Genomic DNA, 62,268 nt, shown 5'->3' on the forward strand with positions numbered 1-62,268 from the left:
GAGGCCCGTGCTGCCGAAGGTGGGCCTCCTCCTGGGCCCACGGGGGCCAGGTGGACTCTCCGGAGGGGAAAGTGAGGATGGTCCCGACTAAGCCTGGGGTCATGGCCAGCCCAAGTCCCAGGCCCTGGAAGGCATGAATGTGCCCCCGGAGCAGGTTCCAGATAGATCCAGAAGCGTGGCTGGGTGTTAACAGAGGTGATCTGGAAACTTCTAAAAGATTCTGCCCCTTAGTACTTGGCTCACTCTCATCCCAACCATGAAGATAAGAGAGCTGGCCTCCAGCCCGGGCTCCCAGGGGCGCAGATGTCTCCATCCAACTGCTCAAAGCCTTTGAAAGTGGTGAGGGCAGAGGGAAGGGAGCGTCAGGACAGCCCAGGTCACGGGGAGCACCCTAGGGAGAGGCCCTAAAACAGGACCCTAAACAAGGAGAGGAGCACCAGACTGGACCAAAGTGTCTGTTTCCTAAAACCTTTAAAATATTTAGGGACAGATACTTTAGACACAATTAAAATTTATTTCATTGATTTTTTTTTTATTGGAAAGTCAGATATACAGAGAGGAGGAAAGACAGAGACAGGAAGATCTTCCCACTGCTTTCCCAGGCCACAAGCAGGGAGCTGGATGGAAAGGGGGCCGCCAGGATTAGAACCGGCACCCATATGGGATCCCGGTACGTGCAAGGTGAGGCCTTTAGTCACTAGGTTACCACGTCGGGCCCTTTCATTTAAATTCGTAATGCATGTTAAAGTCTAAGAAAGCGTTACCAGCCTTCATGTGACCAGGTGCCTGATTTCTGTGACTCAGAACAAGGATTCCTGTATTTTTAACTCTTTCACCCTCTAGTGGCAAAGCTTCAAAATGCAAGAGGTTGTCCACAAGGCCAGAAAACACAAGGTAAGCTTTGTGTTCAAAAAAAGACAGGAAAGATGTACTGTAAGTAATTGGGGGTATTTTACTAACAAGCCTACATCCTACTAGACGGCTAATCCTACTGCCACAGCAATGATGAAATAAATGATTAGGAAAACAGACATGACATGGAAGAACTTAAAGGCCATCCAATCTCCTAGTTCCAAGCCATCAGTTAACTGCGGCCAGCAATACTCCAAGTGCAGTCCCAGCTACTCTGCTCCCGATCCAACTGTTAACGTGCCTGAGAAGGCAGCGGACGATGCCCCAAGTGCTTGGGTCTCTGCCACCCATGTAGGAGATCTGGCTTTGGCTGGGGCCAGACTTGGCTGTCGTAGCCATTTGGGAAATGAACTAGTGGGTGCAAGAATTCTGTGTCACTCTTTCTTTCCAAAGAAGGAAGCAGAGTTCTTAGTTCACACAGCTCTAAGTCCTGGTGAGCACTGGCTTCTCGCTCTGCAGGATTCGCAGCTTGAACTGTCACTGAGACTAGCACATTCTCCACCTTTGGGGCTTTGTCCTGGCTGGGCTGTTGTCTCCTTTTTAAAAGTTTATATTACTTTTAAAAAGAAGAAGATTTATTTATTTATATTGCAAAGTCAGACACACAGAGAGGAGGAGAGAGAGAGAGAGGAAGATCCTCTGTCTGATGATTCATTCCCCAAGCGGCCGCAATGGCTGGAGTTCAGCCAATCCGAAGCCAGGAGCCTGGAGCCTCTTCCGGGTCTCCTATGTGGGTACATGGTCCCAAGACTGTGAGCCATCCTCGACCACCTTCCCAGACCACAAGCAGGGAGCTGGATGGGAAGCATGGCTGCCAGGATTAGAACCAGCATCCATATGAGGTCATGGCACATTCAAGGGGGGGACTTTAACCACCAGGCTACCGCACCAGACCCTAAAAGTTAATATTACTTTTAAAAATATATTGTTTACACAATTGAGAGGGATGCATCCTCATATGGGTCTCCAGTTTGGGTAGGGAGGTCTCCCGTTAAGGTCAGGAAGAAGGTGGGTGCAACAAACATGAAGGGTGGAGGCACTTATGCCGCAGGAAAACAAAGAGAACCTCCTCACCAGTGTTGGGACCATACCTTAACCCAGCAGTATCTTATTCACATCTCTCCAGGGCCAAGGGCTCAGGGCATACCAGTTGGATTCAGGCCAGGACATTGCTCCATGCCTACAGATATGACACCCCCAGAAGCACTCAGAGGTCAGGGATGGGAGTAGAAATAAAAACCGTTTTCACCAAATGCCCAGACATGGTGAATAACAGGAACAAATGCCAACTGCCCTTCCCAAATCTTCATAATTTTCATTGGTTAGAAAACTACACTCACAAGCCCAACACGGTTGCCTAGTAGCTGAAGTCCTCACCTTGCAAGTGCCAGGATGCCCTATGGGCCCCCACTTCCCATCCAGCTCCCTGCTTGTGGCCTGGGAAAACAGTTGAGGACAGCCCAAAGCCTTGGGACCCTGCACCCACCTGGGAAACCTGGAAGCTCCCAGTTCCTGGCTTTGGGATCAGGTCAGCTCTGGCCATTGTGGCCACTTGGGGAGTGAACCAGTAGATGTAGGATCTTGCTGTCTCTCCTCTTCTCTGTATATCTGCCTTTCCAATAAGAAAAAAATAATTTTGAAAAGCTACAGTTGTTACTTCTCCCCTATACTAACAATCTGGTCACTCTTTTATCCTTAAGCTCTGTTATTTGTTTTTGTGTTTAATTCGAAAGGTACTTGGCAGATTAGAGAAAATGAGATACAGGCCTTCCATCTGCTGGTTCACTCCCCAAATGGCTGCAATGGCCACAGCTGAGTTGATCTAAAGCTGGGAGCCAGGAGCTTCTTCTGGATCTCCCACACGCTTGCAGGCCCCCAAAGACTTGGGCCATCCTCCGAGGCTTCCCAGGCCATAGGCAGGGACCTGGATGGGAAGTGGAGCAGTTGGAATACAGATCAGCACCCGTATGACATGCTGGAGGACCCCTCAAACTCTCTCTTCATGTCTGTTCCTCGTTGCAAAGCTCCCAAGTGGCCCTGTTGCCCAGGGGAAGCTCAGTGCCTCCTGCCTGGCCTTTCAGACCGTGGGCATCCCATGTGTCCTCTTCAATCTCAACCCCTCCGGCCACCTCTGTCCAGGATGCACAGGCTGTGGGAGCTCAGGCCTCACTTCTCCAGCCCGCAGTGCCTTCTCGCTTCAATCCCCACAACCTGTCATCTCATCACACGAAGTAGCTCTTAGGAATGTCTGACTTCTGCTCCATGTTTTTCTTTTCTAATTTTTTAAAAAGATCTATTTGTTTTTTATTGGAAATTCAGATCTAGAGTGAAGGAGAGACAGAGCCCCTCCATCTGCTGGTTTACTCACTGCTGGCCTGGACTGCTTTCCGGCGGAAAACCAGACTGCATGGATTCTACTCATTAAACCCGGGGTCCTCTCACAAACCTCTGGAAGACATCCCTGGCTGCGCAAGTGGAATGTTCGAGAAGCACGAGGCATGACTGGGAGCAAAGTGGTCACAAACTTCCACATTTCCCCTCACTTCTCTGGTTAACCTGAATGGAAGACTTGACAGGTTTGGCATTCTGTAATTCCCATTCTGTAACTGCTCCCCTCTTCACTGTCCCTCACACCTTTGTTTACTTCCTACTAGCCCTCCGCAAGAACTTTCTATTGGTTTCTAATCTGCCACAGAACTGCCTTTTATTTTCCAAAGCAATAATTTGATGACTGCATCCTATTCATCTTCAACTCATGTCTGAGATTGCAAATGTTTTAGTATGATGAAGTCTCTCGAGACAAGACCAAAACCCACAAACCACAGCACTGTCATGCAAACCACATGTTGCAAGAAGGTGAAGTCACTACTTCCACCAAGCTCTTGTTTTGTGTACGTGGCTAAGTTTACCCTTAATGCCCTTGATCTTCATTCTGTCAAAATCTAACCTATTCTGCAGAAGTTGTCAACTGCATGAAAAAGCAAGCTCTTCTGAGTGAATGCCAGGTAGAAAATGCTAGCACTGTGAGCTGCCACATGCCAACACCAGCATGCCAGATGAGAGCCAGTCACCTGCTCCACTTGCGAGTTCCCCACCTGGGAAAGCAGCGAGAAACTTCCCAAGGGCTTGAGCTTCTGGCTTCCGCTGGGCCCAGCTCCGGTCAAATCCTTGAAGGAGTTAATCCCCAGACACAGGGAGCTCTTTTCTTCTCGTTCTCTATGCTTTCTAAACAATCCTCAAAAATAAAAATGTAGAAGGGCCAGCACGGTGGCATGGCCAACCAATCCTCAGCCTGCAGTGCCAGTATTCTGTAAGACAATCAGTTTAATTACCAGCTGCTCTACTTCTGATGCAGCTCCCTGCTAAAGTGCCTAGGAAAGCAGCAGGGAATGGCCCAAGACCTTGGCTCCCTGCGCACAAGAGCTGGAAGAAGCTCCCGGCTCCTGGCTTTGATAACCTAGCTCCAGTTACTACAGCCATTTGGGAAGTCAACCAGCAGAAGAACCTTCTATAACTCTCCCAAATATTTTTTAAGATTTATTTATTTTTATTACAAAGTCAAATACACAGAGAGGAGGAGAAACAGAGAGGAAGATCTTCTGTCCGATGATTCACTCCCAAAGTGAGCGGATGCCGTGCCAATCCGGAGCCAGGAAACTCCAAGTCTCCCACATGGGTGCAGGGTCCCAAAGCATTGGGCTGTCCTCGACTGCTTTCCCAGGCCACAAGCAGGGAGCTGGATGGGAAGTGGAGCTGCCGGGATTAGAACCGGCGCCCATATGGGATCCCAGCAGATTCAAGATGAGGACTTCAGCCACTAGGCCAAGCCGCCGGGCCCTTTAGTATTTTTTTTTTTATGTATTTTTTAAAGTAGGAAAAAATTATAAAATCACCACTTTACAACTACAGTGTTTATAACTGTTCTAGGGAGGTAAACAAGTAATCATTTAGTGAGAGGTCCTTGGCCATCCAGGACAGTCAGTTTCAAAGTAACATTTCAATTACAAAAAAAGAAAAATCCTTTCAGATATCGGGCCCTGCTGGGTCCCCTCCCTGCCAGGAGCATTCATCTACACAGGGTTATCCCATCCACTAGGTATCCACATTTCACTTTAGGCAGAACCTATACTTCTGACATGCTGGGGCGCTGGACTAATTACTTACAAACTCTGTGACCTACACAATCTGGGGACTGCACCAGTCCCAGGACTGGTTAGATCCTTTCTGTTGCAAGACACAAAACTCAACTCGAATCCATTTAAACCAAAAGCAGTCATTAGCTCACCTAACTCAAAGACCCCAGCCATCAGTGGTTTCCTGCACTGGGACTCAGGGCTGCCGCAGGTCACCAGCACCTGTGTGCTTCTCTGCCTGTCGGCTCCACAGCAGCTGCACCGTCCTCCTCCTCAGGCTCCACGTGGAGCTCCAGGAACTCGCCCTCCAGAAACGGAACCTTGCCTGGGATACGGGCCACACCTGAGTCCAGCACTGACATGCCACATCTCTTCAGGGCCAGGGGCACAGGACCTGCTGCTTGGCTTCAGCCCAGGACACAGCATCCAGAAGCACACGGACTGAGCAGGGCCAGGAGGGTCTCCCAGGTGAAACACGGAATCTCTTCACCAAAAGGATACAGGGCTGGCGGGTGGCAAAAATAACCCATGCCCACTATACTCCCTATATTTCCAGATTACACCTAATGCCAACACGGCTTCATTTTAGCCTACTGCCTCTACTTTGTAAACCTGTACACTGTGTTACTATGCCAAACACCAGGCAGTTGTAAAACAATGGCAATTAGTGTATCTAAATATAGAAAAGAGGGCAGCAGTTAGCTCACATTCCATACAGGAATGCCTGGGTAGTGGTGATGGTTCAAGCTCAGTCTCCCACACCCATCTGGGATTGAACGTCTGGCCCCCAGCTCTAGTCTGGCTCAGCCCCCTGTGGGCATCTGGGGAGTGAAGCAGTGGGCTGAGTATTTCTGTCTCTGCCCTTCAAGGACTGCAGACTCCTGCCACAGCACACCCTTGAATTAAGTGGCCCTACCCAATGCTCAAGTCAAACGGGTTTAGAAGTGCATTTACCCTCCTTGAACATAACTTAAGTTGTTATAAGCAACACAAGAGAAGTCACCACGCCACATGGAATCTTTATTCTTAATGTGATTTCTGTACATGAGGAGGAGAGCAATCCATTTACAAATGGAATTAATTTTACTAGAAGAACCAATAATAAAACCAAACCAGTATTTGATGTGAATCCAGGAGTTTAAGCTTCAAATCCAGCCAAGAAATTTGTTACAATCTCCTTCAGCTTTGCATCCGATTCTTCCGAGATCTTCCCATCAGCTCTATTTGGAGATAAAAGCAGATGATGAGTTCTGACCCAGAGAAAATATCACAGCTAGCCCAGCTACAGAAACAAACAAACAAACAAACAAACAAAAACACATCCCCAAAGTCAACTGTCTGTGGACAAAGAGGCCGTCGCCTGCGTCCATACCTGATGTTGCCCAACAGGGCCTGGTGCTGGCTGACAACATGCGACAAGAAAGCATTCTCAAATTTCGTGATCTTGCTGGGCTCCAATTTATCAAGATACCCCCTCACGCCCGCGTAGATAACAGCCACCTGCTCTTCAATGGCCATGGGAGCTGGGCAAGGAGAGAGTCCAGTGAGCTGCACGTCCACCATGTCACCACAATCACCGCATTTGGAAAAACTGACTTTTCCTTCCACCCGTTGCCATGATCTCATAACCACGCCCTTTCACATCCTGGGCACTCCAGAACACTACTGGCCACTCCTTCCCACCTCATTCCCACAAAAAGGAAGTGTAAATTCAGTATATTCATATTAGAATGTTTAAGCATTTGATTACAAATAACTCACTGCCATTTTTGGCAAAAACATAGTAAAATTTACTTAAATCATGCAAATGCAACATTCATATAAAGGGTAGGGAATCTTGGAAATTTTTATTTCTTAAAAGCAAGGTTACCTATGTAATAAATCTTCCAGCTGATTCCTAACATCTATATTCATCACCCTACTTTCAGTAAAGTGCATCCAAAAGGCAGCAGGTGCACTTGAGAAAGGGTCACAGCCCATGGTACGGCCTGGGCTACGGAATGCAGCTTTACAGGCCAAGGACAGCCAGCCCACCTAAGGAACTTCATCACACCAACAGAGAACTCACAATACTGTCCTTGCTTCAGCAGCTCGGTCAGGCGCACTCCGCGGCTCAGGAGCTGCTGCGTGGCAGCATCCAGGTCGGAACCAAACTGCGCAAAAGCTGCGACCTCACGATACTGCGCCAGTTCCAGCTTCATGGTGCCTGCCACCTGAAACATGGAGGACCGTGGGATTCTCACTCTGTGACACACGGCACCATTCAAACACAGTTGAGAGATCAAGGTTGTAGTCCCACGCTACCCAACTCCCTGTCAAAGGGGTCTATAATTACCTGTTTCATGGCCCTGGTTTGGGCAGCAGATCCGACACGGGACACAGACAAACCCACATTAATGGCAGGGCGGATGCCTTTGTAGAACAATTCTGTTTCCAAGAAGATCTACAATGTGAATACATGCGCTAGTAAGTTTAACGCAAATTCGTTTCCAATTTAAGTCACTATATCAAAAACTGAGTAAGGAAGAACTGTAAGTACCTTCTAATGATAGTCACCCAAATCTTTTCTGTCCCCACAATGTAGAGAAAAAAAAAGATTTAGAGAGAGCTCTGAACAGCTGTTTCCTCAAACAGCAGTGGATGGGCCAAAGGAGAGAACTAGGTTTCCCACGCAGTAAGAAACCCATCACTACTGTGCCCTAGGATTTCCACTGTCAGGAGCCAAGACTGGGCATCAACTGAGGTGCCACTATGTGGAACACGGCGGTTCAGCCAGCGGACTCTAGGTACAGCTCCTTAAGAACCATTTTTAATTTGATGGGCAGAAAGACAGAGCTCCTTTAAATCTATGCAACTCAACCAGCTCATATACTCTGCCTAGCATTAGTAGGTACGTTATGAATAGAGGAAAATAGGTTAACACTGCAATACATGCAAGTGAATATGACTTCTGACATAGGCGTCAAAATTATCTAGAATGGTAGCGAGTATAAATCTACCCAGAACGAAGCATGAAATGCTAACTGGGTAACAGGTATGGGGGGGGGCTCATTATTTATTTCTTTTATATACATGTGAAATTTCCCACTAGGCAGGCAGGTGGTTGGCACAGTAGTTAAGCCACCACTCAGCATGCTTGCATCCTGAGTACCGGGGTCCAAGCCCCGCTCCACTTCCAAGCCCAGCTTCCTATGATGCACACCATGGGACACAGCACTACTTGGGTCCTCCTTGCCACAACACTGGAACCCTGAATTATGTTCCTGGCTTCAGCATGACCAGACACAAATGAAAATATATCAAAAGTAACTAGTTTTGGGCCTGGTGCAGTGACTCAGCAGCTGAATTCTCATCTTACATACATCCCATCTGGGCGCCAGTTGTGTCCTGACTGCTTCATCTCCCATCCAGCTCCCTGTTTGTGGTCCTGGAAAGCAGGTGAGGATGGCCCAAAACCTAGGGACACTGCACCCAAGAGGGAAACCCATAAGAAGCTCCTGGTCCCTGGATTGGTATTGGCTCAGCTCCGGATGTGGTGGCCACTTGGGGAGCGAACCAGCTGATGGAGAATCTTCCTCTCTGTCTCTCCTTTTCTCTGTATATCTGACCTTGCAATAAAAATAAGTAAATCTTAAAAAAAATCCAGCTCTGGCCATTGCAGCAATTTGAGAATGAACTTTGGATAGATCTGTCCCTCTAATTCTGCCTTTCAACTAAAAACAAATGAAAAGTATCTGACAAATCTGCACATAATCACAAGTCTCAACCAATTCCTAGAAACGATTTTTTTACATTTTAACCATTGAAGTAATACCTGTCCATCAGTGATGGAAATGACATTAGTCGGAATGTAAGCAGACACATCCCCAGCCTGTGTTTCTATGACTGGCAAGGCAGTCAAGGAGCCACCACCAAAAGAATCGTTCATTTTGGCTGCTCTCTCCAGCAGCCGGGAGTGCAGGTAGAAGACGTCACCCGGGTAGGCCTCACGACCAGGGGGCCGGCGCAGCAACAGCGACATCTGGCGGTAAGCGACAGCCTGTGGCACAGGACAGTGTTGTCAAATTCACCTGCTACATGTAAGCCGCTTTTGTCAATTACAACTGCAGCTGAAACATGCAAACTACAAAGCATCTATTTTTTTGACCTGTTTGGATAAGTCATCATAGATGATCAAAGCATGCTTGCCGTTGTCTCTAAAGTACTCTCCCATAGAACAGCCAGAGTAGGGAGCCAGGTACTGAAGTGGGGCAGCATCAGACGCAGTGGCCGACACCACAATGGTGTACTTCATGGCATCTGAAGAGAAAATGAATTTTAGAAGGTCATCAACATCGTGTTTTCAAATGTGAGATTACTATGATAAATAAAAGCGTTATTTTAAGCGTTAAAAAAAATTAAGAATTAAGTAGTCAAATAGTTTCCACTTTAAACAAACCAATAAACCCTTTCCCGTTTTACAGTGCCTGTTGACTGAGAAAGCTCAGCTTTCATTAAGGTGATCTTTTCAGATGACGAATACCTGCATCGGTCAGCCTCTTCACCAGCTGGGCAACGGTGGACCTCTTCTGGCCAATAGCCACGTAGATGCAGTACAGCTTCTTCTTCTCATCAGAACCGTCATTGAAACGCTTCTGGTTAATAATTGTGTCGATAGCAATGGATGTTTTCCTATCAAGAGAAAGTATCCAGAAATCTTACTAGTTTACAGGATTTACCAACTAAAACTTCACTATCAATCCCCCTCTCAAATGCTATATCCCCATTACAGCCACTGTTCTTTACCACTGGCACATTAAACAGTAATCTTGCCAAAGAGCAAATTTCAGTTACAATTTTCTAATATGTGTTGAGTTTTTACCCGGTCTGTCTGTCACCAATAATCAGCTCACGCTGGCCACGACCAATTGGCACCAAGCTGTCCACGGCCTTAATGCCAGTCTGCATTGGTTCCCGCACCGAGATTCGAGGAATGATTCCAGGGGCTTTCAGGCCCACTCGCCTGCGAGTCTTGGAGCCAATTGGGCCCTGCACAGGAGACAAGAAAACATCACGCTTAGATACTCCAGCTTCTGTGTGCGTTGGGAGCTGTGCCCACACCCACTCAGCAGCACGCCTACCTTTCCATCGATGGCATTTCCAAGGGCATCCACCACACGCCCCAACAGCTCCTCACCAACCGGAACATCCACGATGGCACCCGTCCTCTTCACAATGTCTCCTTCCTTAATGAGCTTATCATTTCCAAACACCACAACACCAACATTGTCAGGCTCCAAGTTCAGAGACATACCCTGGACGAAAGAAAACCAAACATCCACCAGGTTGGAGGCACTCGCCCTCGGACACCAAGACATGCCAGGAAACAGGGCAACACACCATCTTTCTCATCAAGTTTCCCCTAGAGCAGTTGTCCAACAACCAACCTCCTTTCATGAAGACTGTTTATAAGCTAATCTAAATTCACCTATTTGAAACATAAAGCAAAGAACAGAAACAGGGAGGGAGGAAGACTATCTTTCATCTACTGGTTCATTCCCCAAATGCCCACCACAGCCAGCACTGGGCCAGCCAAAGCCAGGATTCCATTAGTCTAACTGGGTCTTCCCACATCAACTGTGGAAGCCCACGCTCTTGAGCAGAGCATCCTGCCTCCCAGGATGCATCAGTGGGAAGCTGGATAAGATGTGCAGCAATAAGACTTTTCTTCCTTTCAGAGATTTTTTTTTTATTAGAAGGTCAGATATAGAGCGAGGAGGAGAGACAGAGGAAGATCTTCTATCTGCTGATTCACTCCCCAAGCGACCATAATGGCCACAGCAACCAGTGCTGCACTGATCTAAAGCCAAGAGCCAGGAGCCTCTTCTGGGTCTCCCACGTGGAAGCAGGTTCCCGGTGCTCTGGACTGTCCTTGACTGCTTTCCCAGGCCACAAGCAGGGAGCTGGATGGAAAGTGGAGTTGCCAGGATTAGAACTGGCGCCCATATGGGCCAGCATGTTCAAGGCTAGGACTTTAGTTGCTAGGCCACGCCACCGGGCCCTACAAATTACTTCTTAACCAATTCCTACAGTACAGCCAATCTGCCTAATGAAAATATTTTAGTTTCTCCTTTTTATAATCTATGATACAGTCAAGGAGGAGAAAAAAAAAAACCAGAATATATGATCTTGACTGTAAATGATACAGTAAAAAAAGAAAAAGAAAAATTGAGACAAAGTCTTAAAAAGTCTGATATGATATTGATCTGTAAATGCTATAACAGAGAAGCATTAACACTAGAACATCCAAATCTCATTTCAGAAATTACCTTTAAGCCAGAAGAGAACTCCACCATCTCTTCTGCTTGGACATTCCTGAGCCCGTGCACGCGGGCAATACCATCACCAATACTTAAGACCCGCCCAGTCTCCTCAAGGTCAACGGAGGTATCGGCTCCAAGAATTCGCTCTTCAAGAATAGAGGACATTTCAGCAGTGCCTGTTAAAAAAAGGGACAAGTCAGTTCGAAATGAGCAGAAGGTCTTTTCAATACCTGCTGTCTGCGGGCAGTTCGGCCTAGGGGTCACGACCCCTTGGGTCCCACATGGCAGTGCCATTCCTTTTCCTAGCAGGTGATGGTTTAAACTCCCAACTCCTCCATGGTGTGCGAAACAGACAGGCACAGACTATCAGATGTAGAGTAGCAGCTGCTGCCTATGAAAAAAACCTGCTGACAGAATCACTTGCTTTTTTTCCTAACAGCTCTTAAATGAGGGGAAAAATGTAAATCTTTCAGGGTGCCTGCGCAGGAACACGGCAAGCTGATCCTCTACGTGTGGTGTTGGCATGTCATAGGGAAGCCCCTTAATATGTCACCTGCTCCCCTTCCCATCCAGCTCCCTGCATATGGCCTGGGAAGGCAGCAGAGGATGGCTCAAGTCCTTGGGACCCTGCACAAGCGTGGGAAACCCAAAAGGAGCTGTAGGCTTCTTTCAGCTGTCTGGGGAATGACCTAGCAGATGGATGGAAGATCTCTCTGTGCCTCTCCTCTCTGCAAATCTGCCTTTCAAATGAAAACAAAATCTTTTAAAAATAAATCTTATCTAAATTAGAAACAATATTTTGCTTTGATCCAAGGGGCATTTTTAAAAGCCATGCTAATATCAAAAACAAAAACGATATAAATATTGCAAAAGCTCGATAAAAGAACCAACCAACAGACGTTAAATGGCACTTTACAGTTTAGAAGCCAAGCTCTCTAGTAACTAAAAATAAGAAGAACCCCGTCCCCACGTGCCCTGACCAGGTAGTGGTCACACAGTCAGGTGGTGCACACTGAGGAACTCACCAGTCTTCTGGAGCCGTGTGTTGGAGGCGTGCAGGTTCCTGGCTGCGACGAACGATGAGCCCAGAGCATTTTTGGAAACCTATTGAAAGGTTAGGCTTAAAGCTCCAATCTTAGATCCACACAAAGGCACACTTGCTTTGAGTACACTACTGGTTAAGCGAAGGAGCAGATTTAAAACACTCTTGCCGAAAATCTGAGGACCATTGTGCATTGTGCAGTTCTTAGTGCACAACACGGACCTGTAGTCTATTTTAAGAAACAGTTAGCATCGAAGTTTCTTCTCTTCATTCAGATCCAGTTACTTTGAGGTTAATGCCACCCGTGTTGCAAAAATTCTCAATAACATGAACGGTTTCTTACTGAAAGGGTAAACGCTAACATTTAGGTTAGGGTGGAAAGACGACAATGCAGGCATGCAGGTTTTTGCTCAGGGCCTTCAACCCCTGAACCCCGCAACAACCTGGTTCTCCTTCCGCCAAGCCGCCTGGCTGTGACTGTGACTGGTTCCACTAGCCTGTACAGCAGCCAGGTAAAAACTGCTAAGAACGCCATTTCTGCCAAGCGCCCTCGTGTTAGAGCAGCAAAACAGCCATTACGTTTCCTTCACCTGTCAGATACGAGCTACTTTCCAGACAAATTCAGCAAATGCAAATGCATTTACATGGATCTACACGATATGTTCGCATTAGCAAGAGAGATGAGCCCTACAGGGACTTTTTTCGCCCAACCTTACATGGTATGTTACTTAAGATTTTCCATCACTAACATGTCCTCAAAACCCCAGCCGGACAACCCCAAGGGCGACCGCTTTGGAAGTGTCACAGCACCGCCCAGAGGAGCGACATCGGCCACATGACACAATTCTCCGCGTGCCGGGGCTGTTTTCACCACCGCAGAGTACACGACACTACGAGACCTCCTGCTGTACTTGTCAAAAAAAAAAAACACCTGCCTCCACTCCGTGGCCCGGGACTGGTCTCCCAGCACAGGTGAGACGCCCGGACCGGCTGACCTTCGTCCAATGTCAGCCGCCCTGGCTCGCTTCAAGCACAGCACACAGCAAGTCCACTGACCTTGAGCGGGGCCGAGCCCCCGCACTGCACAAGCAGGCCCTGCAGCGCCCCGGCCCTGACCTTCACCCGAGGCCCCTTCCCGGGCGCCCGAGCCCGAGGTCATGCCCTATACCCGCGTCCAGGGCACGGGCTCCCTGGCACCTCTCAGCACGGCTCCGCTGGCGGGGCCCGGTCTCGGGGCTCCCCTGCACCCCGTTCGGCCCAGCCCCAGCAGCCACCGGAGCAAGATGGCGGCGCCCGCCACAGCCCCTCGCCCTCCCTGCAGAACGAGCTCCGGGACGGCGCAGCCCTGCACGCCGCAGCCCCGCCGAGCCGCCTCCCCGGCCGGCCCCTGGTGCTCACCAGCCCGGCCCGCCGTGGGAGGGCGCGGGCCACGGCCGCGGCTACGCGAACAGACAGCATCTTGGCAGCTCCTCCTCGGGTGGCTCCTCCGCAGCCGCAGCCTCCGACTGACTGGGACAAAATGGCCGTGCAGCTAGGAAGGTCAAGGCGGCCGGCCCAACTGACCCGGAAGGACAGCCCTCCGCTCTTCACCACCGGACGCGAATCCGGTCTCGGTGTTTGGATGTGATTTTATTCGTTGTTAAGTATTATTTTTCAGTTTAAACCTCACAATGAATGATTACACCTTTGCCAGCTTCGGCTGCGAAATTGGTTATATATATATATTTCAGTCTTTCCGGTCGACCTTGATGGTGCCCTGGCGACCACGTGATTAGCGACCGGTGCTAGGCGACGTGGGCGTCACCCCGGGTGCTGACTGGCCCTTGAGGGGTTCGGAGTGTTGGCGACGTTCAGAGATTGTGTTGTAGCGGCAGTCAACAGTATAGGGGACAGTCACCTGCACGCCCGCCGGGTTAGCCCTAGGGAGCAGCCACCCCGCCGGTCGCTGACCCCAGGCCAGTACTGAATTTCTGACACAGAGTTCTCCCTAACCTGATATACAGCCAAGTTAGAGAATAACAGCCCTTTCAATTATAACTCAAAAAGATCTGTGTGTGAATCTGACCAGGTTGTCAGGGAGTCTGAATGTTTGCCAGTCCAATGGAGAATGATCCAGAATTAGAGATGTCACTCCAGGCCAGACTAGGGCTTGAATTGTCCTCAGCTGGCTATTATTTTTACAACATGGGGGATTCTTGCTTTTTCTTGTGGAGTGCTTTCTATACCTATTAAAAAAAAAAAATATGTAAGGAGGATTCTTTCTCTCCACACAATTTTTATTATAACAGTTGAGGTTTTTTCATATGCACTGTGTGTGAATGTGTGTGTGTGTGTGTGTGTGTGTGTGTGTGTGTGTGTGTAGGAGAGAGACAGACTCTGGATTTTGTGATGGGGAAATTATTACTACTGCCTTCACATGTAGCTGTTCCAAAGAGCATCTTTGAATTCTAGATATCAAATCTTGGCTTTCAACCAAAACCCTCTGGGCTGAGAGAATTGCCTCCTGCAGCTTGCTGGCAAGTGCATGGTCAGCAATCCCCTTCTCAGACATCCTACTTTTCAAGGTGAACGGTGAGTCAATATGGCAGTCCTCCAGGGAATCCAGGGTACAGCTAGGCTAACAGAAAAAAAAATGTATATGGTTTGTAAAGAAAACAAAATTATATAAGCCATATTGTGTTGAAAATGGACAAAGATTTTTTTTCCCATACCCAAAGGCTGCACAAATTTATCTGAATTTTTTTTTTCACTGAGGCAAGATGCTCTTGAAACAAAATAGTAAAGAAGCCATAAAACATACTATTGATTAGCTCATCAGAATCCTTTGAAGATGGGCTGGTGTTGAGATGCAGACCAGGAAAACCACTGCATGAGAGGCATCCTGTAGAATAGTGCCATTGAGCACAGATGTTCTCTTTCCCATGAGGTCCTGACTGGGACAGTAGCAGATGTTGGTCTAAGAACTGGGGACCCTGTCACTCACTTGGGAGACCTGGATGGGATTCCAGACTCCTGGCTACGGCCTGATTCCTATCCAGCAGTTTGTGGCTATTGGAAAATGAATCAGAACCTGTAAGATATTTCTATTTCTCTATTTTTCAAAGTAATAAATTTTTTAAAAGAATCCTTCCAATGGCTAACTCCTCACCTTAAAGTGTCAGGATCCCATATGGGCACTAATTCAGGTCCAGGCTGCTGCACTTCCTACTTAGGCATAAGAAAAGCAGTGGAGGATGACCTTGGGAACCTGCAGCTGCATGGGAGACATGAAAAAGCTCCTGGCTGCTACCTTTGGCACGGCTCAACTCAGATCATTGTAGCTATTAAGGGAGTGGATCAATGGGTAGAACATATTTCTGTCTCTCCTTTTCTCTGTGATTTTACCTTTCCAATAAAAATAAATAAGTCATGAATAGGGCTCAGCGCGCTGACCTAGTGGCTAAAGTCCTTGCCTTGAACTCACTGGGATCCCATATGAGTGCTGGTTCTAATCCAGGCAGCTCTACTTCCGCTCCAGCTCCAGCTCCCTGAATGTGGCCTGGGAAAGTAGTTGAGGATGGCCCAATACCTTGAGACCCTGCACCCATGTGGGAGACCTGGAGGAGATTCCTGGCTCCTAGCTTCGGATTAGTGCAGCACCAGCCACTGCAGTCATCTGGGGAGTAATCATCAGACGGAAGGTCTTCCTCTTTGTCTCTCCTCTCTATGTATCTGCCTTTCCAATAAAAATAAAATAAATCATGAATAAGTCATGAATAAATAAATATGTCTTAAAAAAAGAATTCTTTGGGCCTGATACGATAGCCTAGTGGCTAAATCCTCATCTTGTATACATTGGAATCCCATATGGGCACTGGCTTGTGTCACAGTTGCTCCACTTCCATTCCAGTTCCCTGCTTGTAGCGTGGGAAAGCAGTAAACGATGGTTGAAATCTTAGGACTCTGCACCTGGTTGGGAGACCCAGAAGAAATACCTGGCTCCTGGTTTCAGATTGGTTCAGCTCTGGCCATTGCAGCTACTTGGTGAACCAGCGGATGGAAGATCTTTCTCTCTGAATCTCCTTCTCTCTGTAAATCAACCTTCCAATAAAAAAAAAAAAAAAAAAACTTGGGGCCCAGCGCTGTAGCCTAGTGGCTAAAGTCCTTGCCTTGAACATGCCACGATCCCATATGGGCGCCAGTTCTAATCCCAGCAGCCCTGCTTCCCATCCAGCTCCCTGCTTGTGGCCTGGGAAAGCAGTTGAGGACGGCCCAAAGCCTTGGGATCCTGCACCAGTGTGGGAGACCCAGAACAGCTTCTGGCTCCTGGCTTCGGATTGGCGCAGCACTGGCCGTTGTGGTCACTTGGGCAGTGATTCATCAGATGGAATACCCTCTGTATATGTGACTTTGCAATAAAAATAAATACATATTTTTAAAAAAATCTTTAAGAGTAAGAATTCTTTGAAAAGAAAGTCTTAACCATTTTAAACAAGTATCTAATTTAACCGAAAGACATTCAGTGCTAAGCCTGACCAGTTTCTTGTTAAACCTCACAGAAGCTTGAGCACATGATCCTTTGAGCTATCTTCTTTTTTTTTCTTTTCTTTTTTTCTACAATAACTATAAAAGGTTACTAGTGGCAGTTTGTGAACTGAAACACTCACTTGAAGCCAGAACACTAGCTCTGCTACCTAAGCTTGGTCAAACTATCGAATCCAAGTTTGCACATTTTAATGGAAAGTGGGCAAAATGAGTCATGTTCACAATCTCACCAGGTTCCTGCAAGAATGAAACAAAAATGCAGGAGAAATTTGTGCACTGTTGTATAGTTTCTCATACAAAGTTTTGGTAGCTAGAGGAAACTTTATAAAGATGTATTTATTTTGGCAATACATAACAAGCACTAGGTAAATATTAGCTATAAAAAACATGTATTTATTTTCATTGGAAAGGCAGACTGGCCAAGAGAATGAGAGACAGAAAAATCTTCCACCCACTGGCTTACTCCTCAAATGGCCACAATCGCCCGAGTGGAGCAGATCCAAAGCCAGGAGTTTCTTCCAGGTCTCCCATATGGGTGCAGAGTCTCAAGACATCTTCCATCCTCCACTACTTTCCCAGACCATAAGCAGGGAGTTGGATGGGAAGTGGAACATCCAGGACACAAATTGGTGGAGGATTAGCCAATTGGGCCGTCGCACCAGGCCCAAAGGAGGGAATTTTAGGGAAAGCAAGATATGAATGGATGGATGCCTGTATTCTCTTTCAGTTGCCCATGATGCCCAAAGGCAAGATCAAGAGGAAGAAGGTGGCCTCAGTTCCTCCTATGGAAAACAAGCAGAAGGCCAAGGAAGTGGTAAAGTCTCTGAGAAACAGCCCGAGAATTTGGGCATTGGACAGGATATACAGCCCCAAAGCCTCATCCATTCTCTCACATGACCTTGCCGTGTCTGGCTGCAGCACCCAAGAGCCATCCTAAGGGGTAACCTCTTGAGGTTAGCCAGCCTATCCAGACCCCAGAACCCTGGCCAGCCACTCAGCTACTGGAGCTGGCCCAAATATCCACACCGGAGAGGACACGGCAGAGGCTACTGGGCAAGACCAACAAGAAAGTTTCTGGCCAATGGGATGTCCCCACCCCACTTGTCCACTGAGTGGGGTCACCACTTTGGAGCAGTCAGGTGGTCAGGCTGGTGCTGACTGCCTACGACATGGGCTCCTTTGTGCTGGCTGTCTTCTTGCCTGCCCTGGATCATAAATGAGGGTTCCATTGATGCATCATCAAGGGAAAGGCCCAGCTGGAATGTCTGGTCCATTGTAGCCTTCTGGCAGGCAGATGCAGAAGACAGAATGCTCTAGCTGAGCTGGTGGAAAACATCAGGACCAGCTATAATGACAGGTAGTGACAAGATCAGCTGTCGGGGGCAATGTTCTGGCTGTAAAATCTGTAGCCTGCATTGCTATGCCATAAAAGGTCTGGGCTAAGCAACTCACCACATGGTTGAGGTAAATGCATGCTGTTGAGTTTCTTGGGTATAAAAGTCTTCTCAAAGAAAAAAAAAAGCCTCCTACACACTTAGCTTGTTGGCAGTGGGAGCTGGTGGGTAAGATTAAGGCTGCTGTATTTCATACTGCCAGAATAAAATGAAAACGTCAATTGGATGCAGTCTATATGATAGAAATTGGTTAACTGCTGCAGGCCAGCTGCAGCCACATTCGAAGATCCAGAAGGGTGTGTGGAATCAGTGAAAATAAAAGACACGGACACTGTCAGTTGGAGCCCTCTTGTAACAGCTCGAGAAGCTGTCCTTTTATTTACTCAGACACATCACCAGCCTCTGCACATTTTATTATTATCTTTAGCTTCAGAGCTAAGCTAGCTTGCACAGATGTTCGATTAATTAATTTTTACTTCATGGCCAAACAGGTGCTCTTAAAGATGATTCTGTAATTTAGTATAATCAGTTTCTTCAAAGCAAGCCATTATTCATTCTTCAGTAGTAGCCATTGGGTAACTGCTGGGACTCCAAGGCCAAGGCATATATGGTTACCTACTAATTAGTAAAACATTCTCACTACATTCCTGTGTCTGTAACTTACCTATCACTTAATGGGAGAAACACATCAAAAGTGAAAAGGCATAAAGATCCAAGACAGAAAGTTTCAAACATTAAATCCCCCTACAACTATAGGCTCTACAACCTCATAAACAGTCAAACAATAATAAAAAGCATATCTCTATGATATTAGTAAAATCACCCTATAATTCCTCTAGTCAAAACAATGATAAAAGCGGCAAGGACAGGCTAACATTTAGGGTCACAGTAACTATATTTTTTGCCATAACAGCTTCAGCTCATACTCCCATCACCTCCATTAATTTGTATGATTCTTATCAAGCCATTTCCCACAAGGCATGCTGCATGTCTGGGCCAGATTCCAGGGCAATGGCAGGCACACAGTAAGGTGTCCAGAAACAGCATGGGCTTGATTGCACTCCTGTGTGTAGTTAAAGGCCCACTCACCAAGAGCTTATCAGCAACATTAACTCTAAAGCTCACATCGGTTGCACATAGGGGCAACAATGTCTCAATAGATTACAGAATTCTTAGTGGGGTGGTTGAGTGTCCATGCAAAAGGGAGTGCTGGAGGAGACATCTGCCAGGCCTTGCCATGCAGCGGAGCTGTTCTCTTCACACCTTGGTGTCATCCACACCCACTGCACGGACCCCAGGAGCTAACCAATACCCCAGATTTCAAGTTCTTTTTTCCTTAAAGATACGTGACTCAAGCTAGAAATAAAAATAAACCACAGGCAGCTTTACTTCTCATTCCTTAAGATGATACTGTGGAGTCCAGATGGCTGCGAGGAGGCAAAACGGGACCACAACTCCCAGAAAGCCCCGGGCGGCGAGGGGCCGGGCCAACGGCGCGTAGGCGGGGCCGCTTCCTCCAGGAGTTCCGCGCGAAGTGGCGGGAGCGACGGCTATGGAGGCGCGGGAGACGAAGGAGGCGCAGGTGATGGGCGGGAGGAGGCTCTTGCGGCTCCCGGAAAACCGCGTCTGGGACTTGCTGCTGCTGTCGACGCGTCCCCCGAGCGCAGCCGCGGCGGCTTTCTTCTCTGTCCCCTTCCCGCTACGCCCATCTTTGGTGCTGCCTTTCACCATCGGTGATTCCCGTGTCTTGGGGACCCTCCCCCCAAAAGGAGTTTCTCTTTCTTCCCCGGACTCTCTCGGCTGGAGATCGCGGACTTGGGGAGCTTTTGAGCAGCCGCAGTCACGAAATCCCTTGGAGCTGACTGGAGTGGGACTTGAGCCCCGAAACCCACCTGTCAGACTCAGGTAGCGCGTCACTGCTGTGCGCTGCTAGGATTCTCACACCTGCGCTTATATCCTGACGTGTGATGTCTACCTGAAGACGAATTAGGATGTGATGTAGGACGCCACAGCAGGCATGGCATGTAGTTTGTGCTGGATTACTTTATGAAACCCTGCGTACCAAAATAATAATGATATTTCTCTTCCTTTTTGCGGTTAGATTGCTGCGTGGTTGAAAAAAATATTTGGAGATCATCCCATTCCACAGTATGAGGTGAACCCACGGACCACAGAGGTTTTGTATCACCTTGCAGAACGCAACAGGGTCCGCGACAGAGATGTCCAGCTGGTAACGGAAGACTTGAAACAGAAAGCGAGCGAGTATGAGTCGGAAGGTAAGGTGGGGTCCTGAGCTCATGGCATGGCGTAACAAATAGAGGCTCTCCCCTTTGCAGCCCTCGGAGGTGCCGGGCCTGTTGCAGAGGACTTACTGTGTTACCTGGATACGTTTCTATTCAATAATGCTCATAGCGTTACTGTGTTGATACTCATGGAATAAAAGAAAAATAGCCTAAGACTTGTGAAAAAGCCTGAACTTATCAGGTTGACAGGGAAGACACCTGATGGCTCTTTTTTTTTTTTTATTGTTGTTAACATTGTATTATATGATACAGTTTTATAGGCACTGGGGATTCCCCCCACCCCTCCCATACCCCTCCCCACATGGTGGATTCCTCCACCTTGTTGCATAACCACAGTTCAAGTTCAGTTGAGATTCGTTCCTTGCAAACACATATCTAGCATAAAGTCCAGCGTCTTATTGTCCAGATAAGTTCAGTGGCCTCTTGGGGAGACCTTCTCTAGTCTGAAGATAGGGCTAACAGAGTAAAGATCCGGTCAGTTAAAAGCCCAACAAGGCCTCAGTATCAATATACAACATTATGGAATTAATTGACATAGTATTGGGTAAACAATATGTTAAAAATAATGCAAGTTCCATTCTTCGAAACATCTGGGTTGAGACAGTGTCAATGACAGGTTCAAAAAATAACACCTGATGGCTCTTTACTTAGAGGTTTCTTTAATCTGTCTCCTGTCCCATGCTTAGGGCCCGGCAAGCCAACAAGGCGCTGGCCGTGGCAGCCCTGAAGTAGGGCACTTGAACTAATTACTACTGTGTCTCAGGGGTTGCTTTTGTTTTCTCCTGGGATTACTTAACTTGAAAAAGTGTTTTCAACACACCTAGTGTTTTTATAACGAAAGCCACAAAAGTGAACATTGGCCAAGGTCTTAGAAGAGTGCCCCAAAGATAGAGCATATAACATCCACATTTTGCTCTATTTTTAACCCAGTAAGTGGTATTTGTCACATATAATATTTTGAGTACAGTGCAATTAATATTTAATTCTATTATAGTATTGTATATGTGCTTTTTTCCAGTTTTTTTTTCTCTCCTTCCTCCCATTTTCTCACTAAAATTGACAGTAAAATTGCCTGTCTTGGTGTAATCTTAATACACAGTATCGGGAGCTGCCCCTAGAGCCAGTTGCGTAACAGCTTCGTCCATCATCCCAAAACTCCCCACATGCTACTCCTTCATTATCATGTTTGCAGCTGTTTTATTTCTAAGTGACTTTACTTTTGTAGTTACTAAAAATAGTACAGAGAAATGAACTTTAGGGCCTGGCGCTGTGGCCTAGCGGCTAAAGTCCTCGCCTTGAATGTGCTGGGATCCCATATGGGCACCGGTTCTAGTCCTGGCAGCCCTGCTTCCCATCCAGCTCCCTGCTCGTGGCCTGGGAAGGCAGTTGAGGACGGCCCAAAGCCTTGGGACCCTGCACCCACGTGGGAGACCTGGAAGAGGATCTGGGCTCCTGGCTTCGGATCGGTGCAGCACCAGCCGTTGCAGTCACTTGGGTCATTGGATGGAAGATCTTCTTCTCTGTCTCTCCTCCTCTCTGTATATATCTGACTTTGCAGTAAAAGGAAAAAAAAAAAAGAAATGAACTTTAGGTCCAGAACAATCTCATGCTTAAGATTTTTTTCTTTTTTCTTTCTTCCCTGCTCCATTCCTTTCTTATTTGGGAGGCAAAGAGACAGATCTTCCATCTGCTGTCTCACACTCCACGTGCCAGCAACAGCTAGTGCTGAGCCAGGATGAAGTCAGGGCCTTGGAACCTCACCAGTATCTCCCATGAGGGAGGTAGCCAAGCCACTGCCTCCAAGGGTGTGCGTGAGCAGTTCGCTGGAATTGGAGGCAGAGGTAGTATTTGAACTCACAACTGCAGAACGGATGTGGGTTGGGCCATCACCATGGCACCATTAGTTAATCCTCTCCCTGCAAGAGTGACATCCCATAGGGGCACCTATTTGTGTCCTGGCTGCTCCACTTCCCATCCAGCTCCCTGCTTATAGTCTGGGAAAGCAATAGAGGATGCACCCACGTGGGAGACCCAGAAGAGGCTCCTGTCTCCTGACTTCGTATCCACACAGCTACGGGGGCTGCAAACATTTGGAGAGTAAACCAGTGGATGAAAGATCTTTCTGTCTCTTCTCTAAAATCTTCTTACAGTAAAGATAAATAAATCTTAAAAAAAATGAATGGGATATGAATTACTAAACCACTGTGCCAAAAGCCTTCCCCTGGAGGACTCTAGAAGTATCTTTTAGATTAGTTAATCATACTGTTGTTCTGTCTTGTTTCCACATTGATCTTCTGCCCAGTTTTCATTATTGAAAGTGAGATATTAAAGTCTCCAACTATTGTTGAACTCTGCTTTTCCATTTATTTTGTCAGTTTTTGTTTCATATAGTTTCTCTATATTGGTACATATATATATGTGTGTGTGTGTGTTTTAATGATTTATTTATCTTTATTGGAAAGTCAGATTTACAGAGAGGAGATACAAAAGATCTTCTATCTGCTGGTTCACTCCATAAGTGGCTACAACAGCTGTCCTAGGCCAGGAGCCAGGAACTTCTTCTGGGTCTCCCACACTGGTGCAGGATCCCAAGGCCTGTTTCCCAGGCCACACACAGGGAGCTGGATGCGAAGTGGGGCTGCTGGGATTAGAACCGACGGCCGTATAGGATCCCAGTATGTGCAAGGCAAGGACATTAGCCGCTAAGCCACCTTGCTGGGTGCAGGCTGTTTTTTTCTTCTTTTTTTTTTAATAACAACTTTTTGTTGTTGTTGGAAAGGCGGATATACAGAAAGGAGAGACAGAAAGATCTTCTGTTCACTGGTTCACTCCCCAGGTGGTCACAATGGTTGGAGCTAAGCTAATCCGACAGGAGCTTTTTTGTGTCTCCTATGCGGGTGCAGAGTCCCAAGGCTTTGGGCTATCCTTTACTGCTTTCCCAGGACACAAGCTGGGTGGAAACTGGAACTGCTGAGATACGAACTGGTGCCTATATTCAATCCTGGCAGATGCAAGGTGAGGATTTAACCACTAGGCTGTTGCACTGGGTCCTGGACTGCTTTTATCCACTGAGATTTACTGCTGTTATAGCTATAGTTGCACTTGCATGACATCTGACTTCTCCTTTTCTGTGTCTGCTGACTGGTTTTTCTCTGTTCTTTTTTTCTACTTTGTTTAGCATTAAATCACAGATGGAGGGCCCAGCGTGAGAACCTAATGGCTAAATCCTCACTTTACGTGTGCTAAGATCCCATGTAGGCTCTGGTTCATGGCTGCTCTGCTTCCTATCCAGCTCCCTGCTCGTGTCCTGGGAGGGCAGTAGATGGTGGCCCATTGCCTTGGGACCCTATATCAGTGTGGGAGACCTGGGGGAGGTTTTGGCTCTTGACTTCAGATCTGCTTGGCTCTGGCCATTAGAAGCACTTGCAGAGTGAATTAGTGCATGGAGGGTCTTTTTATCTGCTTTTCTCTGTATATCTGCATTCCCAATAAAAATAAATATTTAATTAATTAAGTCACAGATGGAGAATGTCTGGCCTACAGGCCATCTGAGGCCAGCAGAATCATTTGGTCTGGTCCTGCCAAGGCATCTGCAGGCAGATTTCAAATTCAGTGAATCTGTAACAGGCTAATTTTTAAGTCAGTTATTTTGTGTGGCCTGTAAATGATATTGTAAATATTCAAACTGGGGGGAGGCTGGTGCGGTGGATTTCAGGATAACCCTCTACCTGTGGCACTACTGGATCCATCGTGGAAGCTAGTTCTGGACCTGGCTGCTCTACCTCTAATCCAGCTCTCTGCTAGGCCTGGGAAAACAGTGCAAGTCTTGGGCTCCTGACTCCCAGCTTCAGACTAGCTCAGCTTTGGACATTCCTGCCATTGTGGAATGAACCAGCAGGTGGAAGAGCTCTTTTGCTCTGTGTCTCTTCCTCTAACTCTTTCAAGTAAAAATAAATCCTTATGGGCCCGGCGTGGTGGCACAGTGGTTAAGGTCCTCACCTTGCACGCCCGGGATCCCATATAGGCACCGGTTCTAATCCTGGCAGCCCCGCTTCCCTTCCAGCTCCCTGCCTGTGGCCCGGGAAAGCAGTCGAGGACGGCCCAAAGCCTTGGGAACCTGCACCCGTGTGGGAGACCCGGAAGAGGCTCCTGGCTTCGGATCGGCATAGTATCGGCCCGTTGCACTCACTTGGGGAGTGAATCATTGGACGGAAGATCTTCCTCTCTGTCTCTCCTCTCTGTATATCCGCCTTTCCAATAAAAAATAAATAAAATAAATCTTGAAAAAAATGATGGCAATCAATAACCTTGACAGAAGAAAGATTCCGTACGCCTGCATTAAGTAAATATTTTCTGATTAGCATTCTAATTTCTGCAGTGTTTTTTTTTTTTAAGATTTTTAAAAATTTTTATTGGAAAGTGAGATATACAAAGAGGAGGAGAGACAGAGAGAAAGATCTCCCGTCTACTGATTCACTCCCCAAGAGGCCGCAACAGCCAGAGCTGAGCTGATCCGAAAATCCAGGAGCTTCTTCTGGGTCTCCCATGCGGGTGCAGGGTCCCAAAGCTCTGGGACTGCCTTTCCATGCCACAAGCAGAGAGCTGGATGGGAAGTGAGGTCGCTGGGTTTAGAACTGGTGCCCATATGAGATCCCAATGCAAGGACCTTAGCCACTAGGTTACCACGCTGGGCCCATGTTTTCATTCCTTTTTGATGTTTTTTGAGTGTTTGCTCTAAGGGTTACCATTTGTATTTTATTAGAACCAGCTGTAGATTTGTACTAGCTTAATTCTAGTCAGTAGAGAAACAGTACTGCTCTACAGTCAGCTGTATCCTCCTTTCCCCTTTTGTGGTGTTATAGTTACACATGTTATATCATGTTACAGACTGGACAGTGCGTTGTCGTAACTGTTGCTCACCATGAGTTATCATTTCTTTAGCCCAGAACACCCTTATAGGACCCTACGCATTTATAACCTTTGTGGTGCTGTCAGCGTCTTTCTATGGCTCAAAAATACATTCTATGCAGCTATCATACAACTGTGTTCAATTTTTCCTCACATTTGTTTTTAAAGTCAATTAGTAAAAGAGAAAGAAAAATAGTTGCTGATACTCGAGTGTTTTGTGTGCATTCAAAATACCAGTTGGCATCACTTGCTTTCAGCCTAAAGAACTTCCTTTAGTATTTCTTGTAAGGTGATTTCTCAGCAGATTGTCTCAGTTTTTGTCTGTTCAGCATCCTTTATTCTGCTTTCTGTTCTATATTTTTATTTTAATTATTTTCAACTGTTTCAATGGCAATGACAGAGGAAGAGAGACAGTGACCCTCCCCACTGTCTGCAGTTCACTCTGCAAATACCCACAACAGCCAAGGTTGGGCCAGCAGTGCAGGCTCCAGCTGGGTCTCTTGTGTAGGTGTTGGGCCCCCAGCCACCTGCTCCTTCCCAGGGTACATTAACAGAGAATTGGATGGGAAACTCTTAGGTCCCAACTTGGGAGGCTCAAATCCCATATTGGAGTGCCGGAAAGCAGCAGGAAGATGGATGGCTCAAGCACTTGGAAATCTGCTGCTACCTACGTAAGAGAACCAGATAGAGTTCCTGGCCTAGCCCCAATCAATACAACCATGTGGGGAGTTAACCAGAGGATGGGAAACCTCTTTCAGTATGTCAGTATGTCTTTTAAATAGATAAAAAGTTTTTAAATTAAAAAAATGATGACTTAGGAATGTGATATTTATTTTTGGAATGATGAAATATTCTAAAATGGATTGTGTTGCTAACTGTACGATTCTGAATATACTAATCACCACTGAACATATACTTCGGGTGGGTAGAATGCCAGGCAGTGAGTTCTAACTCAACACAGGTGTTAAAAGTTTGGAAAGAAGCCCTCCTGTCATTCCCCCAAAGAAAACATCTTAGCATGGAACTCTCTGTGTATTTGCAGCCAAGCATCTTCAAGACCTTCTCATGGAGAGCTTGAACTTCTCCCCTGCCAATCTCTCCAGCACAGGGTCCCGGTACCTGAACGCTTTGGTTGATAGTGCAATGGCTCTTGAAACAAAGGACACCTCCCTTACTAGGTAATTATTGTGACCATTGCGGTTTCTGTCGTAATACATGCTGTGATGCTATGAGATATTGCTGGAAGGACCTTGTTGCTTATCGGGCAAATCTTTATGAAGCAGCAACAATAAATGCCAAAGCATTGAGTTTTATTTAACCCTGTATCTTTGCTGGTAAGTACAATTAATAGAGTTAAATTTGGTATTGGTTAGATTTCAGTGTTTTCTTCCAGAACTAGGTTTATAAAGGTTGGTTCTTGTGTGTGCATTGGAAATGGATTAGGTATCACATTGTTCCCTGTAAATATCAAGGAAAGTGATAAGCTCAATGTTTCGATTGTCGCAGTCAATTCTGGTCCTGTGCCCACTGTACCGGGTAGAGGTGGCTTGGGATCTTTGCATGTGATATCCTTTACCTCCATGACATGATCTTCCAACAACTAAGAGGAACACCGGGCTACAGGAGGAATGGGTAAAAGAACTTCAGCAAACGAGTAAACGGCACAGCTGGGAGTCTAACCCTGACTGACTCCTGGGTGCGTACTGTTTATGACCGCATCTTAGGTAGAACCAGCGCTGTAACATACAGGGAACTGCACGGCTGTAACTTACAACTGCCGCTCTTACAGAGAGCTGCATGGATGTAACTTAGAACTGCCGCTCGTTCTGAGAACTACACAGCTGTAAGAACTAGCGCTCTAATTTACAGAGAGCCACACAGCTGTAAGTTAGAACTTGCGCTCTGCCCTTTCAAGGGTTGGGAACGGCGACAGGATCAAACAGCACGACCACATAAGAAGCCACACAAAGCTAAGATTTTTCCTGGGGGTGAGGACTAATTATAATCGTCTTCCTTTGTGCTCCTTATGTGACCAGTTTTCTTCTTGTAGTTTTATCCCCGCAGTGAATGATCTCACATCCGATCTTTTTCGAATGAAATCCAAAAATGAAGAAATTAAGCTTGAGTTGGAAAAACTTGAAAAAAATCTAACTGCTACTTTAGTATTAGAAAAATGCCTACGAGAGTAAGTACTTGAGTTGAAAGCAGTGACAAACTTTTATTATACAGGTAACAACAGGACATTGTCAGACTTAGTTTTGGCTATAGAAGTGATTTTTTTAAATGTTGGGACAAAGGATCCATAAATCATTCTTTTAGGTAGAAAATTACTTGAAGTGGGGATGATTGCATATGGACTTTCACTTTTTACTTCATCTAATTTCTTACCTCTTATTTATTTTTACATCCAGCATACACATTATGATACTCGAATGTATTTGATTTATTTTAGCTTGTAAGCTAGTATACCACTTCAAGTGCCATTATATTTGCTTTGTTCCATCTTGTTGTTATAACTGTGGTTTCCTTCCTCTGATGGCATGGACCTTCTTTAGGTCCTTGTTATTCCAGACATGAGAGTCTGGGGGTCAGGATTGTGTAGATACACAGGTAATTTGGTGGTATACAAATTTGCTCATAAATCTTGACAATAGGATGCTGAACTGTCTGCCATTGTCTGTACCAGCAATGTTAGGACACACTTAAAAAACAGAATGATGGACTTATGACTGTTTATAAAGTACTATGCTATTGTAATAATATGGAAAAAATAAGTTAGGGGGGAGGGGATAAGAGGGGTGGGCAGGGGAAATCCCAGAGCCTATGAATTGTACCATAAAATTCAAAATAAAATAGGATCCAGCACTGCAGCCTAGCGGCTAAAGTCCTCACCTTGAACGCACTGGGATCCCAGAGGATGCTGGTTCTATCCCAGCAGCCCCACTGCCCATTCAGCTCCCTGCTTGGGGCCTGGGAAGGCAGTTGAGGATGACCCAAAGTCTTGGGACCCTATACCCATTTGGGGTACCCAGAAGAGGCTTTGGGCTCCTGGCTTTGGATCATTTCAGCTCCAGCTGTTGTGGCCACTTGGGGAGTGAATCAGTGGACAGAAAATCTTCCTCTCTGTTTCTCCTCCTTTCTGTATATCTGACAGTCTAATAAAAATAAATTTTCTAAAAAAGTAAAAATAAAATAGAAGGAAAAATACCAAATTATTTCAGAAAATAGTACATCTGTACAAAGCAGTATGTAATATCATAGTTGGTGGAAAGACTTTAGGACCTCCTATTTCTTCAAAGATCCATTTCATTTTTCTTTTCTTTTTTTTTTAAGATTTATTTTTATTATTTTTTTTTTATTGGAAAGGCGAATATACAGAGAGGAGAGACAGGAAGATCTTCCGTCCCATGATTCACTCCCCAAGTGAGCGCAACGGCTGATACTATGCCGATCTGAAGCCAGGAGACTTTTCCGGGTCTCCCACGCGGGTGCAGGTTCCCAAAGCTTTGGGCTGTCCTCGACTGCTTTCCCAGGCCACAGGCAGGGAGCTGGAAGGGAAGTGGGGCTGCCGGGATAGAACTGGCGCCCATATGGGATCCCGGGCGTGCAAGGCGAGGACCTTAACCACTGCGCCACCGCGCCAGGCCCGTCATTTTTCTATTAGAAAGGCAGATACACAGAAAGAGACATAAAAAAATCCTCCGTCCACTGGGTCACCTCCCCAAGTCTCCACAAGGGTCGGAGCCAAGCTGTTCTGAAGCCAAGAGCCAGGAGCCCCTCTGGATTCCCCAAATGGGTGCAGGGCCCCAAGGTGTTGGGTCATCCTCCACTGACCTCCCAGACCACAAGCAGGGAGCTGGATGGGAAGTGGAGAAACCAGGACAGGGATCCCGGCAGGTGTAAGGCAAGGATCCAGCACCTTCTATTTCGAATAGGCTTTACGACTCTTATGAACTGCAGACTAACTTTTTCTGAGAATAGCTAGCCTGAGTTCATCTTTTTTTTCTTTTAAGATTTATTTATTTTTATTGCAAAGTCAGATATACAGAGAGGAGAGAGAGAGGAAGATCTTCTGTCCGATGATTCACTCTCCAAGTGACCGTAACGGCTGGTGCTGTGCCGATCTGAAACCAGGAGCCAGGAGCTCTTCCAGGTTTCCCGTGCAGTTGCAGGGTCCCAAGGCCTTGGGCCATCCTCGACTGCTTCCCCAGGCCACAGGCAGGGAGCTGGATGGGAAGTGGGGCCACCGGGATTAGAACCGGCGTCCATATGGGATCCTGGCATGTTCAAGGCGAGGACTTTAGCCACCAGGCCACAGCGCCGGGCTCAAGCCTGAGTTAATCTTTTTTTTTTTCTTTTAAAGATTTATTTTGTTTTTTTATTGGAAAGGCAGATATACAGAGAGGAGAGACAGAGAGGAAGATCTGTCCAATGATTCACTCTCCAAGCAGCCGCAACGGCTGGAGCTGAGCCAATCCAAAGCCAGGAGCCTCTTCCAGGTCTCCCCTGCAGGTGCAGGGTCCCAAAGTTTTGGGCTGTCCTCGACTGCTTTCCCGGGCCACAGGCAGGGAGCTGGATGGGAAGCAGGGCTGCAGGGATTAGAACCGGCGCCCATATGGGATCCCGGACGTGCAGGGTGAGGACCTTAACCACTGTGCCACCGCTCTAGGCCCGAGCCTGAGTTAATCTAAAAATTGCTGTGTATTCCTTGGGAAAATTCCAAGATAGCAGTTGACCTGGGAGAATACACAGTAGTCTAGGATATTAAATTCATGATAGAAAAATACAGGAGCTGTCACTATGGCACAGCTTGTTAACCCTCCGCCTGTGATACTGGCACCCTCTATGGCTCTTGTACCAGATATTTTACTTTCAGTCCAGCTCCTGTTCTTGATTTGGGAAAAACGGTGGAAGATGGCTCAAGTGTTTGGGCACTTGCCACTCATGAGGCAGATCCAGATAAAGTTCCTGGCCTCTGGCTTTGGCCTGAGCCAACCTGGACCATTGTAGCCATGAGGGGGCCAGGCCAGCAGGTGGAAGATCTGTTTGCCTTCCCCTCCTTCTCTCTCTGTAACTCTGACTTTCAGAAAATAATCTAGAAAGTAGATTATTTCTCTTGAGTAGTAAGCCAGAGATGAATTCAAAAAGCTGCAGAGGATCTTTCTCTGTCTCATTCACTGGAGAGGACAGGCTGATATTCTCATTTTGCTTTTTTAAAAGGGATCTGAAGAAGGCAGAACTGCATCTGTCTTTCGAAAGGGCCAAGGTTGACAGCCGTCTTCAGAACATGGACTTCCTGAAGGCCAAGTCAGAGGAGTTCCGACTTGGCATCAAAGCTGCGGAGGTGTGTCCCGGGGCCAGGATGTGCCGTCCTTGCTTTTCAGGCTCCTTTCCCACCTCGCTCTTCACAGCCAGGCTTCGGCAGTCGCTCCTTTTTACAAAGGAGAGGGGCTCAGGAGAAGACGGGTGACTGGTCGAGGTGACCCGGCCTCGTAGCTGCAGGTCCGGCATGGGGCTCCGAGGCCCAGGTCTCTAGGTGCGGGTTCCACCTTGTCATGAGGGTGTGAGTCTGGGAAGGGGCTGTGGGCAGCATCTCAGGGCGTAGAGGCATATGTCGGTTTGCATGTATGGTTTGTAGTTTCCATTCTTTCTGTTTCCTGATGAATGAAACGTTTTCACGATGGTCACCTTCAAAACAACCTTTCAGCTGGAGCTTCCTTTCTCGGTCATTGTAGGAGCAGCTGTCCACCCGAGGCATGGACGCTTCCCTGTCCCATCAGTCCCTAGTCGCGCTGTCGGAGGTGAGCGGTTCCCTGAGCCTGCGTTCTGTGGTCAGGGAATGGGGGAGTCATAGCTGTTTATTTAGCTCACGGTGCTGGAGCTGGGGAGTCTTCCATCGTGGGGGCATCTTGCTAAGTCACACCTTGTGAGGGATTCTTGCTGAGTTCTACATAACATGTTAGACAAGCAAGTGAACACACGTGAGACAGGTCATGTGGAACTCATTTTTATGTAAGAAACCCACCCCCGGGCCTGGCGCAGTATCCTAGCAGCTAAAGTCTTTGCCTTGCATATGCCGGGATAACATATGGGCACTGGTTCTAATCCCAGCGGCCACACTTCCCATCCAGCTCCCTGCATGTGGCCTAGGAAGGCAGCCGAAGAGGCCTTGGGACTCTGCACCCCTATGGGAGACCTGGAAGAGACTCCTGGCTCCTGGCTTCGGATCAGTGCAGCTCCTGCCATTGTGGCTATTTGCGGAGTTAATCAGCGGACAAAAGATCTTCCTCTTTCTCTTCCTCCTCTCTGTGTATACAACTTTACAATAAAATTAAATAAATTTAAAAAAAAAAAGGAAAGAAATCCACTCCCACCATAACAGCTTTCTTACATTCCGAATCCCCTTTTTTATTTCTTTTTCCATGAACATATATTTATTTAAAAGGAGCTTCTTCCAGACCTCGCACGTGGATGCAAGGGCCCAAAAACTTGGGCCATCATCTGCTGTGTTCCCAGGCCATAAGCGAGGACCTGAATCAGGAAATAGAGCATCCAAATGAGCTGGTGCCATTATGGGATACCAGTGCCACCGACAGAGGATTAGCTTGCTGTGCCACCGTGCCGGCCCCGGTCATTCCTGATCTGTGGGTGCAGCTTTACCATCTTAACCCTCTTGTATTTGCTGCCTCTGTTGGAGGCGAGTTTGTCCATTCATCTTTTTTCTTTTTTAAAGATTTATTTTATTTTTATTGGAAAGGCAGATATACAGAGAGGAGAGACAGAGAGGAAGATCTTCCGTCCCATGATTCACTCCCCAAGTGAGCGCAACGGCCAATGCTATGCCGATCTGAAGCCAGGATCCAGGAGCCTCTTCCGGGTCTCCCGCACGGGTGCAGGGTCCCAAAGCTTTGGGCTGTCCTCCACTGCTTTCCCAGGCCACAGGCAGGGAGCTGGAAGGGAAGCAGGGCTGCCAGGATTAGAACCGGCGCCCATATGGGATCCCGGGCGTGCAAGGCTAGGACCTTAACCACTTGTAATCGCGCCGGGCCCTGTCCATTCATCTTTGAAACTCTGTTTCACTCAGGTCGGGGTACCTGAATGCCACTCTTTCTCATGTGTTATTTCTGAGATGGGCAGGACGGGGTTGCATTGTGAAGGTCTCTATTTCTCTGTGATTTTGTGTTTTTCTATCTCCAGAAACTTGCAGAACTGAAACGGCAGACTGCACCTTTGAAGAAAAAATTAGAGTCCTATTTAGACTTAATGCCGGTAATTGTTACTTTTTTTTTTTTTAAGTCATTTCCTACAATCTTCCTTAAGGGGACTAAATGATCGTAAGCTGGTGAGTTTGTTTAAAAGCTGAGGGAATCGCAGTGTGGTGTGTTTGTTATTTCCTCTGTAAGGTTTCTTGCTTCTGCAAAGAATTGTAATCTCTTTTTTCCCTTTATTGTCTGATCGAGGCAGTGTAACCTTATCTTTTGTTTTATTTTAAAAGAATCCATCTCTTGCTCAAGTGAAAATTGAAGAAGCAAAGCGAGAATTAGTAAGTAGTTCTAGTATTTTTGTTTTTTGGTCAAAGAAATAAAAGGAATGCTGAAAGAGCTAAGGCCCTTTCCTTTTTTTTTTTTTTGTAGTTTTTTAAAATTGGAAAGTCATATATATGGAGAAGAGGAGAGACAGAGAAGAACTTCCATCCGATAATTCACTCCCCAACTGGCTGCAACAGCCAGAGCTGAGCTAATCTGAAACTAGGACCCAGGAGCCTCTTCTGGGTCTCCCACTTTGGTGCAGGGTTCCAAGGCTTTGGGCCGTCCTCCACTGCTTTCCCAGGCCACAAGCAGGGAGCTGGATGGGAAGTGGGACCATCAGGATCAAAACCGGTGCATGCAAGGTGACAACTTTTGCTGCTAGGCTACAGCGCCAGGCCTAAGTTATGCTACTGATCAGGCTTGTGCTTCAGGATGATTTTTCTATGACTAGAAGATAGGATGGATTTAGGAGTAAAAAAAAGTAAAACTGGCAGAAACGATTTGTCCTTGCTTGCAGATGTGAAGTACTGAGGACAACAGTGATGAGAAGTGTACTGCTTTGGATTAAAAATCAGAATTATCTCTTCATTACCCTGACTCATCATCTCAAAGCTCTCCCCCTCAGATATTTATTAGAATCCATGAAGTGTCTGAGCGTGCGGGTGAAGAGGGAGAGAGAGAGAATCAAAGTAAGGGGGTATCTGATTCTAAGAACTTACCCGAGGGCCAGCTCAGGCTAGTCCTCCGCCTGTGGCCCTGGCATCTCATATGGGCACCTATTCGAGTCCCAGCTGCTCCACTTGCTCTCTGCTAATGGTCTGGGATGGCAGCGGTGATGGCCCAGGGTCTACCGGGCCCTGTACCCATGTGGGAGACTCGGGAAGGTCCTGCCTAACCAGCTTCAGGCCGGCCCAGCACTCGCCCTTGTGCCCATCGGGGGCGTGAAGCAGCAGGTGGAGGATCTCTCCTTCTCTGTCTCTAACTCTGACTTTCAAATAAAATAAACCTTAAAAAATATAAAAGTATATTTGATATTGGCTGTGGTGTTGTAAAATATTTGTTTTAATGTTTTTCTTTTTGCTTCCCTTATTTAGATAGCATTAGAAGTTACAGTGTGTGTTCTAACCTCACGTGTGCGATTTCTTCCTTTAGGATGCCATAGAAGCTGAACTGACAAAGAAAGTAGACATGATGGAACTGTGACCAGAGCCAAGTTAACGTCCTTTCCCCTAACAAGTACTTCTGTAGGACTTAAAAGAGTTTGGTTTGCTCTTGGTATTCCTTAAAAATGTAATTTCTGTATTCTTAGATGATAATGTCAGTATCGTTAGAATGATTATTTCTGGCTGTATATTGTATTTTTGTGCCCATATTCATATTAAAAAGCGTTTGTGTTCTACTTGGTTATCTGTATGGCCTTGCTTACCTCTGGCCGTTGCAATCATTGGGGGGAGTGAACCAGCAGGTAGAAGATCTGCCTCTTCCTAACTGCCTTTGAAACAAATAAATCTTTAAGACAACAACAACAAGAATATGTTCACAAATCTAAGGCATGACAGTAAGTGTCAGTAAGCTGGTCTGGAATGCAAATAAGTACATTTTGACAAATATGCTATTTCTAGTTGTATGTAATTGTACAATTTTAAATTCATGGAGAGAGAATGGAGTGGCATTTTCTTATCTCACACCATATACAAAAACTAAATAAAGAGCCCAGTACAATGGCCTAGTGGCTGAGGTCAATGCTTTGTGTCCACCAATATCCCACATGGGCGCTGGTTCATGTCCTGGCTGCTCTGTTCCCCTGTCCAGCTCCCTGTGTGTGGCCTGAGAGAGCAATGGAGGACAGCCCAGGGCTTTAGGCTCCTGTACCCACAGAGGAGACCCAGGTTTCATATCAGTGCAACTCCAGCCATTGTGGCCACTTGGGGAGTGAATCAGTAGACAGAAGATCTTTCTCTCTGTATATCTGCCCTCCTTCTGTATTTCTGCCCTCTATATCTGTGTTTCCAATAAAAATAGATAAATATTTTTAAAAACTAAATAAAAATGTGCCAAAAACCAATACTTAGAAGCTAAAACAGGGCCCGGCTTGGTAGCCTAGAAGCTAAAGTCCTCATCTTGCATGCACAGGGATCCCATATATGCACTGGTTCTAATCCCAGCAGTAACTCTTCCCATCCAGCTCTTTGCTTGTGGCCTAGGAAAGCAGTCGAGGATGGCCCAAAGCCTTGGGACCCTGCACGCACATGGGAGACCCAGAAGAAACTCTGGCTCCTGGCTTTAGATAGCTCAGCCCCAGTCATTGCGATTACTTGAGGAGTAAAAGAGCGGATGGAAGATCTTAGTCTCTCCTTCTCTCTGTAGATCTGACTTTCCAATGAAAAAATAAACAAAATTTTTTTTTAAAAAAAAGCTAAAACAACAAATATTTAAGCAGAGGCAAATCTAAATGACCTTCAAATGACTTGGCACCAGCAGCACTAACAGCCAAAGGAAAAAATTGGCAAACTGAGCTTCATATAAATTAGAATCTTTGTGCTACAAAGACATCATCAAGAAAGTGACTAGACAACCCACAGTAGAAAGGAGTTGTGGGGCAGGCGTGGCGCCTTGGGTTAGCACTGGGTCTGCACTGGGTTAGCACTGGGTCTCTTTCTCCATGAGCACCACTTCCAGTCTTGGTTCCGTTTCTGATGCAGTTTTCTGTTAAATGTACCTGGGACAACAGTGGGAAATGACCCAAGTTCTTGGGACCCTGAACCTGGCTTTGTCCAGGAAATGTTTGCAAAACATGGTTTTTTTATTTAAAGATTTATTTTTGTTATCGAAAAGGCAGATTTACAGAGAGGAGAGACATAGAGAAAGATCTTCCATCTGTTGGTTCACTCTCCAAGTGGCTGAAGCTGATGCGAAACCTCTGGAGATCGGAGCCTCTTCCAGGGAAGGGAAGTGAAGTAGCCAGGACATGAATTGATGCCCATATGTGATCCTGGTGCATGCAAGGCAAGGACCCCGGCCACTAGGCTACCAGGCCGGGCCCACAAAACATATATTTAATTGAAGGATTTCTATCAAGATTTAGAAGATTCAGTGCCAGCATCCCATATTGGAACACTTGGTCCACATCCTGTCTCCACTGTTTCTTTTCTAGCTTCCTTGTAAATGCCCTCCCTGGAAGGCAGCAGATGGTGGCTTAAGTAGTTGAATCGCTTCCACTTCTATGGGAGACCCTAATTGGATTCCTGGCTCCTGGATTTGGCAGGAGCCCAAACACCTGGGCCATCCCTTGCTGTTTTTCATAGGCGATTAGCAGGGATCTAGATGGGAAGTGGAGCAGCTGGAACTCAAACTGCCAGCATCTCAGGCAGCAGCTTTACCTGCTGTGTCAAAATGCTGGCCCCAACCGTTGTGCTTTCCCTGTACCATTGCCTGTATGGTCAGGTCTGGAAAACTTTATTTTCTGGATCCTGCCAGAGCTGATCAGACTCCTGCACACTGCAGCCCTGGCCCTGCCAGCTCACCCTCCTGTGCTCCAGCATCTGCCCTGGGGGTAGAGGGAGCGCTGTCCACCCATCGCCTCTGTACTAAAATCAGACCTCAGACAGGAGCTCCGGTTACCAGCAGAATGGAATGAGCTCCTTGGGACAGCAGACAAAACTGGGCACTGAATCAGAAATCCAGGGTAGATGAAAAGATGTGCCTCCTGAAAGTGTGTCCGAAACTATTGTTAGGAGAGAATGAAGGCTTGTGGGCAGATGTCCTTGGAGCCTACTTCATTGCCTGGGAGTTGCTGCAGAAGCACGCGACAGACGGCTCGCCCTGAGGCGTGGCTGTGGCCCCGTGCCTGTGGTCCCATGCCTGTGCTGCTCTTGGGTTGGATGCAACACCAGCCAAAGGGGCCAATCTGGCAGCCTTAGTCCAGTCTGTGGTGTGTGATCGACCTTCTGCCCTCTGCACAGCTTCCTCTCGCATTGTCCACGGGATATTTTTAGGCACCTCTTGGCAGTGCCCAGCTTTCACCCTGTTGGTTTTTGTAAAGGTTTGGGCAGCAGCTGTGGGCTGACAGCTCACCTCCTGTTCTAAATCTTCAGGATGTAGGCTGTCTGCAACACACCCAGGCACTGAGCATACAACTGGTGCTCTCCGTCTCTCTCTCTCGGATTGTTTACATAGTAGAGAAGGATGTATGCCCATGTGGGCCACTGATTAGGGTGGGGAGGATTGAAGCATGGAGACGGTGGGTGGGACAAATGTTTCCATTTTTTTTTCTTCTTCTATATCTAGAGGAGGGGAGAGAAGGGAGGGGGCTTCTCTTTGCTAACAAATTACATCAGATGGGGATGGTCGTTTGAGATCCTTTTAGAGAACCTAGAGTGGTGTTACCTGAGTGGTTTTGATACTTTTGAGATGTTGCTGGCTTTGTTGCACCAGGGATAAAAAATCTTTCCAAGGTCTACTGGTTGACTAAGTCCACCTCAGCACATCCACAGACCCAAACACTTGCTGCAAAGCTTGGCCAGAGAATGGTTCAGCCTGTTCTGCTTTCCATCTCAGTATGAGGCACTTGACATCCTCTGCTTGCCTAGATGAACTGACTGTCATGTCCCCTGTGTGCATCTGGGCATGCTGTTCACTGCACAGACATCAGCAACTGAGGAGTGGCACCTGGGCATCTTTCTTCTGCCAGCACATAGGTGGCCTTGGTGGCCTGGGGCTCATGCTGGGGACCAGCAGAGTAGAGTGGACCTGGAAACTCCCACACAGGTTTGAGTCCCAGGTGAGTGGTAACAGGCCAAACTAAGTATAACCATGGAACTCTCCTATATTTATGGGTACTAGATTGGGAAAGGCCACGCTGTTCCAGGCTGTAGCACCCACAGGCATACCCACGAACTGGGAGTGGGGCAGGCTGGGTCACAACATCCACCAATAGACACAAAGGCTGAGACTGGGTCAGGAAGGGGGTGGACTGTGCCGGCTAAGGGCCTAGCATCCGCTGGCACACATGAGATCTGGGTCTAGAAGTGGGCCTGGTGAGGGAACTTTGAGAACTCCCTTGGTGGGCCATTGTTCCCACTGGTGAGCATGTAAGTCGGGGTGAGTGTTGGTCAGGCCAGCCAGGGTAGTGGACTGGGCAGGGCTGGGCCAAGCATTAGCACACTGGCATGTGTTGGAGCCAGGATGGAATGTGGGCCATACTAGGCTAGGTTATCATACCTACTGGTTTTCATCAAAGCCAGGTATGGGAGCAGGCTGGACAGGGCTAGTCTGCAGTACCCATCAGTGAGAGTTAGGAATGGGGGCTGACTGGGCTTTGCCAGACTTCGGCATTCAAAGGCAAAGGCCGAGGTGGTTGATGGACTATGCCAGGCTGAGTCAGAGCAACTACCAGCATGTGCAAGATCTGTAGTTAGGAGCAGGCCTGGTTGGGGAGTTAAGGTGGTATCCTAGCTGAGTTAAGATTCTTACTGGTGGGCCTGGCGTGGTGGCCTAGCATCTAAAGTCCTTCCCTTGAATGTGCCGGAATCCCATATGGGCACCCGTTCTAATCCCGGCAGTTCCACTTCCCATCCAGCTCCCTGCTTGTGGCCTGGGAAAGCAGTTGAAGAGACCCCAAAGCCTTGGGACCCTGCACCCACATGGGAGACCTGGAGGAAGTTCCTGGTCCTGGCTTTAGATTGGCACAGCACTGGCTGTTGCGGTCACTCGGAACGAATCATCGAATGGAAGATCTTCCTCTTTGTCTCTCCTCCTCTCTGTATATCTGACTTTGTAATAAAAATAAATCTTAAAAAAAAAGATTCTTACTGGTGAGAGCAAGAGCAGAAATGGGATGGCAATTTGAGCTGGACATGGCTGCAACAACGTTTGGCATGAGTATGGACTGGGTATGGGATGTGCCAGAATGGGCTAGGCTCTAGTACCTTCTGATGCTTGTAGGAGCCAGGGTAAGTGTAGGGCTTGCTGTGCTACGTCTTGCCACCTACTGAGCCACACAAAGGCTGGGTTTTGGGGTGGGCCAGGCAGAACTGTAGCACCCAACAGAAAGAGCCAGAATGCATGTGGGCCAATTGGGCAAGGCTATTGTACCGGCCAGGGCAGGAGGTGGGAAATATTTTTAATCCATGCACATGAGAGATCTTCAAAGAGTTCATGGAAAATGTGTATTGTGGGGAAAAAAAAAACTACACATGGATTTCAATTTTTTGTTGCATTAATAAACTCTTTAATTTTGTTTTCCAAGAATTGTTAAGTGCCCTCATACTTCAAAAGTCTCTTGACTTGTCTAGGTATATAATTATTTTTACCTGCAAACACTTAAAGTTGCTTCCTCCCGATTACCTTGGGCTCATGTGGCATCTTTTGTTTTTTAATATTTGATTTTATGTTTGTTGCTGCTTTGCCGCAGGAGGCGCCATCACACTGCTTGAAACTACCGCCTTCTTAATACACACCAGTTCCACCCAAACCTGATGCTAAGAGAAGACTAGCAAGAGAGGACTGGCAAGGCCGTGTCCCTAGGATGACGCTGGCCCCATTCAAAGTGGCTAAGAAAGCCCTAAGCTGCTGCGAGCATTCACTGTTTGTTCTAGCCCACGCCTGTCTCTAGAGCACTCACGAAAATGGTTTGCAGCTCGGACTCCTTTGAAGTGCATGTATCTGTGTAGGGCCTGTCTCCAGACTCCAGAGGCATTCCTTAGAGATGTCCTCATCATTGGGGGAGCATAGTGTGTCTTCCTATCTCTAGGGGAGGTAGAATCCTAACTTTGACCTTGGCTGACTCTCTGTACTTGTTGATTCCTCTGGCCTTCCAGAGCCCCGTCCTGACAACCCCCACCCCCGAAACATGCTCAGTCATCTTCTGCCAAACCAGAGTGGGACTTGGCCTGTTCCCCTCCTGTCGGTGTCACCGCTTTGACTGATGCCCAGTTGCAATTGTCTTTGCCGGTCACACCAGCATGATCACACAGGCAACAGGAAATGGCTGGCTCATTAAACACACACAGGTTTGGCAGGGGAGAAATTCAAACAGAGCTCGGTGGGCACGGCTATTCTTTGCTCTTTATTGTCCAGGGCCTCCCTTTAGGAAGATTTAAAGGCAAGGATGACTCAACAGCTGGAGATCCCTGGAGCCACCTGCAGCTCCCAGGGGTGGCAGCTTTTGTGGGCTGTTGACAGGGATCTCAGTAGGGCTACTGGCCCCTGACTGGAGCCATCCCTGGCCCCCTAAGTGGGTCTCCACAATGGCTGGTTTGGACTTCGGTGCAACATGATAGCCGAGTTTCACGGTGACTCTCAAAACACATCAAGGCAGAGGATAGGGCATTTTTATGACTTCCAAGTCACCAAGGCATCCCTCTGATCTGGATGGAGTCATGGGAAGAGAACATTTGCTCCCTTGAATGGTGAGTGTCGGGATTCTCCTGTGAGATGCACTCGTGGCCCCTATGGGAAATGCAGCCTGCCAAGTTCATTGTGTTCTTGTGTTGAGAAGGGATTTTATGAACAAGGTTTTGCCTTTAAGCCTCGGCTCAGATTTCTTTGTTTAGCTTCTCAAGGAAGCTCATCTATTCCAATTTCATTAGGTTTATTTGAAAAAAAAAAAGATAGGGATTTTTATGAATACTTTTCCTTTTAAAAGATGATTTACTTGTTTATTTGAAAGGCAGAGTTGCAAAGAGAGGAGAGATGGAGAGAGAGAGCTCTTCCATCTGCAGATTCACACCCCAGAAATGAAACTCTAGCCAGGCCACCCACGTGGGTGGCAGGGGTCCAGGTCGTTGGGCCATCTTCCACTGCTTCCCCAGGCCTTTAGCAGGAAGTTGCATTGGAAGTGGAATAGCTGAGCTCCTAAACAGTGCCATATGGGATGCCGGAGTTATAGGCGGCAGCTTAAATCACTGTGCCATGATATCGGCACCTGTGAATACCTTTTTTCGAACTCTACATCTACAAAAAGGCAGCAAAATAAGATAAAAATGAGAAGGGCTGTGGTTTTTCACTTTGAGCAGCTCATTCATTCATTCACTCTTTCAATACACATTTAGAGCCCTTACTATGGTCCCACACTAGCCTAAGACACAGTGGCCCAGTGGCTAAATCCTTGCCTTGATGCTCTGGGGCCCCACATGGGCAGTGGTTCATATCCCGACTGCTCCACTTCCCATCCAGCTCCCTGCCTGTGGCCTGGGAAAGCAGTGGAGGATGGCTTGAGGCCTTAGGACTCTGCACCCGTGTGGGAGATCTGGACGAAGTTCCTGGCTTCTGGCTTCAGATTGGCTCAGCTCTGGCCACTGCAGTTACTTGGGGAGTGAATCAGCATATGGAAGATCTTTTTCTCTGTATCTCCTTTTTTTCTGTAAGTCTCTCTATCCAATAAAAATAAAGAAATCTTTTGAAATAAAACAACACTAAGCGAAAGGCAGGTACTGCTTGCACTGGAACAGTTTGTGGTTGAAGTCGTCCTGATCCAATTAACTGCCTCGTCTGTTTTTTTTTTTTTTTAAAAAACCAGGAAACACAGAGAGATGGGTGTGTGCCCACTCCTCTACCCCATTTCAAATAACGCTGTGGTGACCTAACCCAGTAACTCTCCTAGCTGCGATTCTGAATGTACTCTGGAAGGGCATCGGACTTTGGTATACATACATCTGGCCACTAGGTGGCAGACATAACCTTAAAACATCGTCAAAGGGGCAACATGGACCAAGGTGGAGAGGGCAGGTGTGGGTCAATCCCAGTCTGTGCAAGGCTATTATTTCTGGGGTTCTGGGGCCAGATTCAAACTACACATGCCAAGTCTGTGAATCACTCTCCTGCTACAGACCTGGGACTGTACCAATATGTTACCCTTTGCGTGGACAGTGATGTCATAAAACCTGGAACTAGAGATGAAGAAATAGATTGGAGGGTCTCTCAAGCCAAAAACCTCAGAGGATCCCATGGGTGGAGGACTAGGACACTCACAGGCCTCCTACCCATCAGCCACAGAAGGTCCTAGACTTAGGATGGAACTACACTTTGTCAAAACCATTGTAAGTCAGGCCTCAGCGCGGTTGTCTAGTGGCTAAAGTCCTCGCCTTGCACGTGCTGGGATCCCACATGGGCAATGGTTCTAATCCCAGCTGTTCCATTTCTCTTCCAGCTCTCTGTCTGTGGCCTGGGAAAGCAGTTGAGGACAGCCCAAAGCCTTGGGAGCCTGCACCCACGTGGGAGACCCGGAAGAAGCTCCAGGCTCTGGTTCCTGGCTTCGGATCAGCTCAGCTCCAGCTGATGGGGTTATATGGGGAATAAACCAGCAGATGGAAGGTCTTTCTAAAAAAGAAAATTGTAAATCGCAAAGATGGCAAGTTGAAACTGCATTGCATAAACCTAACCCACGAGACATCGATAGCTTAGCCTCACCTTCCTTTGAACCCACTCAGAAGGCGTGCTTGAGCCTGCAGCTGGGTGATGTCATCCGGCACAGAACCTTCTGCTAGCCGAGTGTAGAGGATTTCATCTAAGGAACTGAGGACTGCATGGACAGTGAAGATTAAAACAGTTCACTTTGTACCACCAACAAACTGGCAAAGTGTAAGTCAAGCCATCCAAATTAGGCAAGGTCTGGACTCGCTGAAGAGAATGGATCAATATATATTGGGCAATTATATGCTCAATTCAACAACTAACTCAATCCTTGGGCCAGAGAGAAACAGACTTGTTCCAATCTCCGAGTGAAGACTTAGCTTGACTGTTTTATTTATTATCTCTTAAAGTGTTTTATTTATTTTTATTGGAAAGACACATTTACAGAGAAAGGAAGGACAGAAAAATTGTCTGCTGGTTCACTCCCCAAATGGCTGCAGTAGCTGGAGCTGAGTCAATCTGAAGCCAGGATCCAGGAACTTCTGAGTCTCCCACATAGGTGCATGATCCCAGTGCTTTGGGCCATCTTTTAATTCTTTCCCAGGCCACAAGCAGGGAGCTGGATGGGAAGTGGAGTAGCTGGGACATGAACTGACACCTCTATGGCATGCTGTGCTTGAAGCTGGAGGATTAGCCAGTAGGGCCATTGCCCCAGCCCCACCTGCACAATTTTATGTGAAAACAACAAAGACAGCCCTGAACCAAGTAGAAGAAGCATGCCATGAGACACCACAACCATGGCTTAGCTAAAGATTTATTTAGTGATTTGAAAGGCAGAGTGACAGGGCCCAGCATGGTAGCCTAGTGGCTAAAGTCCTCGCCTTACACACCCCAGGACCTCATATGGATGCCAGTTCTAATCCTAGCTGCCCCGCTTCTCATCCAGCTCCCTGTTTGTGGCCTGGGTTGAGCACAGCCCAAAGCCTTGGGACCCTGTACCCACGTGGGAGACCTGGAAGATTCTCCAGGTTCCTGGCTTCAGATCCAGGCAGCTCTGGCTGCTGTGGCCACTCGGAGAGTGAATCAACAGATGAAAGATCTTCCTCTCTGTCTCTTCTCCTCTGTATATGTCTGACTTTGCAATAAAATTAACCAAATGTTAAAAAAGAAAAAGTGACAGAGGGGTCAGGGAGGGGCAGAGAGAGATCTTTCAGCCGGTATCGCAATGGCAACAGCCGGCTAACTCACAGTGCCACAATGCCAGACCCACCCCAGCTTATCTGTACACAGCATGCAGCCCTGGTGCTTAAGGTTTAGACAGCGTGGGTGCTCCTAGGAGTCCTCAGCGCTTTCTTCTCTTTCTAGTCTGACGGAGGGGTGGGACTGGGGAATCCATTTATTTACTTGTCCGAAGTGTTTCATCAAAGCCCCATTTTCTCTCCCCAATCTGGGACTTGAGCCACTTTGGGAAAACACAAGACAGAGGGGTGTTCAGGCTCCAGCTGGCCTTTGTGTACCCCACATCAGCGAAGCCAGAGGCCCCCTCCCAGCTCCCCAGCACAAGGATGGGGTAGAGGACCAAGGAAGGTCAAGGGTCAATGTTTCGGAAATCGGCAGTAAGAACCCAATGGGTATCGATTACTAAGGATTCATGATCACTTCCGAGAATTTCCTAAGCACCCCAAAGCTCAAATAGGCCAAAAGTTTCTCATCATTTATTTGGCAAAACCTGATTTGTCTTGAATTCATTTGGTAGTCAAACCTCAAGGCACTATAGAGGTCACAGCTGGGCCGGCTCAGGGACCACTGGGGGCTGGCAGCTCATGGCTGAGTGCCTAACCGTCTTTCTTTTTATTTATTTTAAAATTTTATTTTTAATATTCTTTACATAGTTGAGAGGGATGCCTGCCTGTGTGGGCCTCTGATTAGGGTAGGGAGAGTAAGGCATGAAGGTTGGGCATGGAGGAAGGTGAGTTGGACAAATATGTCATTTCTTTTTTCTCCTGTGTCCTTTGAGAAAAGGGTAAGGGGCCACTTCTTGATGTCAAACTGCATCAACACCCAAAGATGGGGATGGTCATTTATGACTCCCAGAGCCCCCAGTCAGGGAAGACAGTTCTGAAGTAGTCATTTGAATGGTTTTAATCTATCTGACATGTTGTTGGCTCCATTGCTCAAGGGTTGAGAAAATCTTTCCAAGGTCTATTGGCTGACAAAGCATAACTTCCACGTGTATCGTGGGTGGCAAGTGCTGCTGCTTGGCCCAATCCAGGTATCCCATGTGGGTAGGCACCTTCGCCTGACGCAGGCATTCCCTGTGTTTCCCTTTTCTAAGCCATCCTGTCTCAGCTTCCTTGCCTACATGCAAGCAAAGTGGTCTGGCCACTGAACTGATTACCTATTCTAAGGTCAGGAAATTCTGAATTCTGAAACACAGCTGGTCCTGGTCTTCACATTGCAAGTGCCAAATTCCATATGGGTACTGGTTCATGTCTCAATGGTCATTTCTCATCCAGCTGCCTGCTTGTGGTCTGGAAAAAGCAGTAGACAATGGCCTTAAAGCCTTGGGACCCTGCACCCGGAGAAAGCCCAACTTCTCCATCTTATCTCTCCCCTTGTCTAGTTGTGTGACAATGGAGGTAGTGGACAGATCCTGAAGTTCTATTGTTCCAACACTATATAATAACCTCAGCCCTTTGAATGTGAGTGATACCTTATGGGAGCTAATTTTAGCTGTCAACTTGATTGCATAAAGGAGTACCTACAGAACTGATAGCAGCGTTATTTCTGTGTGTGTGTCTGTGAAGGAGTTTCCAGAGGTGACAGGTGTGCAAGTTAATGGACTGGGTAGGGAAGATATGCCCTCAGTGTGGATAGAGGCTCAGAGATGGCGTGGGGGAAACGGCAGAGAAAGAAGCTTCCTTTCTCTTTTCTCTCTCTTTTTAAAGACATTTATTTTTATTGGAAAGGCAGATTTACACAGAGAAAGAGACAGAGTTTTATTTCTCTTAAAGTTTAGATGTTCCTCTCCTGCCCCTGAATGTTAGTTCTCCAGGTCGTTCAGCTACAGGAATTCTGGCTTCTCTCGTTCTCTTGGGTCTCTCTCTGTGTTATCTTCACTTATTTTCATTTTACTTGAAAGGTGGAGGGAGACAGAAACAGCAGACAGAGACCTTGCACCTGCTGGTTCCTCTCCAAACGCCTACAAAAGTCAGGACTAGCAGCTGGGAACTCAAGCAAGGTTTCCCACCTGACGGGCAGGAACCCAAGCACTTGAACCTGAACCTGCATCACCAGCTGCCTCCCAGGGTACACATTAGCCGGAAGCTGGACTGGAGATGGAGCTGGAACTAGAATGCAGCCATTCTGACCTGGGGTGGGAATGTTGCAAGCAGTGAGCGAGTCACTGCATCAAATACAACTCCTTGCTTTGCCTCTCCCCACACCCCAACTCCACCCGCCCTGGGCATTCTCTTGCATGACAGGAATGGAGCCTGTCTTGGAGCTCAGCCTCCTGGAGTCAGGATTTGCAGGCATCTTGCACTTCTCTGTTGCAATGAAGAGAGATTTTGAGAAGCCTCACTGCAGAGCTGAGCTTTTGCCCTTCTGATGACTGGAAAGATTAACGAAGAAACCACAAAGCCCTTGGATGTGGAGTGAGCCATGCTGCCCGCATTCCGGGGGCTCCGGCCTGCAGGTGGGTTGTCATGGGATTTCTCAGCCTCACAATCCCATGATAAACCGCTACTCTTCCCCATTTCTTCTCCCTCCCCTTTATTGTTTCTACCTCCCTGAACACACCTAATGCAGACCTGTGACTTGCCATGAAGGAACAGAGGATGGCAAAGATGAAGGCATTTAGCAGTTATGATTATAGTGAAGGTCCCAAATCCATTGACTTTCTATAATTGAAACATTGATTATCTTGGGTGATCATGACTTCATTGGGCCAAAAGAAAAGAAGCGCTGGGTTCTCACTGAGGTCAGCAGCTGTCTCAGTTGTTGGCTATAAGGAGGGAAAAGAATCAATAAAATAAATAGAGAAATTAAAACAAAAAAAGAGGAAGCCCAGGGAGAGGCTCCTTGGCAAGGAAATGGGGGAACTTTGAATTGTGAGAGTATCTGACTGGCCACCAGCAAGAATGGAAGACCTTGGCCCACCAACGGCAAAGTGCTAAGCTCTGCCAACAGCTGAGAGAGCCTGGGAGTTGGTCCTGCCCCATCAAGGCTTGGATGAGACTGCAGTCACAGCTGATGCCGGGGCTTCAGCCAGGTGTGGCCCTCCACACTGAGTTTCAGCTCCTGACAGATAAAACCCGAGCTAATATGCAGGTGGCTTTCTTCTGTTAGTTGGTAGTAGTTTGTCATACAGCCTTAAAATTGTACATTAGGGAGGTTCTCTCATTTCCTTGTGCTCCGGTGACTGGAAATTGGGGAGACAGTGTGCCAGTCATTCAGGCCCTTGCTCTGGACACAAAGCTTTGGTGTTTAGAGACGAGATCTGTCCTCCAGTGGTAAGCAGGTGGGATGGGGGTGCGGTGCCAAGGAGGTGGGCCATTGAGAGCTGTTTGTGACCCAGGCAGAGACCTGCAGAGAGCTGAGGACCTGCCCTGCATTCTCACTGCCCCATTTGCCAGGCTGCACACTGACCACAGCTGGCACAGTTCCTGGCTGCAGAGGCGATCAGCTTTCAGGAGCAGGGAAAACAAAACATCCTCTTTGCCCTGCTCTCAGAGGGCAGCGCTACTGTGCTGGATGCCTGCCTCCATTTCTGGGGATTTAGGAGCGGGTGAAGCTCCACACAAGCTCCTGGCCTGGCTGGGGACATTGCTACAAGGTGGCATGGGTTTCCTGCCAGCTCTGGAAAGCCTTCATAAGCAGGCAAGATTTTGTTTGGTGCTCTCCCACCCAGCAGCCAGTCCATCTGCCAAGTCTCCCTACTTCCTAGTGCCAAGGGTTCCAGACCACCAATGCCGCACCCCTGGCAGGTGGAGCCATGCCCTCGTCTGCCCCTTTCCACCCTGCCTCCTCTCCACTCCTCCCTAACCAGCTGCTGACACCCTCTTCCGACTGGCTCAAGGGATTGTCCCTTATTAAATTCCTCAGGGGATGATCTCATTAAGCCTTGTTGTGGGTCACTTCTATTTCAAGGAGGAGAAGTGTGTGGCATGCTGCAGGCAGCTGGCTAGCTGAAGCCCGAGGAAGAGGCTGGGGGCACCGCGATATAAAAGAAAAGGTAAGAAAAGGAAAATTGGAAGTATTTGTCCCACTCACCTTTCCCCTCAACTCAACACTCCCCACCCTAATCAGTGGTCCTCATGGGTGTGTATCAACTATGTAAACAACATGAAAAATAAAAAGGCTGGGAGCAGAGGAAGCCTCAAGTGTGCCCTGTAGTCTGGCAGAGATGGGTACACACACGAGAGCTGATACGCAGGAATAGGCAGGCAAGAGGGAGAGCGGGGAGAGAGAAGCTGCTGTTGCTGATCTCCCCAGATAACTGCCTCTCTGCCTCCCAGGCCACCCCGCCTTTCAGACTTCCCTGCAAGACACGTGGGTGCCGCTCAGCCCGGAGTGATAAGGGCCCAGGCCAGGATGTGGCAGCCGAGATGGAAAAGCAGGAGACACGAGAGAACTTGGAAACAAACTTGATAGGGATGAAACGGGGCAGAGAGCCCAAGATGACCTTTAGAGATGCCTGGAGGATGGGGAGCAGGTGCCAGGGTCTGACCCTGGCAGAGGCAACAGGGCAATGCCAAGTTCACCACTGTTTCTGAAAGAATCTCTCTTAACTAGCTCTGAAAAGGCACTTTACATACTGTCTTCTAATTCTTTGGTCAAGCCTTTGTTTTTGCACAGCACGCGTTCAGCTCACAGATGTTGAGACAGACTGTGGCTCACACCCCCTGCCCAAACCTGGCCATGCAATTATCAATAAACATGCTGCTTGGGCCCAGCAGGCTGAGCCCACTTGGAGCACTGAGAGCTCCCACAAGCCCTTTGTACTGCATTTCCTGTTTAAATCGTGCTGATGGCAGACCAGCTGTTGCAGCAACAGACACAAAGATGAAGGGAGGAAGGGTTGGTGCTGGGAACCTGAATGCTCAGTGTGACTTTTGTTAAGACTGAGAGATGGGTGACTGCTAACTGTGAGGAACCTTGGCTGACCTCTTAACCCCAAGACCTGGAGAACCAGGGATTCAGCTTAGGCAATTTCTTCTTTGCTTTATGGATGTGAAAGGGCCTTTAAAATGTTTATTTTCTGGGGCTGGCGCAGTGGCTCAACAGGTTAATACTCCATCTGCTGTGCTAGCACGCCATATAAGCATCAGTTCATGTCCTGGCTGCTCTGCTTCCCATCCAACCTTGTGCTTATGGGTTGGGAAAGCAGTGGAGGACGGCCCAAGTCCTCAGCACCCTACACTCACATGGGAAACCTGGAAGAAGCTCCTGGCTTCAGATTGGTTTAACTCTGGGTGTTTTGGTCATTTGGAGAATGAATCAGCCAATGAAAGATCTCTCTCTCTCTGTGTCTTTTTTTCTGTCTCTAAACATACCTTTTAAATACAAGCAAATAAATTAAAACAAAAGAATGTTTGGTGCTTGCTTCAGCAGCACATATACTACCAAAGATGTTTGTTTTCTGCATGAGTGTAAGGGAGTTCCTTTTTGGAAAATGATAGCCCTGTGGGAACTAAAAGGCGGCATGAATTGTGACATGGACCTTATTTCCTTGTCTTTCCACGTGGAGGTGACTGTGTGAGCTCTGTGTGACTCTGCTGCTTCCCACCCTTTCTTTTCTTTCTTTCAGGAGGACCTTGTGCTTGGAAGTTTTCAAGGACAGCAATGAACATGCTCAGTGAAGCCAGCAAGGACTTGCCTGCCTATGGCAAGGAGATACTGTCGGCAGTGCATCACACGTCTGCCTTCCAGGGCTGGGGACACAGCACGGCGCCTCTTGCTGCAGTGTGATGGGCTCACTGCCTTGGCCATGGCACACTAAGAAGTACATGGGATTTGCACATGTGCCCGTGTCCTCCTGTGGAGCTTCTATCTGAGGTGAATGTAAACCTGAGTGATGCTTGGCACCATGGTGAAGGCGCTGCCTCGGAGGCCTGCAGCCCACCTCGCGGGCTCTGGGTTTGAATCCCAGCTCTGCTTTCAATTCAGCTTCCTGCTAATGCGCAGCCTGGACCTGAGTCCCTGCCACCTACATGGGAGATCTGGGTGGTGCTACAGGCTCCTGGCTAGTACCAGGCACAGTCCTGGCTGGTGTGGGGACTTGGAGGTGAAAACCAACAGATAGATCTTTTTTCTCTGTTTCTTGATGTTTCAAATACAACAATTGAGCACCTTAAAAAAGCCCTCAATGTTCACTCACTATCTGTGTCTTACATCCTGGTACAAGAGTGCAGAGAGAGAGGTTATTTATTCTATACACTTCCACTCCAGCTAAAAGAAAACCCACACCCAGAAGGTCATGTTCTGAGGAAGTCCTCCTTCCCGGAGAATTCCTTGCTTTCTAGATGCCTTTCCCCACACACACCTTCAGACCCCACCTCAGGGCACACTCATCCACAGATGCCTGCTCCACGTGGTATCTTTCCAGAATGCTGTTTCTCTTCTCTTCTGCTGCCACATTGTCCTCATGCTTGGAGTCACAATTCACAGACTCCTCCTAGGTCAGGCCCTGGAGGAGCTGGCAGCTTCCTTGTTCTCAGTTCTTGGAGTCGAGGTGCATATTTCTATGATGTGGTCATGTGATCCTAAGACTAGGTGACCTCCTCTCTGTCCTTTCTGCTTAAGGGCAGACCAGCTTGAGCACTGCCTGTGGATGGGCCTCCTCAGGTCATATCTGTATCCCTGGTCAACAGCATGGTGGGCGACTCCACAGGCATCTCCAGTGCCAGTGGAAGGAATGAAGGCAGGAGGACCTTCTGGCCTATAAATTTGTGTGTTTTCAATAGCATTCTGTCCTACGTGGTCTGTTTCAAGTACACTGGCAGGCTGGTAATTCCTTGTGTCAAGGGATGTGAGCTTGACACAGAGCAGAAGGAACCCGAGGCCAATGACATTTCCTGTCCTGTGAAAATCTTCTAATGCAATGTCTGTCGGGTACGGGGAGTAGAACCTGGGGCAGGGGCAAAGGGAGACAGCTTAGAGAGGCAATCCTGAGAGCCTGCAGAGAAGAAAGGCATGGATGCCCGCATTCCTTGCTATTCCTGAATCCATCTCTGATGTAGGTGACTAGCCACTCTCGTGCATGTGGAAGCCTTTGGGAATCCTAGCCTTGGTAAAGATCTCTGCTTCCCACATATGGCATGGAAAGGGGAGCAGGGATGGGTGTTAGGTGCAATGGTTAAGATGCTTCTATAAGATGGCCTGTATCCCATATCAGAGTATTTGGGTTTGAGTCCTCACTCCACTTCTAATTCCAGTTTTCTGTCAATGGGTACCCTGGGAAGCAACAGGTGATGGCTCAATTGCTTGGGTCCTTGCCACCTGTGCAGAAGACCCCAGAGGAAGCTTTGGCTTCCTGAAGCTCCTGCTATTGGGGACAGTTGGGAAGTACATCAATAGATGAAAGATTTCTCTTTCAATTTTTTTAAAAATAAATTTTGACACAGGGTCCAGCCTGATGGCTCTATTGACTAAATCCTCCCCTTGCAAGCACTGGGGTCCCATATGGGTGCCAGTTCGTGTCCCGGATGCTCCACTTCCCATCCAGCTCCCTGCTTGTGGCACAGAAAAACAGTGGAGGATGGCCCAAAGCCTTGGCACACTGCACCAAGTGGGAGATGTTACCAAAAAAGCAAGTTTCATTTATGAAGTGACCAGGTGGATGTGGAAAGAAGAAGGAAGAGCAAGCACTTCCCTGGAGAGGGCCAGGAGGTGGGGTGCCTCTTGAAAAGAGAAAGAGACACCAATGGTTTGAGCAAGGGTTGGGGGATTTTAAGCATTCTTTCACCCCTCCTTGCTGGGTGGGAACCTATAGGTGAAACGTTCCCCATTGGTGGTCTCTTAACCAGTTAAGAAATGCCTGGACAATTCTTGTGCCACTCACTTGAAGGTGTGGCCAAGATTTCAGCAGGCTTGCATGGTCCCAGGAGACCCAGAGGAGGCTCCTGGCTTCCAGCTCCTGGCTTTGGATTGACTCAGTTCTGGTTTGGGGAGTGAACCAACGGATAGAAGATATTTCTATCTATCTCTCCTTCTCTCTGTAGATCTGCCTTGAATTTTAAATTTAAAAATCTAGAAATAAAATAAAATTTAAAAATATGTGGAATAGCAGGTTAAACTGCCACATGCCCTGCCTGCATCCCCTGTCAGAGCACTGGTTTGAGTCCCTAGCCATTCTGTGTGTGAGCTGACTCTGCTTATGTGTCAGGGAAAGCTGCGAGATGATCTGCCATCCACATGGGAGACTCGAATGGAGTTCCTAGCACATGGCTTTGACCTGGATAAACTCCTGCTACTACAGTCATTATGGAGATTCTCTCTCTGTCATTCTTTCAAATAATTAAGAAACCCAGAATAAGTAACTAGATAAATAAGCAGAAATGTGACTTAAAAAACAACACACCAGAAAACACAAAACAAAGGAAATGAGCACAAAGAGCCCAACTCCAGCACTCTGGACTTTGACAGGTGAAGCTCGGATGGAAGACCAGAACAATTCCAAGTTTCTAAGCACCAGATTTGGGGGACACCTGGGCAGGAGCTGGAGGGAGATGAGGCTTCAACAATCATTGTGGTGGACTCTCCTGCCAAGCAGAGATCACATGGACTTCTAGGAAGCCATGTGGTGGTTTCTTGCAGACTTGCCTTGGAGCGCCAATTATCTACTCCACATCAACCCTGAATCCCTCATGTATTTCCTGAAAAGTTACACTCCCTCTCCTCTTTCCCACTCCAAAACCACTGTAACTGGCCCAGGATTAGCTGGATTCTTTCCTCTCCTGTTTCCCAGACTGCGGCAGCTGGGGATTGTATCTCATTCCTGAGATGACATCATGGTGACATGTCCTCATGGCAGTCTGGGGCAAACCTGGCCTAGACCTGCCAGAGAGAAGGTGAGTGAAACTGTCCTGCAGTGGACAGCAGAGGCGTGCTCAGAGTCAGGTGGTAGCTCTGGAGGCTGGAAAAGCAGCAGCCCTGCATGGAAAGGAGGTGGGGCTAGGTGGGACAGGGAAGGATCCCTCCAGACTTGAAAATAATGCCAGCAGGAACATTGGAGGTAAAATTGCCACCTGTGACGCTGGCATTCCATATGGACATGGTTCCAGTCTTGGCTGCTCCACTTTGAATTCAGTTTCCTGCTGATGTACCTGAGAAGGCAGCAAAGGGTAGACCACCTGCTTGGGTCCCTGCACCCACACGGGAGATGCCATGGCTTTGGTCCAGTTCAGCTCCAACTATGGAGGCCATTATTTGGGTGGTTATGAGGAAATCACAGGCTCTCGAAACTTCTCAAGTTTAAGTGCAAATCATGGGGGAAAAAATGACAGGAGGATCCCAGAGGCTTTTTTTTCAGTACCGTTGGCAAAGGCCTGGAACATTCCCTACTTGCAGTTCATCTACGTTTTAAACCCAGTCTTGTTTCACATAGAGTAGACTCTTTACACATATTAGTCTCCTCGCTACTCACAGCGCTCATCCTCCACCTCTAGATTCAAGTCCTCTTACGGTTCTCCGCCTTATGTGATTCTAAAGTTTCTAAGATGGCAGGTTCTGTAGCTCCTGGGATTTCCTGGGCTGGGAAGAAGGCATAGAAGAATGTGAATCACTCGGGTCTTAGTAGTGCAGGAGTGTTGTGTTTTGCAGATTCTGTAAAACCCAGTTCAACAAAAATATTTACCTCTTTCCAGCTGAGCCGATTGCTGCCTGAAATTCTGCCATCTTGCAGTTTATTTTAGTTTATTTTAGTGTTTATTTTAGTTGAATAATTCTACCACCCAGGTGGGGCAATATATTAGCTATCACAATAGGAAAAATAAACTTCTATAGTTAATTTTTTTTAAAGATTTATTTTTATTATTTTTTTATTGGAAAGGCGGATATACAGAGAGGAGAGACAGAGAGGAAGATCTTCCGACCGATGATTCACTCCCCAAGTGAGCGCAACGGGCCGATACTATGCCGATCTGAAGCCGATCCGAAGCCAGGAGCCTCTTCCGGGTCTCCCACGCGGGTGCAGGGTCCCAAAGCCCTGGGCCGTCCTCAACTGCCTTCCCGGGCCACAGGCAGGGAGCTGGAAGGGAAGTGGGTCTGCCGGGATTAGAACCGGCGCCCATATGGGATCCCGGGCGTGCAAGGCGAGGACCTTTAACCAGTTGCGCCACCGCGCCGGGCCTAATATAGTTAATTGTTAAGACACAGAGACCAGGGCCAGGCACAAAAGCCTAGTGGCTAAAGTCCCTGCCTTGCACACGCCGGGATCCCATTTGAGTGCCGGTTCTAATACCGGCTGCCCTGCTTCCCATCCAGCTCCCTGCTTGAGGCCTGGGAAAGCAGTCAAGGATGGCCCAAAGGCCTGGGACTCTGCACCAGCGTGGGAGATCTGGAAGAGCTCCTGGCTAATTTCTTTGGATCAGCTCAGCTCCAGCCATTGTGGCTGCTTGGGGAGTGAATCAATGGACAGAAGATCTTCCTCTCTGTCTCTTCTCCTCTCTGTACCTCTGACTTTCAAAACAAGACCTGGAGACCAGAAGCCCTAGGCCCTAGAGACTGAATCCTAAGGCAGGAATGTTTGATTGTGGGAAGTAGGTGAGGGACAGTGAGAGCTGAGATTTTGAGTGGTAGAAAAGGCACTACAGGAGGGCAGAGACATAGCAAAGACAAGGTTGGATTTCACAATTATGCCTTGCTGTCGTAGAGACAACTCAGTGTCCTGTCCACTTCATTGACATCATGTTGACATGTCCTCACAGTGGCCTGGGGCAAACCTGGCCCAGACCTGCCAGAGAGAAGGTGAGTGAACAGTCTTCTGATGAAGAGCAGAGTGCTACTCAAGGTCAAGTGGTACCTCCGGAGGCTGGAAGAGAAGCAGCCCTGCATGGAAAGGAGGTGGGGCTGTGTGGGACAGGGAAGGATCCCTCTAGACTTGAAGATGATGTTGTTGTGGTCTAGGTTAGGGCATAACATTTATTTATTAGGTTCTTGCCTTTTACTTAAATAGTATTTTAAATACGGGCACCAGCACAGCTTAAGAAAATGGTGAGATTTATTCAAAAGGTAAAGAAGGGCCCTGTTCAGGGAGAGTGTGGCCAGGAAGGGAAGAGGGTGAGAGAGAGAGAGAGAGAGAAGCTTCTACTTTCCAGCCACTGCATATGTAGAGAGTGGGAGAGAGGAAGCATGACTCTCTCCTAGCTCTTAAGGGGCTTAGAAGGAGGGTGGCTGTGTGGCTCTGCGCCCCCATCCTCATGTCCCAGATAAGGGAAGTACTCCCTGGGAAGCAGTCATTTGACTGACAGGTGGGCAGATAAAAATTACCTAGGCAGGGGAAGAGTAGTTTTTAGACTCATGATCTTAAACTAGCTTCCTAAACTCCACATAAATGTCACCAGGGGCTGGTACTGGGATGCAGCAGGTAAAGCTGCTGCCTGTGATGCTGGCATCCCATATGGACATCTACCTAAGTCCTGGCTGTGCTACTTCCAATCCAAGTCCCTGTTAAGAGGCCTGGGAAGCAGCAGAGATGGCTCAGGTGCTTGGGCCCCTGCACCCCTGTGGGACATGCTAATGTGTTCTCTTGAAGCCAGCCTCACAACCATGCTCCACTTTTGGGGGTGTTAGTTCCCCTTAATGAGGAGGTTTCCTTGTTACTCCAATCAAGGTTTTTGAGGGGCTTCCTCACAGAGCCGGTTTCTGCACTTCAGGTGACTTGTAGGACGTATGGGAGAGATAAGATGCAGAATCTAAGGACCAGAGCTGCTGTACCACACACTGCAGGGATTCCTGGCTCCAGGAGGGAAGTCTGGGAACACAGAAGATGAGTCAGGGCCTTGGGGCACTCTTCCGTACAAAAAGAGGGTGAGCTCTAAGGGCCCCTGGTCGGCTGCAGTCCCCCAGGGCCACCAGCAAATGGCAGTTATAAAGTGCCGGGGAGGCCTGCCTGAACTGCTGGGATCCTGGGGTCGGGAGAGCTTGTCTGCCTGGCTGGTGGGGGGCCCTCCCGGGGCAGCTTGTCATCTCTGTCTGCTTGGTCTTTCTCCCACAGTGCCCCTCTCTGCTTCCCTGAGGCTCTGTGCCTTTGCACTTCTTCAAGAGGGAACTCCCAGCAGACATTCAGCTTTGTGTTTCTTTTTCGGTTATTGTCGCTGCTGTCAGACTCCTAAGCACTTCAAGGAAGGCTTGCATTGTTCTCGTGCCCAGGGCCTTTTTCAAACGATCAGCACATTAGAAAACACAATGGGGAGCCTAATTTCCCACTCCTCAATATACATACATGCACACAGGGACACACATAAAGGCATAGCAGCTTGCTCCAGATACGTGCTTTACTGAAAAGAGTCTAGCATTCAGACGTTGGGTCAGAATTCTCCTGTTTAGTGCTGGTGACTTTATAAACAAGTCATTCATGTAGCGTGGGTTTGGAATCTTCTGCATGCGTCACACATGTCATCTGCACAGTGCTAGCACGCCCCGGCCTACGCACCTGTCAGGGCTGTGCACGGCCACTCAGGCGGTCACACGAAGGAAAGAGCTCACTCAACTCTACAAATGCACAGTGCTGGTCCAAATTCAACAAAGTAATGCAATCAACACTGGAGGCGCAGGGGATCACGTCCATGCCAGAGCTGGTGGCAGATCATTTGTCTGCTTGGGAGTTCAGCTGTTCCTCCTGCCTTCCGGACACTGTCTACAATCTCTTTCATGAATTTCCTTTTCTTGCCAGCCCTGCTTTCTTACCAGACATGCTGAAGAAGATGGGCACTTCATCATATGTGCAGGTGCGCAATGCTGGGGTGATCCCCACCCAGTAATATTTTTCCCCACCCAGGATTTAGTAACTGAAATGTCACCAGGAAAGATTAATTCCCAGGGATTCCTCTTCAGAGGCACTCCTTTGTGTTTCAATAATACAGGGAGAGGCAAAATTGTAAAGCAAGTCAGCTGATGTGTTGGGTCATGGCAGCATCACCTGCTAGGTGGGGACAGTCACAAGGCCGGGGGGGAGGAATCCTGAGATATTTGGCCTGGCACTGGCCTTTACTTAGTGTGTCAGACTAAATGTTACACATTTACATTACATATTTATGCAAACAAGTTTTAGGATCTTCTGTGTTTTCATTCTGGTACCAATTTTCTAACAAATTGGGTATCCTACAATATAATCTAAACATCAACTCTGCCACTTTACTGCAAACCCCTCAAAACTGTCTCCCACTTCAGATGCCAACAGGAAGTGAGGTCCCAGACTACCCACTTGTGTCTGTGGATTGCAAATTTGGGGTCAGAAATTATAGGGCCCCCTTTAAATCTGATAGTTTAGTAGAACACCACACAAATTCAGCAAAGCACTTGACATGCTAGCATCATTTTAACTTTTTTTTTTTATCTTTTGAAAGACTTACTCATTTTTATTTGAAAGGCAGGCATTTACAGAGAGAGGGAAAGACAGAGAGAACAATCTTCCAAACACCGGTTCAGTTCCCAAATGGCCACAAAGACAGAACTGGGCTGGTCCAGGCAGGGATCAGGCACTTCTTCTGGGTCTGCTAAGGGGAAGGCAGGGGCCCAAACGTGTGGGCCATGTTTTGCTGCTTTCCAAAGCCATTAGCATGGAGCTGGATCAGAAGTAAGGCAGTGGGGACTTGAGCTGGCACTGATATGCGATGCTGGCACAGCAGACAAAGACTTAATCTACTATACCATGTTGCCAGCATTTACAGTTTTTTAAAAAAGACTTTATTATTATTGGAAAGACCAATTTATAGAGAGAAGGAGAGATAAAAAGCAAGATCAGTCCACTGGTTCACTCCCTGAATGACTGTAACGGCTGCAGCTGAGCTGGTCAGGAAGGTGCTTCTTTTGGGTCTCCCACATAGGTGCAAGGCCACAGGCTTTGGGCCATCCTCTACTCTTTCCCAAGCCATAAGGAGGGAACTAGATGGGAGCGGAGCAGTCAGAAAACAAATCAGTGCCCATATGGGATGCTGGCGCTTTCAGGAGGATTAGCCAACTGAGCCATTGTGCCAGGACTCCCTACCCCCAATTTTTTAAAAAAGACTTATTTATTTAATTTTGCTTTTTATTGGAAAGTCAGATATACAGAGATGAGACAAGACAGAGAGGAAGATCTTCCATCTCCTGATTCCCTCCCCAAGTGGCTGCAACGGCCGGAGCTGCACCAATCTGAAGACAGGAGCCCAGTCTCTTCTGAGTTTCCCGTGTGGGTACAGGATCCCAACACCTTGGGCTAACCTCAACTGCCTTCCCAGGCCACAAGCAGTGAGCTGGATGGGAAGCAGGGCTGCTGGGATTAGAGCCGGCGCCCATATGGGATCCTGGCACATTCAAGGCGAGGACTTTAGCCATTAGGCCACAGCGCCGGGCCCTGATTTTTTTTTTTAAATTTTTTTTAAGATTTATTTATTTGTTTGAGGAGAAGAGAGAGAGAGAGACTCTCCCAACCACTAATTTGTGGACTAAAGATTCTTTAGAATTTACTTGGAAGACTGAACTGCCTTGCAAATAAACAAATACATTTTAAAAAGATTTATTTATTTAGATTGGAAAGGCAGCTATATAGAGAGAAGCAGAGACAGAGAGGAATATTTTTCGTCTGCTGATTCACTCCTCAAGTAGCTGCAATGGCTGAAGTTGAAGCCAGGAGCCAGGAGCTTCTTCTGGGTCTCCACTCAAGTGCAGGGTCCAAGGCTTTAGGCTATCCTCTACTGCTTTCCCAGGCCATAAGCAGGAAGATGGATGGGAAGCGGGGCAGCTGGGATATGAACTAAGGCCTATATGGGATCCTGGCACATGCAAAGTGAGGACTTAGCCACCAAGCTACCACCCTGGGTCCAAATTCACACATTTTAAAAATATTTATTTACTTGTATTGTAGAACCAGATTTACAGAGAGAAGGAAATGCAGAGAAGGGTCTGTCTGGTTCACTCCCCAGGTGGCTGCAACAACTGGAGCTGAGCTTATCTGAAGCCAGGAGCCAGGAACTTCTTCTGAGTGTCCCACAGGGGTGTAGGTTCCCAAGACCTTGAGCCATCTTTCACTGCTTTCCCAAGCCATCAGCAGGGAGCTGGATGGGAAGCAGAGCAGCTGAGGTGAATCAGCACCCATATGTAATCCCAGTGCATGCAAGGTGAGGATTTAAGCGCCGAGCCGCTGCGCTGGGCCCAGCTCTTCATTTTGATCTGGTTCCCTGCTAATGAGCTGGGCAAAGCATCAGAGATGGCCCACCTGCTTGGGCCCTTGCCACCCACAGGGGAGCTCAGATGAAGCTCCTGGTTCCTGGCCTGCAGCCATTTGTAGGGTAAACCAGCCAATGCACCCCTCTTCCCTCCCTCTCTTTCTCTATGTAACTCTTCCATGTCAATAAAATCTCAAAAAGCAAAAACAACAAAAAGCCCCGATTCTGCACACTTGCTCTCTGCCACCCCTCCCTCTCCTCTGCCATTTGGATTACTGTCCTCCAAACATGCTGGGGGCCTTCCGCCTCCACGGTCAGCCAAGGTCAGCTTCTCCACCCCCTTGTCATCTAAAACATTTTTACAATTGTATCCCATGATGCACTGCTGTCAGGCTAGGGACAGACCCGCTAGTCTTTCCCTTTCTCGCTCACCATTCTCCCCATATTACTACAGTAGTATAGTCCCTTTAGTAACGGCTACTAGTTAAGCCTTGTGCTGTGTAAGTATATCACAGAATCGTGGGTATAGACAATGACAGAAAATCTAGTATCACATCATTAAGATATATTTAACTGTTGAAAAATCTTCCCCTTTTATCTCGGTGTAGAGATGCTTACTGCGATGCGTCTTCCCTTCCTGGCGTGATTTCTTCCGCGCCAAGTGATGGACAGTGAAGGTCGGGGGAAGAGGCTGCAGGGAGAACGACCTGTACTCCACCCTCCAGGCACTGTCCCTCTCCTTTCCAGCCACTTTTGGCAGGTTCTAGACCTGCAGGAGGCAACTCCCTGCCCTGCTGCCTCTTCTACAGGGTTCCCTGCTCTGAGCCTCTCACCCACTTGGCACCGGGTGGCACTTCCTTGTTTTGACATCCTTGAAGAGTTCTGAATCTTAGATCCGCTTCCTCCACTCATGACACGTGTGGAGCATGTGAGGCCAGCTGTCAGGCATGCGGAACAGGGCAGGACAATACCATCCCCACCCTGGGCTGCCTGCTGTCTGCTGGGGCAGAGAACAAGGGCTTGGCACCATAGGAACCCTGAGGCAAATGAAGTCAGGAGCGCCATCTGAGTCTCTTATGTGGATTGCAGGGGACCAAGCACTTGTGTCATCATTTTTTGTTTTAATTGGAAAGTCAGATTTACAGAGAGAAGGAGAGGCAGAAAGATCTTCCATCTGCTGGTTCACATCCCAAGTGGCCATTGTGGCCAGAGCTGAGCTGATCTGTAGCCAGGAGCCAGGATCCTCCTCCTCCGGGTCTCTCATGTGAGTGCAGGGTCCCAAGGGTTTGGGGCACCCTAGACGGCTTTTTCTAGGCCACAAGCAAGCAGCTGGAAGGGAAGTACAGCAGCCAAGACATGAGCTGGCATACATATGGGATCCCCGTGCAAGTAAGATGAGGAGCTTGATCAGAACTGGAGCATCCCGGGCAGGAGTCAGGATCCTGGGCTCCACTTCCGATGTAGTTCTTGGCCAATGCACAGCCTGGGGGACAACTCACCTGTCTGGGTGCTGGGTACCAGGGCAGAGATGTGTAGTCGTTTCTGCCCTTTGGGTTATGGCCGGGCCCAGCACTGCCTGAAGTGGCCCTTTGGGACATGAACCAGAAGAAGGAAGATTTCTGTCTTGCCTTTTCTTTGAAGAACTTATTATTATTTTAAACCTTTTTATGTGTTTATTTGAGTCAGTGTTATAGAGAGGGGGAGATGGTCCATCCTGCATCCGTATGGGATAGTGGTTGGCCTTACCCTCTGTGCTGTAACATCAACCCCTGCTTTTTTTGAGCAAGATGACAATTTAAAAAAATACATTGCGAAGGACATAAGCAGGTACTGTGATGGGTGTCTGTTCGTACTGTGTTGGGGGAGTTAAAGAAGCCTCTTCCCCACACAGAAAGTGCCACAGGCCAGGAACTACGTCATAAAGGGAGATCCTTTCACTAAAAAGTGAGATAAGCATACTCGTGGACAGACATCTTGAATCCAGGGCACGCAGAGGTGCAGTGTGCCAGGCTGCCGCTGGCGATGCCTGCCCACTTTCACGGAGTGGCTACTCTGCTTCTGATGGGCTCCCCGCCAACGCACCGGGCAGTCTGCGGGTGACGGTTCTGGAACCCGGGTCTCTGCCACTCAAGTGTAAGAGCTCAGTGGAGTTCCGCGCTGCTGGTTTCAGCAGAGCCCTCGTTGTTGCAGACATCTGAAGAGTGAACGAGAGGATGGAAACCTCTCCGTCTGTCATTGCCTATTAGAGGGCTTGGCTTCAAGGCTTAATTCTCCTTCCAGATCCAACCCTGTGCTGAAGTGCCCCTTTGGTTACAGCAGTGAGGGTACAAGCTGTTGAGTTCCTGCTACTCACCTGGGAGACCTAGTCTGGATTTCCTGACTTTGACCTGGCCCAGTCATGGTGTGTAGTAGGCATTTGGGTGGGAGAAGCGGCAGATGGAAGATCTCTTTCAAGTAATTAAAAACAAATAGGGCCCGGCGCGGTAGCCTAGTGGCTAAAGTCCTTGCCTTGAACATGCTGGGATCCCATATGGATGTCAGTTCTAATCCCGGCAGCCCCGCTTCCCATCCAGCTCCCTGCTTGTGGCCTGGGAAGGCAATTAAGGATGACAGTCGAGGATGGTCCAAAGCCTTGGGAACCTGAACCTGTGTGGGAGACCTGGAAGACACTCCTGGCTTCCCATCAGTCCAGCTCCAGCCGTTGCAGCCACTTGGGGAATGAACCAGCATATGGAAGATCTTGCTATCTCCATAGATCTGCCTTTCCAATTAAAGAAGCAAATCTCTTAAAAAATTAACAATGAAAATCATCATCACTTTTTTTTTTTAGAAGTTCAGACTTTGTATATCGGGGAGTAGGGTGGCAGTTCACTTGATTAAAAAGGACATGGAGCCTGCTGCTTGAGCACTTGACCCTGGATGAAGCAGCCTCCGCCACCCTGCCCGGAGGAGAGCGGAAATCCTGGTGGGTGCCGCTCCTAGCCACCCCGGCCACCTTGCGTTCCGCTGCCACGGCATCCTTCTGTACCTTGCAAACATGAGTCCATTGGATCAAAATGTACTCAGTCATCGTGACGTGAGCGACCTGGAGTGCTGACACTGTAACAGCCCTGTCGGCTGTGGGTCGCAGAGCCCAGAACCTGCCGGGAGCTCTGAATGCAGGATTCTTCACTCCAAGGGGTCATCTGTGTTGGATTGATGACGATGCTGGGGCTCCCAGAGGCTGCGGAACCGCCCAATGGTCACTTTGCCAGCGGGAGCCGGCTCTTGGTGGTCCAGAACACGTCTAACCACAGGCCCCGGGGCCTGGTGACCGTTTGACCTTCCACAGCTTGGCATCCTTGGAATGCTTCCAGCTGGCCTCCCACAAGCAGGTGCAGCATAACTCTGGCCTGGTGCTGCCAGGCAGAGCTCCGACGCTCCCTCTGGAAGCAGTGGCTGGTGGGAAGCGACACAGCTGCTGGAGCATGGAGGCATTTCCGCCCATCCCTCAGGTGCCC

The 62,268-nt window shown here is 47.9% G+C and overlaps 2 protein-coding genes across 3 annotated transcripts; one reads left to right on the plus strand and one right to left on the minus strand.

The window, feature by feature from the left end:
• Positions 1 to 6,044: 6,044 nt before the first annotated feature.
• Positions 6,045 to 13,923, minus strand: ATP5F1A (ATP synthase F1 subunit alpha). Of its 2 annotated transcripts, none has more exons than XM_040984969.1 (12): positions 13,788 to 13,923; positions 12,373 to 12,451; positions 11,354 to 11,523; positions 10,232 to 10,339; positions 9,907 to 10,073; positions 9,568 to 9,716; positions 9,193 to 9,344; positions 8,860 to 9,084; positions 7,381 to 7,488; positions 7,114 to 7,258; positions 6,418 to 6,568; positions 6,045 to 6,265 (listed from the first exon to the last, which is right to left on the minus strand). In XM_040984969.1, the coding sequence occupies exons 1-12, from the start codon at positions 13,845 to 13,847 to the stop codon at positions 6,184 to 6,186; spliced, it is 1,596 nt and encodes a 531-aa protein (XP_040840903.1). In that variant the 5' UTR covers positions 13,848 to 13,923; the 3' UTR covers positions 6,045 to 6,183. The 2 variants fall into 2 exon arrangements, with proteins under 2 accessions (XP_040840903.1, XP_040840902.1); XM_040984968.1 differs by having other exon boundaries at positions 10,166 to 10,339; positions 13,788 to 13,922.
• Positions 13,924 to 19,795: 5,872 nt separating this feature from the next.
• On the plus strand, positions 19,796 to 34,443 carry HAUS1 (HAUS augmin like complex subunit 1). Its single transcript, XM_040984970.1, has 9 exons — positions 19,796 to 19,889; positions 20,409 to 20,583; positions 26,561 to 26,696; positions 27,569 to 27,703; positions 30,739 to 30,862; positions 31,254 to 31,319; positions 32,716 to 32,787; positions 33,014 to 33,061; positions 34,200 to 34,443. The coding sequence occupies exons 1-9, from the start codon at positions 19,860 to 19,862 to the stop codon at positions 34,248 to 34,250; spliced, it is 837 nt and encodes a 278-aa protein (XP_040840904.1). The 5' UTR covers positions 19,796 to 19,859; the 3' UTR covers positions 34,251 to 34,443.
• The last annotated feature ends 27,825 nt before the right edge of the window (positions 34,444 to 62,268 follow it).

Source organism: Ochotona curzoniae, unplaced genomic scaffold (assembly GCF_017591425.1).
Source record: "Ochotona curzoniae isolate NIBS_2020 unplaced genomic scaffold, NIBS_Ocur_1.0 contig_43, whole genome shotgun sequence".
In the NCBI taxonomy this organism is placed as follows: domain Eukaryota; kingdom Metazoa; phylum Chordata; class Mammalia; order Lagomorpha; family Ochotonidae; genus Ochotona; species Ochotona curzoniae.

Coding starts and splice junctions, on each gene's coding strand:
- ATP5F1A (XM_040984968.1), bottom strand. CDS start 13,847: ATGCTGTCTGTTCGCGTAGCCGCGGCCGTGGCCCGCGCCCTCCCACGG. Junction 10,340..11,353: donor AGTTCTCTTCTGGCTTAAAG/GTAATTTCTGAA, acceptor TCTTTCGTCCAG/GGTATGTCTCTGAACTTGGA. Junction 9,085..9,192: donor ATGATGACTTATCCAAACAG/GTCAAAAAAATA, acceptor CCTGTGCCACAG/GCTGTCGCTTACCGCCAGAT.
- HAUS1 (XM_040984970.1), top strand. CDS start 19,860: ATGGAGGCGCGGGAGACGAAGGAGGCGCAG. Junction 30,863..31,253: donor TTGGCATCAAAGCTGCGGAG/GTGTGTCCCGGG, acceptor CGGTCATTGTAG/GAGCAGCTGTCCACCCGAGG. Junction 32,788..33,013: donor CCTATTTAGACTTAATGCCG/GTAATTGTTACT, acceptor TTATTTTAAAAG/AATCCATCTCTTGCTCAAGT.